The sequence below is a fragment of the Dreissena polymorpha genome, chromosome 5, assembly GCF_020536995.1.
Source record: "Dreissena polymorpha isolate Duluth1 chromosome 5, UMN_Dpol_1.0, whole genome shotgun sequence".
Classification (NCBI taxonomy): Eukaryota; Metazoa; Mollusca; class Bivalvia; order Myida; family Dreissenidae; genus Dreissena; species Dreissena polymorpha.
This window is the reverse complement of record NC_068359.1, coordinates 124,415,945-124,488,033: the sequence shown is the minus strand read 5'-3', so window position 1 is coordinate 124,488,033 and position 72,089 is coordinate 124,415,945. Positions and strand designations below refer to the sequence as shown.

At 34.1% G+C, this 72,089-nt stretch overlaps 2 protein-coding genes and 1 long non-coding RNA gene across 3 annotated transcripts; 1 reads left to right on the top strand and 2 right to left on the bottom strand.

Annotated features, from left to right (window-relative positions):
• Window positions 1–3,022: 3,022 nt before the first annotated feature.
• LOC127832049 (uncharacterized) lies at window positions 3,023–9,428 on the bottom strand. Its single transcript, XM_052357193.1, has 3 exons — window positions 8,880–9,428; window positions 5,164–6,140; window positions 3,023–4,964 (listed from the first exon to the last, which is right to left on the bottom strand). Exons 1-3 carry the CDS (start codon window positions 9,209–9,211, stop codon window positions 4,624–4,626), a joined length of 1,650 nt encoding a protein of 549 aa, XP_052213153.1. The 5' UTR covers window positions 9,212–9,428; the 3' UTR covers window positions 3,023–4,623.
• A 26,314-nt stretch (window positions 9,429–35,742) lies between these two features.
• On the bottom strand, window positions 35,743–57,084 carry LOC127882417 (uncharacterized). The gene is made up of 5 exons (XR_008050529.1): window positions 56,976–57,084; window positions 56,541–56,682; window positions 38,510–38,648; window positions 37,500–37,620; window positions 35,743–36,816 (listed from the first exon to the last, which is right to left on the bottom strand). It is a non-coding gene; the product is annotated as an uncharacterized LOC127882417 (long non-coding RNA).
• Window positions 55,745–64,842, top strand: LOC127882416 (expansin-YoaJ-like). Its single transcript, XM_052431048.1, has 6 exons — window positions 55,745–56,040; window positions 57,419–57,565; window positions 58,267–58,357; window positions 59,081–59,225; window positions 60,898–61,091; window positions 63,395–64,842. Exons 1-6 carry the CDS (start codon window positions 55,936–55,938, stop codon window positions 63,457–63,459), a joined length of 747 nt encoding a protein of 248 aa, XP_052287008.1. The 5' UTR covers window positions 55,745–55,935; the 3' UTR covers window positions 63,460–64,842.
• The last annotated feature ends 7,247 nt before the right edge of the window (window positions 64,843–72,089 follow it).

Sequence of the window (72,089 nt, the reverse complement as noted above, 5' to 3'; positions counted from 1 at the left end):
CCTGTCATCTGAAGTTACTTGTTATAATGAATAATGATATCACAAAGATAGCGTTGAATAGCTGTACACTTTGAGATTTTTCTAACGCAATACGTATTCAAATCAATATAGCCCCGTTATTTTAGAACGGATTCTGTTGAAATTTGGACTCAGACTTATTCAACACTTATCTAATACTTGATGTAAATTAAATTGAAATTGATCAACATTAAAATATCAAACATAACAAATATAACAAAAACACTCAAAAAATACAATTCTCAAATCGTACATCGTAAAATAATAATGTGAAAAAGTAAAACGCATTAATTTACACGTCTCAATGACCGATCGGCTTGCAACTTTGCCTCATGAATATTAATAGAGCCATATTGTTTTTCTAATTGATGTTATGTTTTCATGGTGTAAAAGCCCACCGAGAATGATGAAATTGAAATTCAATTGGAATTATATAACAGTGTACTACACTTTTGACATTTCGAACGCAGCATTTTTCTGACTTTTTTTTGATCGTTCGTCAAAAAGTTGTAATTCTGTTACTCTTGTATCTTCAATGCAATTGAGTAATTAAATAGTAATTAAATTGAATGCGTTTTAATTCCCTTTTATTATTGTTTAATTTGAGTTACAATGCTATGACGTTAAATTTTATTTACACTTAAATGTATTATGAATATTGCTGGGCCAAGTGTGAGGTTGAGCGCTCTATAACCAGGTTTAAACCCCCAATTCTTTGCATTGACCGTTCCAAGGCGGTGACCCCAGCTTTATTCATATTTTGTGTTTATGTTGGTTTGTATTGTGCTGTATTGTGCTGTTTTGTACTGTTTGGGCAATCGGTCACTTGCCTTAAATAAAGGACCAACTAATTGTTTTTAATGAAAATTCAATACTGCTCCAGCAGCTGGAGTTTCACTTCTTTATATTAAATTATCTTAGTTATAAGTAAATAGTTTGATTTAAAATTGTACAAAGTGATCATTTGACTACAGTATTTGCAACCAAACTATTAAATCATTCATCCATTACGATCGGATGCTTCAGCAAGTGAGGAAGGTAGCCTGCAACATGCCGATTGCACGGTTGCGGTCCTGAAATGTTATACAAGATGTTTTGATATTTAAATTGTTTTTTTCCTGGTGTATCAACCCAGCTAAAATGAAGAAAATGAAATAAAATTAGAATCATATCGCGTTTTACCATTTCACATGCAAAAAATTGAAGCCACAACTACCCCACATGCAGAAACTCCCGATCGTCACTGATGAATGATTTTATCGTTATCTTTCATATAATATAATCAAATGACCCCCTGTGCAATTATAAATCAAAATCTAAACTCATTACTGAGATAACCAAATTTGAGAAGTGTTGCATTAGAAAAGTCTCCAAATGTAATAGTTACATATTATTTGTAGTAGTTACATAGCACGCCATTACAATTCTTTATATAAGAATGACTTTTCCACCTTGATATGAACGACTTAAAATTATATTATGGGCATCTAACAGATTTTAGGTGTCTATCGCAACCGTTGTTTATTGTTGATGTTTTCACTTCATATACACTTATTTTGTTAATGCAGCATCAACATACTAAAACAATATCCCGGAAAGAGAAATATAATGAATTTCAATATCAAGCGTACTTTCGTTTGACAACTGATCACGCATGTACAATGTGAACCTAAATTTAGTTTGAGTGCGATTCGTTTATACGACACAAAGACACAATTTTGTTTTACGGATCATTTCGGCTTACAGGACTGGGCAGATCACGTAAGATATCGAATATAAAATATATTTTTTTATAAACAACTGGTAGCAAGATGAGTTGCAGATAATTGGTCAGTAACCACATTTTAACTTACTTGTAAATTCTTTTCAGTTCAATTCAACAGTGCAAAAATGCCCATAATATCACTTTAATGCCTAACATGGAATATTGCATGATCATTTCGTGTCCATTTTCTGGACGTTATTTTGGAACACTTAAAGATATTGACCTGATATTTGGTGTGTGAGTCTACCTACATGACTTACAGATGGAGTGTGAGTTTTGTTTTGAGCACTGATTTTTCGGGAAGTTATTGGCCTTGGACTTAATATTTTTCTCTATAATAACCGTTTTATGGAGGTTTTTTTAAACAATGATCTCAAATATTGAGATGATTTTTGGTATGTAAGTCTACATACATGACTTACAGATGAAGTGTCAGTTTCATTCCAGTTCATTGATTTTTTTGTGAAGTTATGGGCCTTGGACTAAGAAATATTCTGTTTTCCAGAGTTTTTTATGCAAGGCTTACAGATATTGAGCTGATATTTGGTATGTGGGTCATCCTACACAAATTTCATGTGAAATGTGAGTTTCAGTCCTGTTCATTGATTTTGGGCAAAGTTATGGGCATTGGACTTAGAAATTTTCTCTATAATAACCTTTTTACGGATTTTTTTATGAAACGCTTTCAGATATTTAGCTGATTTTTAGTATGTGAGTCTACCTACATGACTTACAGATGAAGTGTGATTTTTGTTCCTGTCTATTGACTTTTGGCAAAGTTATTAGCGTTGGACTTAATAATTTTCTCTAAAATTGCTGGAGTGTGGTTTAAAAGCGTAGTAGGGGGCAGTGTGTTTCACAAACGCATGGGTTGTCTTTCTTAACGTTGTTCAACATTTTATTTATAACAATGACTTAATATTCATCCGACTAAATCAACAAAACACAAGTATTCTGGTAAAATAAAAATAATAAATCCCACACCCAAAACAAACAAATATCCAATATGTGTCAGTTTTTCGGACACATGTTTTTGTGTAGATCTAGGTTTAACAAAATGATGTCAAAGGTTAACATAAAATAAAAACAGAATAGCCTTATTTGTTGGAAATTGTCTATTTTTATTTTTTTTATTTTTAATAAAAGCAACCTTGTCCCCACAGCCAAATCCCAATTTCCAAAATAGCTCTTCATGTAAGCAACAAACACACAAATATTACAGAACAACAAACATGGTAATAGGTTTTGCAATGTTTTAATTATTAATTTAAATAATTCAGCAATCACAAGCAAGGACTGCATGAAAGCTGACTAAACACACAATCTCTGCAAAATACCTCCATCCAAACTCAAGTTATTGAGGCAATAACAGTTTGTTGTCAATTAACTTTGATCTTTATTGTTATACAACTGCATGTAAGCTACCAACATAAGCCATTTTCAAAAGTGTATATTTCATTCTTTTAATCTTAGGCCCTCAAACATACACACACAATTTAAGTGCAAAACATCCAAACTCAAGATATTCACCAGAAAGCAGTTTTCCATTTTTAGTAACCTTCACCTTGACCTGACTTGCCCCAAATGCTTAATCCCAAGTGAGGTCTGCATATAAGCTATTTATACACAAATATTCAGTGCAGTAAATGTTTATTTGAGCTACCCTTTTTAATAACTAGTGATGTAAAGGTTCAGTGGTTCCAATATAGGTTAATTCACAGGATATTGGGAACAAAGCAATTATTGATGAAATGTTACCAGAACAATCTTTTCCTTTCATTTACATGACCATCTTTCAACTTGGATATTCAAGTAATTCTGCTTAAGCCTTAAATAATGTTATTCTGTTTATTAAGTTATACTTGTACTAGTGTAAAATGAATAAATGCACTCCAAGCATAACAGGAGCAAAGATATACACTAAGTATGAGTATGATAACTTGAGAAAAATATCAATTTCACAAAATAAGTTTGACTCCTTTGACAGTGAGTGGGAACAATGCTATGTTCTCACAACTTAGAATTAAGATTTGATGATTGTTGTAGTTTAAAGCACTGTTTACAAATACTATTTAAAGTGTACCGCTATTATAATAAAATGTAAATGTAGGACGTATGTATTATATACTATAATAATAAGCAACTATTACATTCTTTGTTGATCTTTCAAACTGGAAGATGTTGTTTTTTCTCTCTTTATGTACTTTGTACATGTTTTTCTTTCTTTCCAAAACACAACTTCATATACTAGTAATTGTAAAGTTTTCAAGAGACTTCACAAACTTATATGTTTTGTCTGTTGTTGACTACTACTTTACATAACATAAGAAACGAGTTATGTTTTGTCTGTTGTTGACAACTACTTTACATAACATAAGATACGAGTTATGTTTTGTCTGTTGGTGACTACTACTTTACATAACATAAGATATGAGTTGGAATTGCATGTTCTTTTTTGTTGTGTCGTATTGCACATCATTATTGTTACAATTTATATTGTATATGTACTTGTTTGCAATTGGAAATAAAATGTGTTGGAAAAAAAGCCCCATCATACTCCAATCTGATAAAAAGGATTTTAAACTTGGTGGAAATCCTATAAACTGCTAATTGTGTCTTTCAAAGACAAATTGTTAATAACATGAACAACGTTGTATATCTGCCTGCCTGTCTGCCTGCCTGCCTGCCTGCCCGCCCGCCCGCCCGTCCGTTTGTCTGTCTGTCTGTCTGTCTATATATCCTTCCATTCATCCATCCATCCATCCGAAACCCTTCCATCCAAAACCCATCCATCCATCCATCCATCCATCTATCTATCTATATATATTCAACAGTTAGAGCTATCGGAGTTCCATAACAATTATTTTGTTTTTTTTGTATAGTCCCACAGCGATCTGGTCAATATTTGTGTTGACGCAGACACAAAATGGGTTCATCACTCCATCTATCTTTGCCAGCTTCTTTTTGCCTTCATGATCAACCTGTATGACATTATTCGAGCTGTATCCACAAACTAGCACGTGTCCTTCAGGTGTGACATGAACACCCCATGGACATTGTAGTTCAGGGTCAGTGAATTTTGATATCAGGGTGCCATCCATGGCCAGTGTGAGCAGCTTGCTCTGGTAATAGTTGGTGACATATATCCTGTCCCCAGCAAGACTCACTGCACACTTCACCACTGCAAAACAGTATAAATGTCAAATATAGGTACATCAGGATTAAATACGTTAACACTTGTGTTCATTACAAATAATCTAAACATAATTTTATAATAGTTCCTTACTGTTTAAAATAGATCTTCTTTGTTAAAACATTGGTTATGTAATCCAAGAACGTTCAATACATTTATTTATTACATAGATCCACAATATATTTACCTCTTAAGCCATCTCCTATATCCTCAAACAACTTATTAACAAGTGTCCCAGTCAGAGTGTAGTGGTACAGGGCAGTGCCTGAGGTGATGTACAAAGCTCCACAATGGTGGGCAATACCATCAGCAAGATGAGGTAACTTAAACTTACTCCCAGTAATCAGCTGCCCATTTCCCACAGAAATGAACCGGACATCTTTGTCAACAGTCACAGCCACCTCACTAGATGTAATCAGACAAATGTCCCGTAGAGAACCTGACACATGACAGTGGCTGACTATATTGTACTTCTGGTCAAACTGCTGAATTTTTTCATTATTTCTGTCAACAACAATGACATGGCCACTAGGCAAGATGCAAATGGCCATTATGTTGCAAGTCTTTGTGTCACTCGATATTTTCACATTATACTTTGACCTCCTCTTCACTGTCAACGCCTGGTTTGGATTCATTATTACAATCCTCCCTAAACCTGACCTTTTTGACAGGTACTGCTCAATGTCAATGTCTGCATGGAATGCGATTAAACTCTGATCCTTCACAGAGTTCTTTTTCAGATATGTCTCAGACTCTTGTATTTTGTCTAGACATTTCCTGCCGGCTATGAATTTAATATCTTTCTTGCTCTTTTCGAAAAGGCTCTGTACAGCTTCACCAAGTTGTTGCAGTTCATCCTTCAATCTTCTGCAGTTGTCAACATCTTTCTTAAGAGATTTTTGCAATGTGGTCCTAAATTCATCGAGCTCTTTCATGGTTGTATTTTCTAGCTCATCTAAAGAAGCATTTAAATTGTTACGCATGTCTTGGATTTCTTGTAGTTTTTCAATATATGATACCTCAACGTACTGAATGCTGGCCTCTAGTTCCTTCTTAAACATGTTAAGTTGATCAATAATAGTTTGAAGGTTGATTGACAACTGTCGGCTATTAAAAGACGGCTTTTTTAGGGACTCAGAAATTAGAGCCACGTTAGTGCACTGTCTGAAAAATCAACATGTAACATTATAAAATCATTTTGATCACATGAAAATTTTGACATTTAAAATCTCTACACCAAATACAACACATCAATATGGTAAAATGGATGATAAATAAAATAAGGGCATGTGTTAATTTAAAACATTTCAAAGACCTATAGAATACACAGATTGGAAACTTTTTCTCCGCTATAGCTATATTAAATCAAATATTGCGGCGGGCGTGACTCCGCAAGAGTCACGTGACATTGATTTTGGACAATCCGGGGACAGCTACTGTCGGCCATTTTGTCACGAATTAAGAATTATTTCTTCGTAACTAATCGTAAATATTTATCGTCGTAGGGTATTCCGGGCATGATCTGGTTAGTTTTTATTATTTTGATATTGTAATTCACAATCTGAATGTGTTAATTAATGTTTTTAACGCTCGATTGGTGGTTTGCATAGCAATATATGTCTGATTTAAGCTCTTTTACCCTATTGAACACGCCTTCCGTCAAAGGTGTTTTGGTTCGTTTTAAATAACTTTTTCATTTTCATCCCAGATTGATGAAGAAAGTTTTTTCGCTAGGTGAGATGTTAATCTAGGTATGAGTTAAAAAACTAGACGAAAATGAGGCATTTTAACGGATTTTGCCTTTGTACAATTGGTACAATCTTATACTTTTATTTTATTCAATCATTTCTCACACCTGTCGCCAAAGTGTTTTGTTTCTTTTTGAAAAACTTTTCTATTTATTATCCCAAATTGTTCAAGTAAGATTTTATGCTAGGTGAGATTTTAATCTGGGTATACATACAATCAAACAAAAAGATGAAAATATTTAATTTAAAGGATTTGGCCTTGTACAATGTTGGTACAATTTTAAGCTCTTTTACCCTGTTGTACATGATCGCCGTCAAACGTGTTTTGGTTCTTTTTGAGAAACTTAGTCATTTTTCATCCCAAATTGATGAAGTAAGATTTTTATTCTCGGTGATATGTTAATCTAGGTATGCATTTAAAAAAAACTGGATGAAAGTATGCATTTTAAGAGATTTTGGCCTTGTTCAATGTTGGTACAATTTTAATAATCTTTTATGGATGAATCAGTTTTAATGTACACACATGCCGTCAAACGTGTATTGTTTCATTTTGAAAAACTTTGTCATTTTTCATCTCAAATTGATGAAGTAAGATTTTAATGCTAGTTGGAATGTTAATCTAGGAATGAATTAAAAACATGGATGAAAATATTCATTTAAAAGGATTTTGGCCTTGTACAATGTCGGTACAATTTTAAGCTATTTTTTTCATTGTACGCACCTGCCGTCAAACGTGTTTTACTTTTATACAGCATTTCACCATGTTTATAACAAACTATTACATACAAGTATATTAGAATATAAAACATTTACGACAAAGACTTACCTTAATTGCACATCACAATGACAATTAAACAATGAATTCGCCAGGACGCGGCCACTGATCACACAATTAAAATCAATCAACAACGTAAACTGATAATTAAAGTTAGGATCCCTTCTTTTAATTAATTTCCAAGATTAAAAAAACAACAAAGAAAACATCTTTTACAGTTTGCTAATTGATCCGACAATTAACACGCGCGTGAAATGTTTTTTTTCTTTCGCCAAATCCTAGTCCATGAAACGTTGAGCTTTTATTTATTATAAAAAGAAGAAAAAACTGGGTATTAAAAACAAAACTTTAATAACCTATAACTCATGAATTAGATCTAAATAAAAATAAAAATTAGAGAATTAAAAAATTGAAAAATCTACAGAATCAAAATTGAAATAAGTAGGATTGAAACCGTTTTTGGGTCGAACGATCATAGCATTTATTAAACTGTAATCTTGTTTTTAATCAGAAACCTAGATCTATGTGTCCATATATATATTTATCCGTTTTTAAATTATATTATTTTATAAGGTTTTATATGTTAGAAATAAAAATGAATACAATAATATTTAATCAGCAAAACCGTTCAAATAAAATATTCAACCGCATTCTCGCCGCGATTTGGATATTCTGATAGCGCTATTTTTTTAACCATTGCGGCATTATAAAAACTTATTCTAGCTAAATAAAATTGAAATTTTATTAAAGCATTTTTACACATGTTTCTATGAAACTTTATTTTATAAAAATCGGATCATTATTGACCAAGTTATAGCCACCTGCCTATAGCGCGGCAACATTTTCGCATAACTTTGCCCGATAATTGCTACTGACATGTCGCTATCTTATCGGTTACTTGGCCACGTGACCCCGCCGATAAAGCGCGAAGTTTCCAATCTGTGTATTTTATAGGTCTTTCAACATTTTGATCATATGCTTTAACCTTGGCACAAAAAATAAATTAAATAATTTACATAATAGGGACCGTATACCTGTTATACAATAATCACCCGGATCCTAAAGTGAAAAACCTTATAAAAAGTTATATCAACAAGGCTTTGACAATAATTTCTATGGATATACTAGTCCTTTACCAGTGAAACCCCTTTCTCAATTAAAAATTGTCCTTTACAAGCAATGTATGCAATCAATGCACGTCTGGAAAAAATGTGCCCAATTATTTCTACAATCAATAATTAAACATTTGAATGCATGATACATCTACAGCGTGAAGAAAGATCATGATGAATATATTTGCTTGATGAATGAGACAGTAGCATTGGAACTTTCTATGACCTAAATTACTTTCAATTAAATTCTTGAGTGTTTGTTACCTACCTGTGATTCAGTAGAACACAATCAGAGCAGCACAGCTGACTGTGGTCCTGGCAAAACATTTTCACTTTCTTGTCAGGGTGGACATCACATTTCAAAAGCAAATCCTCCATTTTCTTTGTGAGAGGCCATTTATTTTGTTCTCCTCTTCCATGTTTGGAATGGTTTGTATATAATTGATCATGTTGATAAATGCAATTGTCGCAAAAAAATGTCATACATGTTTCACAGAAAATGTCAGCACATTTTTCAATATTTGTACTTTCGCAAGCACTGCAAACGTAGTCCTTTACAAAATCTGAACTTATATCAACACAATCTGTAGAAGTAAGCATTTTTAAAAGGTATTGTAAACTGTTTTACTATTTTTATTGTAAACTGTCCTCTGATAAACAAGCTATGTTTTCACTATTATGCTGACTCCGTTTAATAATTGGATGAATGTTATTGGCACCAGAATGTGAAGCATCAAGACACAAACAGTTTTTTTAATAAGTATATAAACCTAAACCTCAACCTCTTATAGCTAATAATGTTCTGGATGTATCCACTATCAACTCACTTAAAAGACTGGAGTACAAGGTCCATAGTCGAGTTACAAAAACGCTTCGCATACAGTTGTTTATTATGATATTGATAAGACAGAGAGATAAACCATTTTCTTAAAATAGGATGAAACTGTATACATGTAAAGAATTAACAAGTACGCTTCTGTCATTGGTAGTTACAATTCGTCTGTTTAACGTTTAACCTTAATTGATCTATCAATGTTCATAATAGTTGTCACTTGTTTTTTAGCCCCCCCCCCCCAACGGTAGGGTGGCATAGCAGTCGCACTGTCTGTCAGACCGTCCGGCATTCCGTTTTTGAAAGGATTTTTACGCAACGCTTTTAAGATATGGAGCTGATATTTGGTATGTGAGTCTACCTACAAGACCTACAGAATGATCAAATGTGAGTTTTGTTCCGGTCCAATGAATTTTTAGAAAAGTTAAGGGCCTTTGACTTAATTTAATTTTCTCTATAATAACTGTTTTCCCGAGTTTTTCGCGCAATACTATCGGATATTGAGCTAATGTTGCTATGTGAGTCCACCTACATGACTTACAGATGAAGTGCGTGTTTCGTCTGGTGCATTGATTTTTGTCAAAGTTATGGGCCTTGGCCTTAACAATTTTCCCAAAAATAGCTGATGTTGGGCTTCAAAGCGCAGTAGGGGCATAGCGGTTCACAAACAAAGGTCTTGTTTTCTTTATCTTTTTTGTCTTTGAACTGTTCTATTCTGAACTGCATTGACAATCTTTCAAACATTGTTTTTATCACAATCCTGAATTGTGCTCAATTTAAGATGAAATTGGACCCTCTAAAATTAAACCTGTCTAAACTTAGGATAAAATACTACTAGAAACTACCTGTTTAACGCTGCCTGCTCTCACAACTTCAACCAGGATTGTTAACTTTGTTTTAAACTTGGTAAAAAAATCCCTTCATCTAAACTAAAGTTAACAAGTGGAAACTATTTTTCCATTTTTAGTGACTTTGGTCCAAAATGCAATACCTAGTTAGATGAGCCTACTTACAAAAATCTGTGCACAAAAAGTGCAGCATAATTGACATCTCGCCAACTGTCAATCAGATTCTTATCTAAATATCGATCGACCAATCAGCGATCGATAAATCGTGCGCGCCGGTTGCTAACAACAAGTCCGCCATTTTCTAGACAAGTCAAATGCCTAGTTCTTAATTATTCAACGAGTTTCATTTTTTGTTCGAAAAATAGGAAATTAAATATAAAGAAACAGTGTAAAAAAGGTTTTTGTACATGTAGATAGATATAGAGAAACTGATTAGTATTTTATGCAGAAACAAAATCCACTTTAAATCGTGCAAGATGAAGTTTTGTTACATGTACTACAAATCTGTTAACCAATTGTAAAGATCTCTTCTGTTGCATTGATGAGAAATCCAATATATAATTTTCTTCATGTTGGCATGTGAGGTCTTCATGTGAGTACATAAAGAAATATCTATTTTGGATGTAACCTACATGCCACCATATATTTTAATGTTCTCTGTGCTACAAATATACAAATTTTCATTTGTATTTATAAGTTTGAAATGAATTGGTGCCCTGTTTAGTTACACCTCAGAAAGCAAAGATTAAAAGGATGTTTATTGGAGTCACTTGGTCGGTCACTTTGCACAGGATTGATTTGTGGTAATCTACTTTCACATCTCTCAAGCGATAAAGTTAAAAATTAAAACATGTAATTTTAACAATTTTGATCGTTTTGTTAGATCAATATTGTAGTTGTCTGCAGACTGGATGACAGAAAAATGTGACTCGTACAATGGTTAAATTACCCTTTTCAGACTAGTTGGTCATAGAAATTTTGCACCCCTTTATACTCCTTGAATATAGCATTAGTTATTAGACTCCATACAGTATTGCTGCAGCAAAATATAATTTTGGATTATTTCTCCCAGTTTTATTGAACCGGCCAATCGACCATTATATATGTAGCACACACAATGGGAGTTGTGTTCATTGTTGTTGTAAAAATACTTTCCTTGTCCGGTGCTTATGACTAATTTAACTATACAATGAAATATACTTTCCTTTTCAGGTGCTTATGAATAATTGGACTTTACAATGAATAAAGTCAATAAAAATGGCTTTGCACTTTTATTAAGTTGAATTAAATTCCTTCCTTTTTTAGTGATAACTTTCCTCTTGTTTTTTTTTGTTCAAATTTTTAAAGCATTATAATCAAGTGAAAAACTGTGTTGACAACTTACACCATTCTTATACTCTGTTGCAAAATTTGAAGTCACATCACAGTACATGTAGTATGACATTTTAATTGTTGGTGAAATTTGAATCAACAAATTGAATTATTACTGTTCAATATAAAAATGTTATCTTACCATGCATACAGTTCTAAATAAAGTAAGGGTTGAATTTGAAATTGATACAAATTCACATACTTTAGTCAACCTATCTGTTTGTATACATTTAAAATCAATCTGACTATGTAACCATTCGCTAATTTTACAACAAAAGTATAAACCAATTATCGGTATAGTAGTATCGGTATCGGTATTAGTATGTGATGTATTTTCCAGTAGCAACTGTTCAATTAATTTATGATCTGAGGAGGTTACATGTCAAATTCGACCCTATACCACATGCAATCAGAAGCAGAATGAAAACGGCTATGTGTAAACAGCATAAAACCAGAACAGCCTGCGAGTAACTGGCAGTCTGTTCAGGTTTTATGCTGTCTGCTGTGCATCAGTATCTGAGGGTTTGAAATGAAGCCTTAAACACTTGAATTTAGTAAGAAAGACATTATATTAAATGTAACTTTCTACGGGACTACAAACATGTTAAAATACGTATCTTAGTGGTGTATGGTTAAATGTTAAATTCGACCCTATACCACAGTGGTTATTAAAGACGCCACATTGAAGGTGAAATCAGTGAAAACTTTTAAACAACGATGTGTGTTTGCCCCCGGGCTATATCTGTCTTAATGGTACATGTACAGGTAGTTTTCCATCAACTTATACATGTTTGTGACATTTTTACTGCAAAAGAATCAATTCATAGTCAGTTTTTGGTGTCAGTTATTGAACATGAAGTTTTTATATGCGAACAATTATAAAAATAAATATACAAATATGAACTGCTCCTTTAAATACACAATATGTAGGTTATCATCTTGCCCTTAAATCCAAAAAATAAAGACTTCTGAAAAAATGAATGTAACATGTGTAAGGATTTCAGTTATGGATTTATCATCAATTAAAATAGATAATTATAAAGCTTTTCTAAAGCTTTTCATTGCAAATATGTGTATTTCTAACATAGTGGTACATGCAACTCCAGATAGATAATTTAGAGGAATTTAATTTCTACAATTTTCAACGCGGAAATGTGGATTTCACAAGTTCGAACGGAAGCCTCAATATGTAGAGTAACCAAAATTACCAAATCCCCCTAATAGAAAGTTAATTTATTTCAGAAACAGAAATGTCGTATAAGCAATATTAATAGTATATGTAAACTAATAGGGAATATTGGTATTTGCGTAACTTAACGAAATCAACGTTATAAAGCGCTTTTTATGTCAGAAATAAGCGCAAACTATCTTATGTTTCTTTTTAAATAAAAACGTATCGATGCCACCGTTTTGTTGGTCTGCACTTGTATACATAATACCATGGGGTATTTTGGTAACCGCTCGGTGTCAGAAAGCGTGTGAAACAAATTCCAGTTATAAAGCGCTATTCGTGTCAAATACATGTGGAGAAAATGTTTTGTTAGTATTTTCGCAAAAAACATGGGTAAATACCAGTGTACAGGTACTAATTTATTACTAAGACCACCATTACACGTAATAACCGGTTAGAATCCGGTTACGGCGCAAGCGTTTGGGAGCGTGTTTAAAGTACCGAAACATCCGTTATACACAGCTAATGTTCTTTATAAACTAACATTGTTTTGCATTTGCATAATAAATAATTGACACAAATCTCTTTTACCAGTGCTATACGGTATGAACAAAGTTCATACAAATCTGTTAAAATTTTGACTAATTCAACAAATATCTAATACTTTATGTAAATTTAATTGAAATTGATCAACATTAAAATAACAGACATAACAACAAAAATCACTGAAAAAGTAAAATTCTCAAAATCGTTCATCGTAAAATAATAGTGTGAAAAGTAAAACGCATTAACTTACACGTCTCGATGACCTTTCGGCTTGCAACATTGCGCTCATGAATATTCATAGAGCCATATTGTTTTTTTTAATAAATGTTATGTTTTCCTGGTGTAAAACCCCATCGAGAATGATGAAATTGAAATTAAATGTGAATTATATAACCTTGCACTACACTTTTGACATTTCGAACGCAGCATTTTTCAGACTTATATTATCTCAGTTATGAGTAAATATTTTGATTTAAAATTGTACATGTGATCATTTGACTACAGTAAATGCAAGCAAACGATAAAATAATTCATCCATGACGATCGGATGCTTCAGCAAGTGGAGATGGTAGCCTGCAACATGCCAATAACGTTGTTGCGCTCCTGAAATTTTATAAGAGATGTATTGATTTTTAAATTAATTTTGTTTTCCTAGTGTATCAGCGCACCTTAAATGAAGAAAGTGAAATAAAATTAGAATTATATCGCTTTTTACCATTTTCATATGCAAACAAATTGAAACGACACCTATCCCACATGCACAAACTCCTGATTGTCACGTGTGGTGTATTAAGATAATGTCTCTACGCCACGCCTAGCGTAGCAACGCTCCGCCCCCAAGTTCTATATAACTGCATGTTGACCTCTGATCTTGGTTAGTTATATACAGTTGTTAGGCATTGTTCGCTTCTATCCTTGAATGAAGTAGCCACTGAAAGTATATGCGTTACACTTCGTTTGTTTACTCAAACACAACACACTTGCGACAAGGATACAAATTTGTGGATTATATTTCGATAATTTTATCCGTTTAATAAGATTGTGCGTGAAATTTTGGATATAAACACAAAATGGCAAGGGGCCTGATTGGGACCATTAACGCATATGACAGCAATGTCAAAACATGGACTTCCTGCCGAGACGACTTGAACAGTTCTTTATGGTCAATGACATCGATAATGAACGAAAAGTGGCAGGACTCCTCGGTGACAAGACGTACGGTTTGTTAAGGAACCTTACCGTACCAGCGAAGTCCGTCCGAGAAATCGTATGAGGAACTTTGTAAGCTTTTATACTCATTTGTGCCCGAAACCGTTAATAATCGCGGAACGATTCCGATTTCAGACGAGGAAGTTGGCAGAATTCTGTGAGTTCGGATCGAACTTGAACGATTCTTTAAGGGACAGGTTCGTTTGTGGACTTAAAGATGCAGGGAAACAGCGAAGGTTACTGTATATCGCTGATTTTGACACTGCAAAATGCCATAGAAATAGCGCTTGCCATGGAAGCTGCGCATAAGGATGCTGCCAAGTTACAGTTATCGGCAGCCGCCGATAAGCCCGTTCACCGAGTTGGACATTCAACAAAACCCAAGGAATGGAAGCAATACAAACATGCCAAAGAGAGCAGCAAGTGCATCTATTTTTGGAAAACTAACCACCCCTCCGAGAAATGCAGACTGAAGGATGCAGTATGTCACTATTGTAAGGCAAAGGTACATATAAAGGCTATATGTAAGAAGCTTAAGTCGGTGCAGTATATGGAGGAAAACGTTTTAGTGATCAACACAGTGCAAAAAGGAGACAACGGGAAATTCATCGTTAAGCCGAAGATTTACGATCTCGAGGTACCCATGGAGCTTGATACAGGATCAGCAGTTACCCTCATATCAAACAAGGATTTCCGAAAACGATTCGGAAATATGAATCTCGATCCTGCTTATTCCATACTGAAGACACATATAGACTATGTCATAGAGCAACACGGGACAGATATGTTGAAAGTCTGTTATAATGGACAATCGCAGACAATGCGACTTTGCGTCGTTAAAGCTGATGGGCCTGGCTGAGTCACATCAAACTGAACTGGGGCACACTTTTTAAAGTGAACTCTGTTACAACGGAAGGACTGGAGGAACTTCTAAATGCTATACTTGACAAACATAGAGACGTGCTTAGTGACGGTATAGGACATGTGAAGGGAATTGAGGCAAGGCTCACCCTAAATAGAAATGCTCAGCCAAATTTCATAAAGGCTAGGCCGGTACCGTACTCTATTAAGCCAAAAATAGAGAAAGAACTGGACAGTCTCGAGAGTCAAGGAATCATCTCGAAAGTGGACACCAGTGAATGGGCGACACCGATCGTTTCTGTCGTAAAAGGAAACGGCGATGTCAGAATATGCGGTGATTTCAAGGTTACCGTGAATAAATCAATCAAGGTTGATAAATAAATATCCTCTCCCAAGAAGCGAGGACATTTTCGCCAATCTGTCAAATGGGCGAAAATACAGCAAGCTTGATGTACGACAAGAGTACCTACAACTAGATTGCGAGGACGAAACCAAGGAGTTGCTAACGACCAACACCCACCGAGGATTGTACCGTTATAACCGAATGCTATATGGGGTTTCTTCTGATCCAGCTATATGGCAACGCACAATGGACCGAATACTTCAAGGAATCACTGGAGTGCAGTGCATGCTAGATGATATGGTGATTACTGGTGAAAGTGATAATGTGCATTTAGATAACTTACAAAAAGTGCTGTGTAGGTTACAGCAAGGATTACATTCTGTGGTCATGAAATTTATTGACGAGCAAGGTTTAAAGAAGTGTAAGGATAATTTAGAGGCTGTATTGAATACACCACCTCCATGTGATGTTACATCACTTAGGGCATATCTCGGGGTACTCAATTATTACCATCGTTTTCTGCCAGATCTCGCGACCGTAACAAAACCCATAAACGCGTTGCTTGAGAAAAATCGAAAATTCATCTGGTCAAAAGAATGCCAGAGCGCGTTTGAATCGAAATCAAAAACACTACTTATTTCGGAACCTGTTCTTACACACTACAACCCGGAACTTCCGGTAAGGCTCGCGTTGGATGCCTCACCGTTTGGTATTTCCGGTATAATGTCACACGTTATGCCAGATGGCTCAGAAAAGCCGATCGCGTTTGCATCAAGGTTACTTACTAAAACTGAAAGGAAATGGCAAAACCGTCCACAAATGGTCTAGTGGAAAGGTTCAACGGCCTTTCAAATCTGCAATGCGCGCTTTAATGCTTGACATCACAGATTTCAATTTGAAGATTAACTCTGTCTTGTTGGCATATTGTAATATGTCACATTGTACGACGGGGAAAACTCCTGCAAAACTGTTTTTCGGTCGGAATTTGCACAGTGAACTAGATTTGATCATACCCGACACACAGACACGAGTCACTAATGGTAAAATAAAATTGGCAATGGCTGACAATAGAAAAGTTCGCGAATTCGAATTAGGCCAACGTGTCTTAGCGCGAGATTTCAGACCAACTTCAAAGGAAAAATGAGATGGTCCACTTTTATACTAAGTAAATATCGGGAATAATATGACATGCTTACGCTAATTTAAAGAGGTCATGAACTAAAATGTGCTAGATGTTATTGATTATCCATTCTAATGGTTAGAATTGTGTACATTGATATTTACATGTAAACGCATTTGTTTGTATGTTCATTTTTATTTACATGTATGATCAATGAAATAAAAAGGGGAGAATTGTGGTGTATTTAGATAATGTCTCTACGCCACGCCTAGCGTAGCAACGCTCCGCCCCCAAGTTCTATATAACTGCATGTTTACCTCAGATCTTGGTTAGTTAGTTGTTAGGCATTGATCGCTTCTATCGTTGAATAAAGTAGCCACTGAAAGTATATGCGTTATACTTCGTTTGTTTACCCAAACATAACATCACGGATGAATGATGTTATCGTTATCTTGTACATCATATAGTCAAATGATCACATGTGCAATTATAAATCAAAATCTTAAATCATTACTGAGATATTCAAGTTTGAAAAGTGTTGCATTCGAAAAGTCTCCAAATGTAATAGTTACATATTATCTGTAGTAGTTAAATTGTACGCCATTACAAATTCTTTATATAAGAATGACTTTTCAACCTTGATATGAACCACTTTATGCCTAACATGCACGGTCATCCCGTGTCCATTTTCTAGACGTGTTTTTGAAACACTTTTAAAATATTGACCTGATATTTGGTGTGTGAGTCTACTTACATGACTTACAGATGGAGCGTTAGTTTGTTTTGACCATTTATTTTTTGGGAAGTTATGGGCTTTGGACTTAATGTTTTTCTCTATGATAACTGTTTTACGGAGGTTTTTACACAACGATCTCAGATATTGAGATGATTTTTGGTATGTGAGTCTACCTACATGACTTACAAATGAAGTGTGAGTTTCGTTCCGGTCAGTTGATTTTTTGCGAAGTTATGGGCCTTGGACTTAGAAATATTCTGTTTTGCAGAGTTTGTTATGCAAGGCTTACATATATTGAGCTGATCTTTGGTATATGAGTTTACCTACATGACTTAGAGATGTTAAAGGTGAAGTGTGAATTCGTTCTGGTCCAGTGACTTTTTGTGAAGTTATGGACCTTGGACTCAAATGTTTTTCTCAATAATAACCGTTTGTATGCCCCCGAAGGACAGCATATATCGATCGGACCGTCCGTCCGTCTGTCTGTCTTTTTGTCACACTTTGCATTTAGGTTTCGCATTTAGGTTTCGAAAAATGCTCATAACTTCTATGTCGCTTCAGATAGCAATTTGATGTTTGGCATGCATGTGTATCTCATAGAGCTGCACATTTTGAGTGATGAAAGGTCAAGGTTATACTTCAAGGTCAAAGGTAAAATATATGGCTTCAAAGCGGCGCAGAAGGGGGCATTGTGTTTCTGACAAACACATCTCTTGTTGCGAGGTTTTTTTTACGCAATGATCTTAGATATTGATCTAATGTTCGGTATGTGAGTCTACCCATATGTATTTCAGGTGCAATGTGAGTTTCAGTCTGGTCCATTGGTTTTTGAAAAGTTATGGGCCTTGGGCTTAGAAATTTTCTCTGTATTAACCTTTTTCCTGAGTTTTTTCATGAAACGCTTTCAGATATTTACCTGATTTTTAGTATGTGAGCGAGGTCTGAATATAAGCTATTTGTACACAAACATTCAGTACAATACCTTTATCCAAACTGGGGTTATTGAGGATATATCATTTTCAAATTTTTATTTTCACTGACAATAAGCATTTTCTTATACGACCCTTATACAATCCCAATCTAGGTCTCCATGCCAGCTTGTTGTATCCTCAAGTTTCATCAAGATCGCTCAATAGAAACTAAAGTTATTGACCGGTAAACATCTGATTGACATTTTTCTATTTTTAGTAACAGCATTCTAGACCTTAACCCGACTGGGCTCAAAAGCAATTCCAAGTTAGATCTTCATGTAAGCTACCTTCACACACAATTTCAGTTAAATGTCTGCATCAAAACTGAAGTTATGGAGCGCAAACCGTTAAGTTAATGACCAAGATTGGACAAACCCCATATACAATCCAAGGTTGATCTTTATGCAAGCTTGCTTTATTTAAAGTTTTATCAAGATAAGTTAAGATTAGAATTAGAATGTAACCTTAAGTGATTGACCGGAAAGCACCTGTTTTATGCGCTTGCCTACTTGCCGTCATACTCAAATCTGATAGCAAGGATTTTACACTTGGTGGAAATCTCCTTTGTACAAACAGTTATTACTAATATGTCATTCAAAGACACATTGTTAATAACAAAAACAATATTGTACATATTTATGTATATATTGTTGAGGCATAGCTCTATACATTGGTAGAGAGTTAAAGTTAGGCATACCGTTTGTAAACAAACAACGATGAATCACAATGATTAATCTTTATTTAAAACTGTTAGAATGCAAATGTTGTAGGTCAAGTAAGGTGATGTTAAACATTATAAACAATCGAGGTTAACCGTCTTGCAGATAGTTGTCTTATATTCTCAATAATTCCGTTTATGTTTTAAAGAGTAACAGTAGACTAAAAGCAGTCAAAGTTAGTTCAATTCTACGCAAATAGTGTAGTAAAAAATAATCAAGCTTAAATTATGCGTCACAACAATGACATAGACATATTCCAAAAACAGTCACACCATTCAATATACATCTTAATCTACTCTGAAGAGATTAGTACTAAAAACGACAATGAATACTAAATATTCCGTGGAATAGTGTTTTCTAATGGATTGACATTTATTCTAAATGTGTTTTAATTACTTATTAGAAAACTTAATACCAAAAACGATTAAACATTTACATTATCTGGGAGCATGATGGTGTAATGCTCTCTGTCCATTGAGACCGAGAATGAAAGGAATGTTCGAAATGTGGCTTAAATCTGTCCGAAAATTGGCCGCAGTTATAGGCCTTGGACTTAGACATTTTCTTTATAATAACTGTTTTCGGGAGTTTTTTAAGCAACACTTTTAAGATATTGATCTGATTTTTGGTATGTGAGTCCACCTACATGACTTACACATGAAGTGTGAGTTTAGTTCTGGGCGTTTGATTGTTTTGCCATGTTATGGGCATTGGACTTAACAGTTTTCTCTTTAATACCTGCAGTGCAGCGTCAATCAGCAGAAGGGGAAATTGTGTTTCACAAACAAAAGTCTTGTTGTCTTTATCTTCTGAGAACAATAAGGAAAATGATTGTTCTTAATTGAATGCCACAGGTATGTGCCGAGGTTTGAAGACTTGCATTACGACCCCAAAGACATGTGTGCAATATCAAATATCTTAAATAGCTACATAGATGTGTACACGTTGCACGCAAATCTTATCAAGAATGTCATCTTGCATGCAATCCTTAACTGTACAAAATTGGGCATAATTCTGAGGCTGGTCACAGTAACAGGTTTTGATCAGTGACTGCATCAAAGCTACCCACGCACAACCTCTGCATAATACCTTTGTCTTAACTCAAGTTATTGAGGCAATGAAAGTTTGTCGTCAAGGAAATGTGACCTTGACCTTTATACAACTGCATGTAAGCTACCAACATAAGCCACTCTCAAAAGTGTGCAATTCTTTTAATCTCAGGCCCTAAAACATACACACAACATTTCAGTGCAATACATCCAAACTCAAGATATTCACAAGAAAGCAGTTTTCTATTTTTAGTAACAGTTACCTTCGCCTTGACCTGACTAGCACCAAATGCAATTCCGAGTGAGGTTTGCATATAAGCTATTTATACACAAATATTCAGTACACTATGAGGATATGCCATTTACCTGTTTTTATTTACAGTGACAATGATCATTTTTTATACGACCCTTATATAGTCCCAAGCTATTTCTTTGCTGTATCTACAAGTTTCTTCAAAAGTGCTCAAAACAAACTAATATTATTGACAGGATAACACCTGATTGACGTTCTTTTAGTGTATGTAATATTATTATTGACTTCACTCAACTGGCCTCAAACGAAATCTCCAACTAGGTCTTCATGTAGGCTTCCTACACTTAAAATCTCAGGTAACTGTCTCCATAACAAATTAAGTTATGGAGTGCAAACTGTTTTTCTTAGTTAAGTAAGTGACCTAGACAGGACATAACCCGTATGCAATTCAAGCTAGGTCTAAATGCAAACTTGCCTGATTTTAAGTTTCATCAAGATTGGTAAAAACATTGTTGTTGTTATTGACTGTAAAGCTGCTATGTTTATTCCGCTCGCCCGATTTCCACAGCATCATACTCCATCATTCTCCAATCTGGTTACAAGGATTTTTAACTTTGTGCTGTTTGTACAAACAGCTATTGCTACTTCTTTGACTTTCTGTCAAATTTTATTAATTATGTTAACAACATTATATATATATATATATATATATATATATATATATATATATATATATATATATATATATATATATATATATATATATATATTATGTTGTTAACATAACTAACAAAATAATATATATATATACATATATATATGTGTGTGTGTGTGTGTGTGTGCGCAGCATAATATAATATAGTAATTGCAATGGATGTATGTTCTAATTTTGCCAAGAATGCAATTATTATTAATCATTGCATATAGTGTCACGAAAATGAGTCATTATAACTATTTATGTCTTATTAAGTATTAATGGACTATTTTGCGATGACAGCACATTTTTTTGAAAGTAATAAGTTATCTTCGACGGTTAAAAAGAACGCATTTTGTGAACGAACGATCACACCACGGTTAATAGGGCATAATATACTTTTCCGAAGACGACATTTGTCGCCTTATGAGGGATTTTGTTTACAAAGGACTTACTGGAGACGGAAAGCGCATAATAGAAAATGACTTGTTTTGTTTTAATCCCAGATGCATTATCAACATATCTTTATTGATCTTCATTAAAAGAATCATTAGAGACAATAAATAAGAAAATGCATGTTATGTGTAACACGTGCGCATTTTGTATTGCATGTGTCAGTAACACTATGCACACCACGTTATTCTACATAACCTTTGTCTATCGGATGGGTATTGGTAAGTGGATGCTTAATTTAATCAGAATGTGCTCCTTTTTATGAGTAGGAAAAGCTGGAGTGCGTTTGCGGCATACCCACGAGGTTAAAAGTAAAAGATGCATCAGTCGGATTTAAGCGAGATGTTCATGTCTTTGTAGAAAAACAGATAGCGGATTAATGATTCCATGTCTTGAGCGAGCGGCACAGTAATCCGTCACCGTTAGTTACCGGTTGTGAATGAAGCACTCACTTGAATGAAAATACATCGCTTGTTCAATTAAAGTCAACGCTATGAGTCATCTTACCTACACAGACATTCAAATCTCGCTTAAATCCGACTGATGCATAATTTTATTTTACCACCTTGAGTTTGCTTCTTTTCTTCAACATAATTAAGAAAACGTCTTCATTTGAGAAAAAAGTGTTTACTTGTGTCGAACATTAATCAATAAAAATTGCTGGTAGGGTAATGAAACAAACACATTAACCAGAATGCGAACTTATACATCCTCTTAGTTTAAATCATTTTCAGTCGAAATAACCGAAGGTATGTCTCTTTCTGGCAAAATATTTTACCTTCGCGCGTAACTCTTTAAAGTTAGGAGTTGTATTTCGCTCGATTTAAAAAAAATATTCAATTATTTTGTGAATACAGGAGTGTGTAAACAAAAAAGGACGCAATAGTGATCGTATGACACTATGATTGCATGCACCACGACTGATGCGTAAATCTATACAATGGACTGGCGCCCAGTGTGTGGCGCCGATTGGAAAACGTACTACAATGTGGGCGTTCTCAATTGCGCGTAAGTATAATCATCCTAGAATAATATTTCCGGAATTGTCAATGATAAACTACATACTTATTGTAAATTACTGTGGCATGATTATTCGAATCACTTTTAGAACACGAGAGTTTTTCGCTGAACTGTTGTTATCAACTCTACCAACAGGCCGAACACCAAGTAGGCCCTTGATTGTTTTCCTTGTAAAGTGGTCTGTATACACCAAATGCTTTGTCCTGCAGCATTGTTCTGACATGAGTTGATGAACGTATGTTGGATATTTAACTTACTGATAATTTTATTTTGCAACTTAATATTTACTGCACTTCAAAATAATGCATGAACATTGTTTTGTTACATGTAAGCCGAAATTATTCCTTATCTTTAAACCAAATGGAAATTTCAAATTTATTTAATGTCTGCAATATTGAGTGGGTAATTTGTATTCGAGAAATTTGCACACTGCTGATAATTGTAAAATTTCTATGTTATTTACTTACATGTATACACTTGTTATAAATAGAATGAACTTTTTACAGACACACTTTTTAACGAGTTGGTAAAAACTGTGTTGGCGTTATGTGGATTCTGTAAAAAAAACAGCTTTGATTTAAAATATGCGACATAAAATTGTTACAAATACTGTTGTAACAAATTTCCGCTTCAAATACTGTTCAGATCATGCCGACCGAAACTGGCTTTGTCTGAGCGATCTGGACAAGGGCTTGAATTGTATCGATTAAAAATCATTTGTAGAGTATTTCCACACTTACCTTTAGACAAAGACAATGTCATACACGTATTATTGCTTGACCATATGTATGGTTTCCAGGTCGGTAGCGAAGAAGCATGATGTGAAATATCGTGCAACCGTTACTATTATTTAGATTTAATGGCTTCGCTGAGGAAGCGTAACTAGGTCTTGCTGTTCGAATTCGTAGAATGTAAATAACAATAATGTTCGTTAGAGCAGTGCACAAATTATGGACATGTATTTTATCTAGTTTTCTAGAATAAGATCAGTATTTTGTGGAAATCCTAAGTATTTTATTTGAAATTTATTTCTACGATCATGTTTTGATAAACATTGTGCCAGTTACGCGGTCTTAGTAGTTTTACTCGAGGGGTCAATATAAAAAACGGGGTCTGTATACAACCCCACGTTTTAGACACCTTAAATTACTATGTAGGGGACGTAAGGGAGGTAATGCAATCAAATTGCACAATAAGGTCTTATATCGAAAATCACAATCAGGTCTTAAATTGTAATTTTATATATCCCGCAATTTATTTCGCTATATATTTACTTGTATAAGACGTAAAATAAATGAAGTTACTATATACCTTTTTTCGTGTTTATATTGGATAAAAAATGGTATGGAAATACAGGTTTTCTTATGTGGGAACCCCATAACCTATTTCTAAATCAGAGACCCCGTAACTTGCCTTATGTGTGAATATATATATATAAATATATATATATATATATATATATATATATATATATATATATATATATATATATATATATATATATATTACCCCGTAGAGATCAGTACAGCATCCGTCGTTTTACCCGACAGTATCATATGGTAGAAATATGTATTAAAAAAGAGTATAACTAGTTCGACATTTTATATAAAGCTCGATGTTCATAGAATAAGTATCGTTAAAGAGAAAACAGGACAATAAGTGTGCACGTTTATTGGATGATGTAAAGTAGAAGTAAAAAAATCTGAGCTGTACGTTTTTCAATCAAATCTTCTGATGAATAAATTACAAATCATTTGCCAAAAATAGTAAGAGCTACATGAAATTAAACGTTATTTTTGTTAATATACTTAATATAAATGGCATTTAGTTTGTTTCAAGTAACTCGTCCAATTTAAAATGTGTGCCGATATTCATTTACTGTTTCGTTTTACATAATAATGATAATAGTAATAATAATAATAACAATAATAATTATCATAATTAATAATAATAATTATACGTATAATCATGATTAAAATAATGATATTATTACTATAATAATATCAATGTTCGATGTTGTTGTTGTTATTGTTTATGTAAAAGTACCAGGTGTAATCCGTGCACTTAGTGTAAATCATAAATAGAATCATTTCAAATGCAGTGGATTATATGCGAATGTTTTAATTTTCAGATAACAGAAGCTGATAACGCTTATTACATTCGGAAAGGGGGTTTACTTGTTTGGGAATTGTGCCTCAAAGGCTAAGATCACCGAAATATTTATATTTCCAGATGCAAAGGCATGTTCTTTGCGTTGTTATTGTCAACCGTTGAGATATGATACGAAGTCAACGTCCCTTGATGTTATAAACGACAGTAAGCGATTGAGATAGGGTGGGCTCTTGCTTGTCTAGCCTTTATGGCCGATCATTGATGAAGAGATCATTTCTGACCAATTTAACACACTAGCCGGGATGTTTGGCATTTCACATGACACCGTAGAGAGGTTTCCTTGACTAAATGACTTGATCAGGACGCTGAACTTGGACCCCGATGTTCATTTATTTTAAAACCGTTGCTTAGCGGGATCAAACGACGCCATTCGCACTTTCTCTCGCGGTAGACTTATGTAAATGTGAATAGGATATACCGAGAGTGTACAAAAAGTTTGTTATTAATTGTGTTCCGATGTCTTTCTTTCGTATGCACTACGTTTTCATTTCTGCTTGTTAAGCAATGATACTATATTGAACTTATCAAACCAGAATTTAACTGTAAAGCTTCATGTGAAGATTGCGGTGATGCATCATCAATTATGAAACGCGAATTTAATAGGATAAAGACGTTATAAACGCATATAATTACTTCTTCAAATCATTTCAACCCGTAAAGGAACATTGCGGACATTTTATTGGCGCACATGAAATCGGGTTCATTGCGTTAATAATGCAAAAAAGAGCGAATCAACACTCTATATGAGTTCACTCTCGAAGCAGATTATTGGGTCCATTTCATCTACAAACACAATTAAACCCGTTTCTAAGATTGTATTGACACAGACGAATAAAAGTTCATTAGTTATTAGATGCAATTAGGAGCGTATATGCACTTTCAAGATGTTGACTCGATGCAGGTTGATTACGCCACTGTGAAGATTGTCAAGAGTCAGCTGAGAAAGGGATTAATTCCTACACTAATCAAAGTATTGACAGTACTGGTGTGACGATGCTTTTGAAGAGGATTGATATAAAAGCATCTATTTAATTGTATCTACATCACCACAATTGTATATGAAGGTACGAACTTTTTGGGTAGGAAAAAAATGGTTACGAACATTTTGGGTACACAAATTATGCAAAAAAAATGGGTTGAAAAAAGATTTGGTTACGAAAAAAAATGGGTAGGAAAAACAATTGGGTACGACAAAAATTGGGTACGAGCAAAAATTAGGTACGAAAAAAATTGGGTACGAAAAATGTAGGGTACGAAAAAAAAAAATGGGGGTACAGGGAAGTAGTATCCGTGGGGAACTTGATCCATTCAGCGAAACTGGGAGGCGGGTTACATTCTCCATCAAATATAACAAGAAATATATTTAAGATATTCGACGTGTATTTTCTGTACCACTTATCTTTAAAAAAAAAACGTTATGTTACAGTAAAATGTTTGTGGGTTATAACATAACGTTTCAGCATATAAATTCAAAACTTGATATGCTTTTTAATTTCACCATGCTCTTTAAGTTCACATGTTTATCATACCAAACTTTATAATTCGTTGTTTCCTTTCCTAAGTTAATGATGCTGTACGGACGTTATTTTACATGCCCATGTGCATGAACATATAATTTGTATCTTTTGATTATTTTTTTTCTTTAATTCAATAAGCTTAGGCATGTTTGTTCGTTAAGTACAGCAATAATTTCATGATGATTCCGGAAAGTAGGTATGAGCACATAGTCGTAAGAGCACTTGAATACGTGAGTTCGCCTATGAACACATGGTAAGGTTAACTAAATCGCCGCGATTTGACCTAATATGTGTTTAAAACAACAAACAATATCCAACAAACGAATGAATAATCAAATATAGTATGTGTACTGATGTGGCTCTGTAATTTCTGTTTGAAAAATTTATTAAATATGCAAAATGAGAAAGCACGCATAAGAGCGAGTTTCTCAGATAGTCACATGGCTATTATGCTGTTTATATACCATAGTCGCTACAACGTTTACAATTGGCAGGTTCGATATAATTCGTTTTCTTTACACTCATGATCGCGTTGAAAGTTAATTATACACGTTTTATTTCGCAATTTATTTACTGAATCACGACAAATGTCAAATACAATACAGAAAATGCATAGTTCTTTCATTGATCTACAAACATATAATGAATTGAATATAACTGATTTAAAATTAACGTTTTCAAACTATTATAAACATCTTTTTCCCAGAATATGCTGTCCTATTTATAGCTGAGCTTCCTATACCTTTATCAATGATAATAAGCGAGGTATGCCGATTAGAAAAATCGAGCTATCTCAATCGGACTGGCTCGGTCTTTTGCATAGGTCGCCATTGTGAAGATTTTTTTCATGGTATGATACCTTAGACGAGCTGCTTCGCAGCATCGTCAAAAATGATTTCAGTAAAGTCTATCATTCATATGCATCAATTTTGTAATTATCAATATAAGTATACTACATGAAAACATTTTTGAAACAAGGGCTGTTTGTAAAACATGCATGCACCCCATATGGGCTGTCAATTGTAGTGGCAGCCATTGTGTGAATACGTTTTTTGGAACTGAGACCTTGACCTTTGACCTAGTGACCTGAAAATCAATAGGGGTCATGATCAATGTACCTATGAAGTTTCATGATCCTAGGCGTAAGCCTTCTTGTGTTATCATCCGAAAAAACATTTACTCTGTCAAGTCACCGTGACCTTGACCTTTGACCTAGTGACCTGAAAGTCAATAGGGGTCATCTGCGAGTCATGATCAATGTACCTAAGAAGTTTCATTATCATAGGCGTTAGCATTCTTGAGTTATCATCCGGAAACCATTTTTCAAAGTTGAGTCACTGTGACCATGACCTTTGACCTAGTGACCTGAAAATCATTAGGGGTCGTCTGCGAGTCATGATCAATGCACCTATGAAGTTTTATGATCCTAGACATAAACGTTGTTGAGTTATCATCCGGAAACCATTTACTATTTCGGGTCACAGTGACCTTGACCTTTGACCTAGTGACCTGAAATTCAATAGGGATCATTTGCAAGTCATGATCAATGTATCTATGAAGTTTCATTACCCTAGGCATAAGTGTTCTTGAGTTATCATCCGGAAACAATTTTACTGTTTCGGGTCACCGTGACCTTTGACCTAGTGACCTCAAAAGGGGTCATCTGCGAGTCATGATCAATGTATCTATGAAGTTTCATGATCCTAGGCATAAGCGTTCTTGAGTTATCATCCGAAAACCATTTTAATATTTCGGGTCACCGTGACCTTGACCTTTGACCTAGTGACCTCAAAATCAATAGTGTTCATCTACGAGTCATGATCAATGTACACATGAAGTTTCATGATCCTAGGCATAAGCGTTCTTGAGTTATCATCAGGAAACCATTTTACATATCGGGTCACCGTGACCTTGCTCTTTGACCTAGTGACCTCAAAATCAATATGGGTCATCTGCGAGTTATGATCAATGTACCTATGAAGTTTCATGATCCTAGGCCTAAGCGTTCTTGAGTTATCATCCGGAAACCATCTGTTGGATAGACCAACTGACGGACTGAGCGACATGTGCTAAATAATATACCCCGAACAAGTCACATAAGAAATGCAGCATAACACATTCTAAAAGTAAAAGACATCTGTGCAATGATATCTTTTCTTCAAATGGTAAAATGAAAAAACAAGAGGGCCTGAAAGGCCCAAAGTCGTTCACCTGAGATAACAAGATATTATTGGGACACATATTGTGACCAAAATTATTGAAGATCGGAAAATAAATGTGACCTCTCGGTGTTAACAATGTTTTACTATAGCACTATAAGGAAAATTGCACCGACTCCTGGCAGCCATGTTTTTCAACCAATTGTAACCATTTTCGAACTGATCCAAGATATCATTGAGACTTATATTCTGGCCAAATTTTATGAAGATTGGAATATTAAACGTGGCATCCAGCATTCTTGAGTTATCATCCTGAAACCATCTGGTAGACGGACATACGGACCGACATGTGCAAAACAATATACCCTCTCTTCTTCGAAGGGGGGGGGGCATTATAATACAGTAGAATGAACCAACGAGGGAGGCAACTTATTATGTCACAATTTGGTAGTGTATAAAAAGTGGTACTTAATTATCTCGCTAAACATGGGTCTAAATTACGTTTAAAAGCTATTTTCTGATTGGATGAAACAGTCCGAAATTATCAAATAAATAAAGTCGAGATATTTATCTTGCGGAACATGCAATGATATGCCGCATGCAAGCTATTTATAAAGTAATATCGTAAATCAAAAAGTTTGTTATGGTTTTTTTTTCGCGGTCATAGACAGTGTTCCTTGCTTAAAACGATGCAATATTATTTGTAATCATTCATGCATTAGGTTTTAGCAAGAATGAGGTAGAATATAAGTGTAAAACATAAAAAAAAATATATAAACTTGTGTCTGCTACAATTTAACGAGCGGTTACGGAAATTACCGATTGTACAGATGTATCGACAGACATATGCAAAACGAAAGAATAGCTTGCATATTTCAAGTTTATCAGCCTTGAAATTACCAATTAATCAAATGAGAATCGAAATTACTAAAATATAAACCAGTAATGTTCATTAACACCAAAATCTTTAGGCACAACCATCACATTTTTGGAAACCGTGACGTATTGTTTTTCAGAAACCGACGATCGGTAATTTCCATAACCATATGGAAAATTTCATCACTGACAAGTTTCGTTTATAATGTTTTTCTCAAATATTCTACCACAAAATTATAGTATACCATTACACAAATGAATGACAAGTAATAATTCCTTGATTTTGGGGAGGGACACTGTCTATAAATGCTAAAAAAAAGAGCATAAAGGCTAAACTTAAGTGCATACAATATAAAAAAAAATCATAATTCAAGTGTAGATACTTGTTCGTTTTATCCGATATATTCATTCATCCACATTGATCAGACACTCAATTATAATGGAAATTATTACGAATACCTGACAAAAACTTGCATTATTTATTTTTATCTTTAAACTTCCATTTCATAAATGTTCTTTTGATAAACGTCGTCAATTATTAATTGTATATAGATTTTTCTATAGTTTGAAAAACATTTAGGCAAATATTTCTCATGTTAGATAAAATGCATATAATTAATATAATATTCTCTTTTAATCAGTATGTTGGTTTATCGGTCAATAACAATATCACTTTGAACATTGAATAATTTAAAAGTTATAACAAAAATTAAATGTTCTCCGAACAAATGATTCATAACACATATAACAGATTGATAGGAAGATATGAACAAATCAAGGTTGCTAGGTTGCCCGCCTAGAATGGTCCTGTAAGTATGGAAGTACTTGATATATAAATTTATTAGCCTGTCGGTGTTGTAAAGACATAAACTATTTTATGAATGTCTCAAAGAGTAGAATTATTTTGCATTTAGTAAAGAAAGGCAACATATAACCCTTAAGTGGCTGACAAGAACTTGTGGCTGAATACGACTAAAAAGAGGCATTATGCTTCTTGAAAATATAAGTAAACCTCATTATATATGAATTTTCTTATCAAAAGTGTTATTTTTGTGAATAGGGGAAATACATTTTCAAGAATAAACAATATAATTATAAATGTTTTGGCGAAGTGAATTATAGTATTATCATAGTACCAGTTTTGGTCTAAAAATCCAGTAACATTTTTTAAATTTCATAACCCCTTGTTGCAAAAAAAATCATGAAAAATAGAATTTTAAGAGTAACCTATTAAAATAAAATAAAAAATGCTTTATTAGACCCTAGATATTATTTTTGCAATCATTTTTCATCAATTACAAATGTTTAAAAAAAATTGTTTCATGCTACTCATGGTACCAGTTTTTTGTCGAAAATTAATTACATTTTTTAAAATGCGTTACCCCTTATTGACAAAAAATTCATAAAAAATATAGTTTTCAAAGATAACCTTTAAAACAAAAAGAAAATGCCTTCTTAAACCTTAAATATTATTCCTTCAAGCATTTTACATCAATAATTATTTATGTTTGAAAAAAAATATTGGTTCATGCTAAATACTGTTTGATATACTGTAAATAATGTAACTACACATCCAAGTAGTGAGTCCATAAAACTATTGCAACCGAAACACCTGGTGTGCCAAGGCACCAGCCGAAGTCCAATGCCTTCTGACTTAGTGCATTTTACTATTTATAGTTTTATGCATCTGTATATGTTTGAAAAAATGTATAATCTTAAATGACATCTTCTGACCATGCATGTCCTAGATTTCAAAATCCAGGCCCTGGTCTGACACATTGGTAACATTAACGTTAAACTGTTACCAGGCTTCTGAATTTAATTAGCCAGGTCACAGGAAAAGGGCTGTCTAATCAGTATCCAATTAAACTATTTGTCATTGTAAGAAAACCGCTCTTAAGCAAACAGCTTTCAAGCAACTGCAGGCTGAACTGGATCTAAACTGGCCACAATCGCCTTAATGTCTCTTTTACTGGGATACAGTTCATTTAACTTTAAAGAGATCTTTTCACGGTTTGGTTTATTGACAAAAATTGAAAAAAGTTGTATCGGATTCGCAATTTTTTGTTTAAGTTATGTTATTTTTAGGAAACAGTATTTCTGAGCATTTACCATGGTCTAATATAGCGATTATATGCATCTTTTAACGATTTAAAAATTATAAAGCGTTGCAACGCGAAACGATTGAATAATTTGGAGAGTTATGTTGTTGTTGTTTAATTGTGTGAAACTACGAAGATTGCTTATATTAGGTATAAAATACGTCAACCATTTATACTTGGCAGAAAAGTCGAGCAGGCTTATGCGTTTTTACTCCAGGACTAAGGGGGTCACTGGTTCAAGCCCTGTGGCGGACTACTTTTTTTAAAAGAATTTTATTCTGGATTTTTAACTGGAGCTTTTAAGATCCAATGTTTACATTTATCAATATAAAGCATTTAATGACTGACTTCAAAACATGTTAAAATCTGTGAAAAGGACCCTTTAACATAATATCTACTCCTATAAATATGAGGTCGATATACATGGACTAAATGGTAAATTACGTCTAATTATTTGAACTATGATATCAACTACTTAAATAGAAAGAAGAAAGAATTCATACAAACCAGTAATTTGAGTTAAGAGTTTGTAATCAATTTTGTATTTCAGGACAGCTGAGTGATATGAAATTCCATATGAGCTGTTGATATCGGGTATCATAGCCATTCAATAAGTCGCAAAATGCTCGAACAAAATTTATAAAGCAAAATGTGACTTAAATTGATAACTAAAAATACCAGTATCATCAGTATGCCAGTTTTTCCTTGTCAATCTGTTGAGATCCAGAAAGTGCTTCATTTCACATTGAATATATCCTTCGAATTCCATTTATTGTTGCATTACTAAATAGCGAAACAAGCCAATTTAAGCTGTAAAAAAGTTTTGACACGAGTGTTATCAAGTCTCTCATGGGCGAAGTCAATGTTGTAGAAAGTGATCCATTCACATCGAATATATCCTTCGAATTCCGTCCATTGTTGTCATTAGTGGAGATTTAGTGAATAAATAATTCATGTATCATAAAGGACAGCTTCTAAATAGCGAAACAAGCCAATTTATGCAGTAAGAAAGTTTTGAATCGAGACTTATATGGGGGCGGCCATTGTTGAATGTTTAAACACGAACGACAACTCTGCTTGGAGAATCAACGAGCAATCTTCTACGCAGTGGCGTATGCCCAAGGGAAGTAACTGAACAATCGAGTTATCTCAATCGGACTGGCTCGGTCTTTTACATAGGTCGCCATTGTGTTCCAGCATCGTCAAAAATGGAACCGCTTTTAGATCAGATTAATACCGTTTGATTACTTCAATAACGTAAAAACAACTTACAATATCCTGCGAAAAGTTCGTGATGCAGTCTAATAGGGCTTCATAACATCCATAACCCAATCAAAATCGAGCCTCAAAATATGTACATTGCATTGTTCATGACGGAGCACGTTTTTCGGACAGAACTAACAAAATCAGAGCGGATTAAGTTTAGAAACTCGATGTTTAACCTTTTATAATATTTTGTTTTAACAGAAGTGTACTTAATTGAAATTTAATAGAAACTGGATAAATAAAATACAATGTAGTTGCCGGGAATAAGACATATTATCTTGATATCAAAAATAGGTACCGCTACTGCTCGTCCTTATTTATTTTATAATCTTCACCGGATAAACTTTCCCCATCCCGACACCAACCGTGTATTCTCCATAAATTTGATTAAGATCCTTGGTTCTATGCATGTTTGTGTGTTGCTTATTTGTTTTTTGCGGTGAAGCTAATTATTTGTATTTTGTCCGACTGAATTACAATGTGCCACTTGCCATAAATGAAGCTCTGTGTGTTATAATAAGGTTTCTCTTTTGATGGTGCATCTGGTTTTAGTTTGTTTCTATAAACACAGTTTTCTGTTAGCAAATACAATGTTTTTTTCATTTACAAGTCGTAAAGAAAAACAGTAACTTTCAGTGATTTAGGTTGAACAATTAAACAAACAACTAGCATTAACTTCTTATGTCTTAAATCCAGCTATGCAGCATTTACCATCGTTTGTTAAAGATACAACTAGGCTTTATTATTAAGATAAAAGATATTAAATTGAAAAAAGATTGCTACTTTGTATCCTTAGATGTATCTTTTTTTAACTGTTTTGATTTCAATAATGATACTTATTTATAAACTATGGGTACTGTTATGGGAAGTCCTATGGCACCGTCTTATGCTTCACTTGGTATGGGTAAATTGGAGGGAGATTTTCTTAACAATACCTCTATTAAACCATATATTCGGAATAGATTTTTAGATGACATTTTTATGATATGGAATGGCTCTTTAGAAGATTTAAACACTTTTATTAATACTTTAAACAACTGTCATTCCACCATAAAATTTACCTCTAGTATATCTCAACAGTTTTTATCTTCCTTGATGTATCTATTTCAAAAAGTTAACAAGACTGTTGGTACAAATATGTCTTGTAAACCCACTAATATGCATTTATACTTAGATTTTACGTCATCTCACCCCATGTCCTGTAAGCGGGGTATTCAATACAGTCAGGCAAAGCGCTATAGACGTATTATTTCTGATGATGATGTATTCAATCAGTCCTTATCTAGTTTATTTAAATATTTTAAAAGTAGAAATTATCCAACACATGTTATTGAAAATGGATTTCTCAAGTAAAAAATATGACACAGGAAAGTGCATTATGTGTTACTCAGAGCAATACTGATTCAATAATACCAGTTACTGTATTTTTTACCACATCACTTCCTAATATTGCTAAAAGTTTACACAAATACTGGGAATTGTTAAGATTATCAAACATGGAAAGTGTTAAGTTTTTACATTCATTTAAACTTATTTTGGCCTATTAAAGACCTACGAATATACGTAACAGTCTTGTAAGATGTTCAGTGTCTTATTACAGTACTGATACATTTATCGGGTCAATGTTACCGACGAAGATGTACACATTGCAATAATATAAACAAAAGTTCAAATTTCAAAAGAAGAGTTACTGGTCTATCGTATGATTTACGCTATGATGTTGATTGTACTACGCCTAATGTTACAAGTATATGTCTTATAACATGTTCAAATTGTTAAAAACAATACGTCGGACAAACTAATCAGAATGTTTCCGGCAGAATGAATAGCCATATATTTGATATCAAAAAATGTTTAATAAATCCAGTTCACTTGTTGATACACATTTTGGATCCACCGACAATGATTTCACATTATCAGATTTCTCTGTTTTACCTATTGATGTTGTTTAAATCAATCTAAACCATTTATGATAAGACATATATTGGATACATAAATTATAGTAACATTACTACTCAAAATGAACGAAAATTTCGTACAATTATTCGTCAAATTAAGCTAAACAATTAAAATCATTGTTCCTTGTGGCAATTGCCGAAATTTCAACGCCATATGTGTTCTGGTAAAATAGATGTTTGTAGATACAAAATGCACGTTTTTATTATTGTTTTGCATATTTAATTTCATTTTAATCTCCCGCATCGATATGTATTAATACGACACATGAACACTAGCATGGTACCATTTTAGTGTGTGTGTGTGTGTGTTGTATTAATAGATATATTCGCGGGAAATTAACATGGAATTAATCGTGTCACAAATAAATAAAAACGAGCATTTTGTATCTACAAAAATCTATGTAATCATACCACATCTAGCGTTGAAATTGTGGCTATTGCTATAACGAACACTGATTGTTTAGGTGTTAACTTTATTTTCCGAAATACTTTACGAACTTTGCGTTGATTTTGAGCGTTATGGAGACTTTAAAAACTATTATTCCTAACGGTCTAAATAATAAACTGCTTTATGACATTTAGAATAAAAACATAATTTACTTATGCATTTGATGTGTGTATATTACTATGATATTTTTTTTAATTATATTATTACTAAAAGGCTGTTGTATCATCACTGATCCATCTTTGTATTATGTAACATTATGTCCTATATATATATTTTTCGCCAAGCGACGTTACGTTATGTATGACGTGAACGTCACTTCCTATGTATTTGTTAATATTGATGTACTACTGATGAAGGCTGCGGCCGAAACATGTTTGGTAACTTAGACATTTGTATAAATAAAAGTGACGTGTTTGTACGATTTATTTTATTTTATGTATCTACTAGCATATACTTATGTTACAAACTAAAAAGATGTAGATAAAGAGACCCTTTTTGGACAATTGTTTTCCACCAGGTTAAAGCCTCCAAGCACCAAAATAATGAAGATGAAGACGATAATGAAGCCCAGCGTTAGGAGGGTAGTGTCTGCATTTACTGCTCCATACCTTTCGTCATCGAAACTGAAGATTTACCATGTGACTATCACTGGTCAAAATGCAACAAATTGTGTATAATATATTAGGTCTACAATAAAAGCTGTCAATTTTTAATACAGTTCTATCTAGCACGCGGAATACAAAAATATAACAGTAAACTATCAAGCAAGACAACTCCTTTCACATGAAGATAAGTTTATCATGTTTTCATGTACCTCTACCCCATTTAATAATTGTATGCACAACAAACTTATGCTTCACACCAACATATAAAGTAATTACCTGTGGGAATACTTTTTAAGTTACTTTGCAATATAAACTATGTGACCCATTTGGCCTGCCAGTTTTTACACCAGAGCATGATTTGAACAAACTTTGCAGGTCACAGTTATGTTACTTGTTAATATATGATTTTTCAAAGAAATGTCTGCTAGTGGTTGCCAAACAGCCAACATTGTCACAGTAATAAATGATTTAATGTATAAATTTATGCATAAAGAACAGAGAAATCAACATACCCCGTATAAGCAAGCCCTGTACAATTTATTGGGTTAGTTCTTATGAAAGACTTTTATTTCACTGAACGCTATTTCATTTGTTAGAAAAACATTTTTGAGCGGTATGATATTCAACAGAATCGATTTCTACGAAGTAAGTTTTTTTAACAGCTTGTGGACTGGGGCATTAACCTCAGTTTTCCAACGACACAACTCACTGCAATTTTCTAACTAAAAAAATAACCAGGGTCATTTTAAACAAAATGTTATTCTTTCCTTTAGTTTAGATATGTGTGGGTCCTTTTGAAGCACCCAGAGCATGGAGGCTGAAGACGCGCCGATGATGTTACCATAATTGTCTCTCCGTATGCCACCCAGCTGGCGGCTGTAGCTTCATTCTGTCCTATACACTGGACTGAAACAATACATGGTTATACTGTCAAAAACTGAATTTACAACTTTTTGACTTCCTTTTAACTCTAAATACCAAATAAACGGAAAGTGCAGATTGCACAGGCTAATCTGGGACGACAATGTATGCACATGCATTAAGCCACGTTTTACCAGAGCGAGGTTTATATTTAGAAGTTACATAATTGTTTAATTAAATTCCTTTCAAATTAGTATTAAAACGGATGTGATACACACAATGAATATCCCCAAAAAACATTTTAAGACAAAGACAACTAAATTATGCCCATATGTGTCCTTAAACCTTTAATTTTGACATTGACCATTCAGCAAGGGACACAGGAAATCTTCATTTTTGCTATTTAACGTTTTGGTCTTGACAAACATTGATGGCCTATGACTTATCAATGTGACCTTGAGCTCTGAGCAAGACAGAAGGTGTTGCTTGTGAGATCAATCTCTTTATGGTGGTCATTCATTCAACGTATTTCAAATTTGTCAAATAAATAATTAGATTAAAGTCTAGATAAGATGATAAGGAAGGACTCATGCATGCACGTGATGTTCATGTGTACGGGTAAATTTATGTAAGTTAGGAATTCTTTATATTAAGTTCCTCAAACATAAATGTGACACTAGATGATGAAGTTATGTTTCAGAAGAAAGAGGCAAAATCATTAGGCTGACCTGTATTTGACACCAGAGTTGACATTGTGGAGGATATCGTTCATTGGTGAGCTTACGTATGGTGCTCCCATTGTTGTTCCACAGCTCCAAGATGCTCTGGACAAATCAGGACTCAACCACACTGGGCAAAAAGGGAAGAATAAATATTGGAAGTTTCAAGTGAAAAAGTGGAGGTTATTTAATTGTCCATTACAAATGATATTTAAGTCTTAATCTTGAGAGGTATAAACAATTGAGGATGAAAGAAACGTGTTCACAGATATTCATAATTATTACATGAGTTATTGAAATATTATATATTTACTTCTACCCTTTGAATAATCTAAATATAACACAATTATTATATAAAGAACAAAAGATACATATAAAAAGTGTTGCAAAAACTTAAAAGCATGACCGCTGAGCAATTAAAGCTTGAGGACCTTATTATTTTTAAACAATTGTTTTTAATATACTTATATTTCAAATTCCTGATGAAAAGCGTTTAAAAGGCTTTTTAGTTTTATCAAATTGAATTCATTAATGTCAATAAATGAAGCAACATTTTTAAAATGTATAGCTACTCACTGTTTTGAATATTTTACTGGTTTTAAATGTTTTATTTTTCACTTTAAAAATCAGAAAACAAAACCATTTATAAACGCTTTGAAAGTAAGAATACTGTATGTAATCCTGTCTCTGCGAAAACCAGGCTTAATGCATGTGCATAAAATATTGGCCAAGATTAGCATGCGCAGTCTGCACAGGCTAATCAGGGACAGCACTTTCCATTTTTATGGAATTTGTTGTTTAAAGATAATCACTTCTAAACAAAAATCCAGTCTAGGCGGAAAATGTTGCTTCAGATAAGCCTGTGCTGACAGCACTGGCTAATCTAAATGATTCTTTATGCACATGCATTAAACACAGTTTTCCCATATACCTGCAAATATATGTATGATTACCTTAAGGTTTCAAGTACATCACCAATACATATCAATCATTAACAATGAATATCTGACATGACTCACTTTACACCATCCAGAGACATCATCCTGGACTGCTGGTAAATATCATACCATCCAGAGACATCATCCTGGACTGCTGGTACATATCATACCATCCAGAGACATCATCCTGGACTGCTGGTATATGCTGCATATCATACGTCTGAAAAAAAACATCATGTACCGAGTAACTATAAATTCTCACAATGAATGACATAGTTATGGCCCGGACAATATTATGTATTAGGGCTGGACCGAATATCCGAAATATCCGAGATTCGCGGATCCAAACGAGGATTCGCGGATCTAACCGTGATTGGTAAAATCGGTTTCGAATCCGGATCTTATTTGAGTTTAACCTTTCGTTTGCGTTAATTGTTTCTTTTGCCCTAATACGTTTCGTTAAATTGTTTCTTTCTGTTTGAAAGGCTGACTGGTATGTAGTTTGTCACATTTATCGCTACTTTTTCGACAAAAACATGGTACTACACAGTCTACTTTCGTTTTCGATGGTGCAAAATGGCGCAGAAGAAAAATCGCGATGCACATAAACAACTAAAATCCTCGGTGTGGAAGCATTTCGGGTTTTATCAGCATATTAATTCTGGCTTTTAAGTGGTTTGTTACGATGTATTTTATTGATACTTAATGCAGATTGCGTGTGATGCGTTTTTTGCTTTTTAAAATTCAGCGTTATTTATATTATATCTGACTGACATAGATGTGTTTAATATGAGATATTATTATTAATGTATGTCGTTAAAATGCTTACACTATTTCGTGTATGTGCGATTTTGAGAAATTTGCGGAATGTGGACCTGGGTATATTTTTTTTTCGAACAACGTAAGTCAATTTAGTATTGTACTTAGTATTTGTTTTTGTTTTTGATGTCGTTATTTCTGCTTCCACTACTGCTGTTGCGACTGCAGCTGCATCTACCAATGCTGCTAAAGTAGTATAAATATAAGTAGCTGTAAAGTTTATAATAATAATTTAAGTTAATTACTTTTCTCATAAGACATATATACGTTCTGGTGTTTCAAAACATAATTTTGGTTATAACAATATAAATTATAATTTATTTTGCGTATTTTTACTTTCAAATTAGGATTCGAACCGATATTCGATATCCGAGCCTTTGGATTCGAATCCGGATCTGATTGAAATTTTGGATTCGGTGCAGCACTATTATTTAGGGAAAGTTTTGACCTTTGACTCAAACTGTGACCTTGACCTTGAAGATATCGACGTAATTCTTTTGCATGACAGACCGTCCACTGATTGTGAACAAATGTACAGAGTTATTTTGAAATCTCACAATGAATGACATAGTTATCGCCCGGACAAGATCACTTATGGCCATGTTTGACCTTTGAACTCAAAGTGTGAACTTGATGTTGCAGATATCGACGTAATTCTTTCGCATGACACACCGTCCAATGATATTGAACAAATGTGCCAAATGATTTTAAAATCACACAATGAACGACATAGTCATGTCCCGGACAATCTCATTCATGGCCATTTTTGACTTTTGATCTCAAAGTGTAACCTTGACCTTGAGATATCGACGTACTTCTTTCGCATGACACACCGTCCAATGATGGTGAACAAATGTACCAAGTCACCAAAAATCAAATGATAAATGACATAGTAATGGTCCGGACAAACTTTCGGCATAGAAAGCACTAAGTTTATGACCCGGCATGACCCCTTATTCAAACTTGACCTAGACATTATCTAGATACAACTTCTGACCAAGTTTGGTGAAGATCGGATGAAATTTTCGGAACAGACAGACATCCCGACCGACAGACCGACCGACCGACAAAGCGACTCCCATATAGCCCCCATTACCAATGGTAATAGGGGTATAATAAAGTGCAAATACATACTCAAGTAATTTATACTATACTATAGAAACATGCGATATTAGTAGTAAATGCAATGCAATTTATAAATATTACAAACCCGTATCCAAACGTCTATGCAATGTTTTGAGAGTGTTCCTAAAATGGACACGAACAAAAATATTTTTTTGTTTCCAAAAAAATAAAGTTATTACGGTATTTTGCACTTTTAAATAGAGCCGGTAAAGTTACGAAATTGTTCTAGGCATTAAAAATGAGAAAATCAGCTGAAAGATGAGAAAGTTCAGCCCTGCTAACAGTACCTACCGAGTTCAATACTGCAGGTGTAAGTATGTTACTGGCAGTGACAATAACAGATATGTAGCGGAATTGCTCCGGGAAATGATTCTCCACCCACGACTTTTCCGGAAGAACACGTGAGTTTACCGGTACTCAGAGTTTCGGGTCATTGCTAGTCTGTTCGAATTTCAACAATCCCAATCCGCAGAGGCCACAAACAAGCAGGCTGACAAGAATAACGAGATAGGGATGACGTGCCACATGCAGACCAATCCTCAAATAAACAAATGTGTCATGTTCCGATAAAACCGGGCATAATGCATGTGCGTAAAGTCCCAGATTAGTCTGTGCAGTCCTCACAGGCTTATCCGGGTCGACACTTTCCGCCTAAACTGGATTTTCGCTAAGAAGAAACATTATTTAAACGAAAAATTCTATAAAAGCGGAAATGTTCGTTCCTGCTTAGCTCGCGCGGACTGCGCAGGCTAATCTGGGATGACAATTTACGCACAAACACTAAGCCCAGTTTTTTCAGAACGCGACATAAATGTCAAATAAGCTATTAAATTTTTATGAATAGTTTTATACATAAGGCTGTTAGTAAAACTGTAATTGATCTCTAGTACAAATGAAAAATGTCCGACAACAGATTACAAATTAATTTGACAATTTCAAGGGTCATAACTCTACGGGTCCTAATCCAATCGCCTACGCAGTGGTCTTCCTTATTCTAGAAGATACATCTGCATTCACATGTTGTTCACGTTGTAACATATTTTGGATCAACGTGATTCCAAGATATTGTACTTGTTGAAACTATTTTATTTAGATACGCAATTTATTAAAAGTTTGTTTATATAAAATAAATGAAGACGTAAAACATAAAAAATTAACAATACGGAAATAATTGATTTCGTTTTCCCGTGAAGCGAAACGGTCATCAACAAACGGATAAATTGCAACGGGACTGATGCGATACCTATCTCGGTAAGTTGTATTTGTATAGTATTTATGTATGTGATGCAGAATATCGTAAAACATTAAAAACATATGTCTAGTTAATGTTGCATGTTTTGCATTATCCCGACTGTAAATACAATTTGTCTTGGATGAATAATCATTAATGATTTGTTTTCATTCACTGATTCAGTAGCTATGTGTCACGCCGTATCAATTTAAACTTTCAATGCTGTGAATTGACTAAAGTAAGGTCAAAGTTCTCTCTGTAGTACAAAGTAGTACACTATCCAGTGATGCACTGGTTAGAGATGCGAGTTCAAGTATGGCCAGGGAATTGTCCGTATTCAGTTACTTAAGATGCATTGAATATGCAATGAAGACCATTCAAAAATGTATGTTGATTATTTCCCTTAGTTTCATTTTGCCATTAAAAGCATAATGTCTTCTGCGAAAACATTACAAAATACTATAGATGCTGTTCACATGTTTGACCCAAATATAACACCCAAGCCAAAACAAATTAAATGTTTACAGACAATATTGTGTCGTAAAGATGTCATTGTCAATTTACCTGTTGCCTATGGTTGAAGCCTTATTTATCAGTGGTTGCCAATGCTTCTATTAACCGGAACCAGTCCAACCAATGCAGTCGTTTAGCTGTTTCTCCACTGACAATTATTCAGCAAGATCAAATGCTGATTCTTGCTGAACATAACATTAAAGCCTTCCGTTTGACTTTTGGTGATGAGTCAGTTATCAGTAAAGATAGCAGAAACTTTGTAGTGGAGACTATTAAATGATCATGTGTCATCCGGAATCATTACTTAACAATACCTGGGGAAAAGCTATTCTTAGAAATGAAGGCTTCGCCAGCAAATTTCATGCTGTCGTGATTAAGGGTGTCACGTTTACAGATTTTTCTAAACGTTTAGACGAAATGAAATAAACGAAAGTTACCGTTTAAACGGTATCCCTATGCATATCCTATTCTCTCAATGACGTCATATTAAAACCATAAAATATTATAAAACAGACCATCCGTATCAGCACAAGTGTATTCGTCATTGAATTTCTATAAAAATAATTTAAAGAACATCGAAAATAATGTAAAATTGATGAAAAATACTGTTTCCGAAAACGACACGTATTTTGCACATGAAATACAATGTGCATATCGTTTGACCGCAGAAAATGAAAAACCAGTTAACTAGCAAAAACGTAATCAATATATAATTTGGTTAAAAAATTGCTTTTCAACATGCTACCGCACTGTTTTACTTTGCTAATCAATCAATTAAACTATTTCAAGATGGCTACATATGCACTGTTTCGTTGCCAAATTGTAAGATTTTCGGAAAGTAGCGAAGATTTTCCGTAAGTTTCCGTTCATGTCTGTGTCATCCGCTAACCAATCAGAAATAAATTACTGCCGAATTTAGCCCAGATTTACCGCAAGTACCCGGATTTCGCAGTTCTTCATCGATATACTTCGTACGGCTAGTCGGCTACGTTATTTGCACCCCAATATTTATTATATTGATATTGACGTTTAAACGTTTACTGTTTTGTTAAACGTTTTTCAGCAAAACACGAAACGCGACCATTTAAACGTGACACCCTTAGTCGTGATCGATGATTGTCACATTGTGGAATATTGGTAGATTTTATTTTCTCAAGTTAAAGTTTGTATAATTATATTTGACAGTGATACAAGAGCTACTAGGATCTGTGAACTAAAGTACCTATGTTTGTTTTTTGTAAACAGAGTCATGAGTAAAACAAGGTGTTTAGTCACAAGTCAATACGTTAATTTAAAACAATAGTTTAATATGCATGACATCCTTACCTGTATAAGCTCTTCTTAAAATTGTGTGATTATTCTCTTATTTTAAAGTCACCAACACAACCGTTCATATATAACTTTGGTCAAAATGCAAATGAGATATCAAACACACATGAATTAAATGCTTCATGTCATAATGAAATTGATCTCGACCCCGGGCATTACTATGGTAAATGCATTTTTTCAAACTTTTTTATTTTGAATTTCATTTAGCCATGTACATGAGGTGCTCAATATTAGAAGTGTATTTTTAATTTTAATGGGGAAAAATGAAAAAATACAAAAGTATTGTAAATGATTTTAAATAATTTTCTCAGCGCAATACTATGTATGACAAGTGCACAGAATTTTACCAACAATGACTGCAGGAACATTTGGAAAATTTTCATTTATTATTTAATACTATTAAACACAAACTTTGAAGAAATTCATGTTTTGTCTCATTTTAGAAAATATGAATAAATTAAAAAAAAGAAATATAGTGAATAGTTTTTATAGTCTGACATTGGCCCGGGAAGATGAAGACGTTTGGGAAAATATAATTGTGTACATTTTGTTTTCAGGTTTTGCAAACGAAACTTTAGTGTCAAACATCCAAAACAATCTTGCTTTGTGTGCCACAACTCAATTACAAATAGATGCAGATCTTCAAATCGCTTTTTGGGCCTAGTAGCCAATGCGCGGAGATTTTTGGCTTCTCCTGCAAGTCGAACTTCTTTTAATTGGTCTCCCTCAACGGTGACGCCATCTTGTGAAGAACATTCTCGGAGCCTTAAACAGTCAAATTGTGACGACACAGAACTGACCTATACCCAATACAAAAAATGTCTTCAGAGGATGACACATGATGGTGTTTTGACACTTGAGATAAAGACCGTATATGAGTCATATGCATGACACTTTGCCATAGATATATGCTATTATGCCAAGTTATTCCATTGATGTATGGCAAATATATGGACCAGATTATTATCTATTTATGCATAATCCTTAAAAGTCTCAGTGTGACCTTGAACTTTTATTATAAGACAATAAATATTTAAAAGGAAGACAATTCAAGTAATAAAGGGCTTATAGTTATGCTTCTTGTACACTGCACTTTTCCTCAATGAGATCTATTCATAATGAAGTTTCATGTGAAAAGCTGTTATACTTTAAGAGTTATACTCCGGACAAAAAAAAATGGACGCCAACACGCATGGGTGATCACAAAATATGTCCGTTTTTCAAAAAGGCATATACAAAAGAAAATGTACTACCAATATTCAGGTTATTACTATATAAAACATGTTTGCCACCACAGCCAGGTTACTTTTGACTCTAAGAAATTATTGAACAATCTTAGTATAGATCCACCAGATGATGTTTGATGCCATAGGTTAAAGGTCTAAGCCTTTCTGGGAAGATTTTAAAAGTTTTCACTATGAACATATAAGGAAAACACATTTGCCACCGAGGTTCGGCCAATTTTGACCCCAGGGGCATTGCTTGAACTTTGAAGTTGTCTGCTAGATTGTTCAACTCAAATATCCATGCTCTAGGCCTTGCGGTTCCAGAGAAGATTTTTTTTGTTTCAGTTGCCATGGCAACTAGAAGAATGCAATTCTTTGAACAACTTTTGAAGAGCTTTCATCAATATTGTCACAGCGGTTTAGTAGGAGATATTGTGTTAGTAAAAATGTTGAGGCATGCACGACACGCCCATGGGCAAAGGCCGGTAATAACAGCTCACTCTGAGCACTTTGTGCTCAGGTTAGCTAGAAAATAATGTTTTTTATGATTTCTTTTTATCATTTAATGTTTGATGATTTCTTATCGAAACACTTACTGAATCTTCCAGATGACCATTGATGGCCACAATGGTGGTCTTCCTATGCCATGCAGACACCTTGTCAGAACGTGCGTTCATAAGCACAGCATATGCTGAAGCTACAGGGGCCATTTTGGTCCCTTGCAGATTCTTGCCCCCAGTAGCAACGTTGCTATGATATGGACCAAAAAGGGAAGTATGTAACATAAAATCCATAACATGTCAAGAATGTTGAAAGAAACACCTACTGCCGCTCTCCTTATTGTTCATTTGCTTCAACTGATATTTTTATATCAACAGAAGTTTTGGTTACATTTCTTTTGAGTCAATATCGCCATTGTTCAGAAAAATACAATATATAAATACATATGGAACACTTGAGTCTCTTAAATCAACTGCAGGGCTATAATTTGAACAATATTTGGCACAGGTCCACTAGCTGGTGTTTCAAGCAAAATATCTATGCTTTTGATCTTGTGGTTTCGGAGAATATTTTTCATTTTTTACATTTAACATTCAAGGAAAACAAATTGGCCTATGGTCAGGGCTAATTTCTTTAACTGAGAACAATTATTTGAACAATCTGTGTAGAGATTCACCAGAATGATGTTCCATACCCAATATCTTAGCTCTAGGCCTTGAATTTTCACAATAAGATTTTTACTACTATATAGGTATATTGTTAACACAACAGCTTTCAGAGTAGGGTTAATTTTGACACCAGGACAATAATTTGAGCAAATATTGAAATTTTTCCACAGTGAAAAACATTGATAAGGGTAAGACCTATTATGAGTTGCATTATAAGGTCTTTTTTATATCACCATTAGGGCGCTTACAGAATTTGACTGAATATGAGCAATATTGGACGAGATAATGATCACGCACCTTCTGCCGGATCCGCGCGAGAGCGAGTTGTAAAATTTATGAAAGTTTTTCAACTATATTCATTCACAAATGGAAACATGTGAATATCGTGTTAAATAGAATATTTTTGAACGGAGCGTATATTCAAAATAATTAATAAACAATGTTTGTATTATACGTGTCGCGGAAGAGATTGTTTATGTATGATTAACATAGACCACTATCTGCTGCGTCTTAATGACGTAGTATTTTTGCTCAGCACAGGTCATTCATGATCTGAGGCTTTTAATAGATGCGGCTGCTGATAAACAAGAGTCCAATTGTACGGGTGATAACAACGCAATAGTATAAGGTTAATACGCTTGTTTATATTCACAGCTCTCAATTTATTAAACGCTGAACTTGAGTTCAACAATAATTGCAGGGATACGATAGACAATAACAAAAATGCTTCATAATCGATAAACCCGATTATAAAAACAAATTAAATATAACAAGAATTATCTTTTAAAAAGGTAGTCGGCGTAAATGTTACTTTGAAATAAAGTTTGAAATTTGCGTTTCTAAATAATTTAATTGAAAACAAAATTTTAACTATTCTGTTTTTTTACTTGTAAGTCGCATATTCAACGCATAAAATGTGTGTTCTAATGGGCAAACCATACATTAGTATAAGTAGATAAAAATTATATTATAAGAACACCATAATGTGTCCGCACACGGCTTATGATGGGTTTATTTCTTCATCTTCGAAATATATCGTATGTTAATATTTGATTAACAGGCGGTTTTCTTTCCAACATTTAAATCACATTTTCATAGCCGCGTCATGCGAACATGGGTCTTTTGGCCAGCGTAGCTCTAATTTCAATGTGATTTGCTTGATAAATTAAAAACAATGCTGTTGAATTCCAATACATTTATTATATTATGTTGTGGTTCATTCTTTGTTTGACTCAAACCAAGCGACGGGTACGCTCACGTAGTGAGTTACGAAAGTAAACAGCACACTTTACATTTAACCTGCGTTCGCACATAGAAAGAAAGGGTCAACTAGGTGCTATGTGTCCTTTGCTTACTTCAGTTAGAGGTCAATTCTTGACATACTTGCAATCAAAAGGCCCCGGCTTCTGGATATGTAAAGTTTCATTTGTTGGTTATAAAAAGACGTTTACAAAGGCTTGCGAATAATACGTCTCGCAGAAGTGTATATTCGTGCATAATAAAAGTCATAGTTGCAACATATTTGTGTCATTCATAATCTGAGGCTTGTAATAGATGCTGATAAAAAGGATAGTGGGATGCTGTGTAACCTCGTTCATAGTGTATGCTACTACAGCGGGGTTAATAAATTTGATATGTCTGGGAAACATTATTTTGTTCTAAACAGATAGCGGCGATCTTTTGTATTCACGGTTGCTTACAACGCAATAGTAGAAGGTAAAGTTTGTTTACATTCACAGTTTTCAATTAATAAAACGTTGAGCATGAGTTCACCAATTAATACATGCATAGTGTAGACAACAAAACATGCTTTATAATTTCTAAAACCGAATATAAAAAAAAACAACTGAATATAACAAGAAATATCTTTAAAAAAGGAAGTCGGCGTAAATGCTGACTTTGAAATAAAGTTTGCAATCGTTTCTAAATAATTAAATTGAAAACAAAAGTTTAATTATTCTGTTTGTTAATTTGTAAATCGCATATTCGCCGCATGAAACGTGTGTTATAATTGTCAAACCACACCTTAGTGTAAGTAGATACAAATTGTACTACGGGAGTACCACACATTAGTGTAAGTAGATAAAAAATATACTACGGAGTGCACATCATATGTGTCCCCACATGCCTTATTATGAGTATATTTCTTCACTATCAAAATATATCGTATGTTGATATTTGATTTGCACGCAGTTTTCTTTCGACACATTAAAATCACACGTTCATAGACGCGTCATGCGAAAATGGGCCTTAAGCGTTTCGGCCAGCGTATTACGTGGGTCATAAAAAATCTCATAGCGAATTGTTAATGGCACATTTAAGCACAATGCTTTTCGATACAAAATTGAATTCAAAATAGCAAACTTGTAAATAAGGGCAGCCTATCCAGGCGTTTAGGAACGATTTTCAGACGTGCTTACCGAGTACGGCAAACATTTGTGGTTGGATAATTAAACGATATTCCTCTTATCGTGACCCTTCACTGTTTGTTTGTTTTCTCATCTTGCAAGCAAAACTGTCTTTATCGATAGTAAATAATATATTCCCCGGACGATTTATTGAACGAGGACTGACCCTGAAATTCTGCGAGATGGATTGTAACGCGTAATTGTTACTGGGCCACAATTTGGTTCGTTTGAACATTCAGAGAGTAGTCCTGACACTGAAAAGCGATACATCCTTTGCGCTGAGTACATAATCAGTGATGTAGTCAAAGTCCAGAAGTTTAATCTCTAATCAGCCTATGAAATATTTGAATATATTCATGGGTGTCTGCTGTCGTTGTGTTTTAGTTTTGTTTATTTACCAAAACGTGAAAATGGTGAGATGGCCTTTTATTGAAGGCATTTTTTGTTTGCAATTTATGCTTTGAGAATATAAGGTGTGAGGTTAACAACCTGCGATGCTTTGCTTTAAATGCATTGTTCCAAGGCTTTCAAACCACTTGCAGCATTGATTGAATCACCTAGACTTGATATGTCTCCAAATTCTTACGTCGGTTTTTAAGGATTGGATTAAAGTGTCTTTTCTTTAATTGCAATGAATGTATCAAACATTGTGAAGCAAACACTATCTAAAGCTTTACATGAAAGTTAGTGGTAAAGTTCACAACACACATGCTTTTTCATTAAACAATAAACTTTGAAAAAGTAAAAAAAAACAAGCCATATTATCAGCGACTTAAGAAAATGTTCATTAAAACCGACTTCAGAATTTTCGAGAAATAGGGACAAGCGGATGCAATTGGAGTTTCAAACTGTTTGTCTTAAAACCAGAACGAAAGCATCCTGTTTGGTCAAAGTATGTTTAGATAAAGATAGAGATCATTTATGATGAGTCTTTATTGCAAGTAAACATTTTAAGTGGTATGTCCAAAATGCATCTCACAATTATGGAAATCTTCAGGATAAAAACAAATTTAGATACGTTTATAAATCATGAAATGATTATTTATCCCCTTCATGTTTTGCTTATAGCGTAAGTGTTTTGTTATCCAAAGTGAATGAAATAAACATCGAAAATCGTATTTTCGAATTAATCTTACATCTTTTTGTTTAAGTGGCCAAAAACAATGTCAGTAAAATATAAAGATTAAACTTAGTGAGTGACTACAAGACTGTACATTCTTATGTTAGCTTCAATCAGATAGACCATTGTTATACTTATATCCCCATAATTGAGAAATATAAATATATGACTAGTTCAAATATGAAGTGTTTTTTCCCGTATCAAAACTACTCACAATCTTTCAGATATCCGTAATTTAGATATAAAATGACAACAACGAGGTTTTTTCATCGTATTTGAATTTGTTAAAGGGGCCGTCAAGCAGATTAACGAAAAAAAAGTTCTAAAATACCGTATTTTTTTCAAATATTAATTTATTAGTTTATATTGATTAAAATATCAATATAAAATATCAAAAAGCATCATTAAAACATTGCCATCGAGCGCATGTGATTAAAATTGCGAATAACAATATTAAAATAATAAAAATTTACCAGATCATGCCCAGAATACCATACGACAACAAATATGTAAAATTATAACGAAGAAAAAATTCGTGACAAAATTACCGACAGCAGCTGTGTGCGGCATCTCCAAAATCAATGTCACGTGACTCTCGCAAAGTCACGTCCGCCGTGAGATTTGATTGAATATAGCTAAAGCGAGGCAGACAGTGTCCAATCTGTGTATTTAATAGGTCTTTGGTTAAAGGGACCTTTTGACGTTTTAGTAAATTTACAAAAGTTGTCCTGTTGTTGTTGTCGTTGTTGTTGTTGTTCATCACGTGACGTTTGTGGTGGCAGCGGTTAATGACAGAGCGCATGCCCAAGGAAAGTAACTGCTGTGAGGAGTTTGACTCTCTATATAAGTATATTATAGTCAACGGAGTCAACGGGGATATTTAACGGGGAACCAGTTAAGAAAAAATCTCGGTTTGTTACGGGGAAAATGATTGGTTGCAAACTGACTCAAACAAATAAATGTAACAGCAGGCATAATAATATACGAACAGTCATAATTTGTCACCGCTGTGACAAAATTGTTACGTCAGTTAAAAAATAGATATCACCGCGGTGGCAAAATTGTTACCGCAGTGTCAAAATTGTCACCGCGGTGACAATTTTGTCACCGCGGTGATATCTATTTTTAGTTGTTGGTTTATTTGTACTTTTGACACAAATGATACGGCATAGTTCAAGTGCCATAGTGTTACTGGTCCCTTCATGTTACAAACCCCAGACTTGGACATTTTTTAAGCAGCCGTTTAACTCCGCTAAAATGCTTAGTGTCATTATTAACATTAAAGACGGTAGTTTCCAAAAATATATTTGTCCTTAATTAATGAAGATTCTGTTGTTAACCTACAAATTGACCATTAGCATAATTTAATCACTGATTATGGTGAATCACTCAATTAAAAGCCATATCTTTGAAAAAATATCTTTATTATTTAAAGAGACTCAAACCCAGTTTTTCAAAATTAAAATTTCCACATACAAAAATCATATATTAAAAAAAAGAATGTAAGCATAATATTCAAACTTCAGAAAAAATGTCAAAAATAAATGTTCGTTTATTGACAATCAACTATCGAAATCGTACAAAATATTAAGTGTTTGTAACGCTTTTCATCGATAGTTTAGCAAAAACGTGTATTATCGACCTTTCATTTGAAAGGGACTTGTTCACGCTTTGATACATTGACAGAATTAAAAAAAGATCTTCGGATTTGCAAATTGTCATTGTTGTTATGATATTTGCGATTAAACAGTAATACCAAAAATTACAATGCTCTAAAATATCCATTAAATGAAACTTTTGCCGATTTAAAAATCTGAAAAATAAAACGCGTCTCAGACGCGAAACGAGTTATTTTTAGACAAAAGATGTGAATGGGATCCCAGGTAGTATACCAGAATGCAGAATGCGCATGCCCGCTGCGCTTAGCCGCTTTTGGTTTACAAACAATGCATCGGACAAAATCTGTGATCGAAAAACGAAAAAAGTGAAACAGAAGCCCGAGGCAAGCGATATCGCTCGAAATTAATCAATTTTGGCGATCAGACTGAGTGTTTGCAGAACCATAGAAGTTTGCTTGGAACAGACAAAGACAGTGTTATGGCTTAAACACATGAATTGTAGTTCTATATTTTAGAAGCTACGTCCTAGTTTATAGCAAGTGTTGCGTGTTTACAAAGGATATAAGCAACGTTTGGATAGGTAATTAGTTGAATCGTATGGATATTTTACTCTGCAACGATATTAGATACGTATTGATAACATAATTTGTTCGTTGCGCGTTTTAAAATAACCCTGTGTGCCTCTAAATGTGCGCATAAATTTTATTAATTCGTTATAACTTATAAGGAACACACCAACACGAGTAACATGAAGCATGAAATTAATGATAAATGATGAATTATGAATGGTTATTTCTTCGGTATATTATAAATATACTGGTATGCAAATGTGTACATTATGTTATGTTATAAATTATCAGGATATGATATATTATTATTATACAGTTGATTCCCTCAATTTGGCATCGATTCTGTTGTTTCATTAAATTAATATATGATCGATTTTGTATTCTGTCGGTAACTTAAGACAACCCTTCTTTTTAAAATATATAGATAAACTGAGATGCTGTATAATGGCATGATTACATTGCTTAGGAAAATTTTACAAAGAATTACATTTAATTGAAATTTTGTATGATTAAGAACAGTATATTTTCAGTTCAAAAGCTCACATATTTAATTTTAGCCATTCAAGGGCAGATTGTATTTTTTCCTTTGCACCCTGAATTCTTTTCTGGAATGTTTTAAACCTAACTTTCTTATTTTAAAGGGTCCTTTTCACAGAATTTGGCATGTTTTGAAGTTTGTCATTTAATGTTTTATATTGATATATGTAAACGTTGGATACAAAAAGCTCCAGTAAAAAAATCAATAATAAAATTTGAAGAAAAGAAAAAAAGGTAACCATCAGCAGGGCTCGAACCACTGACCCCTGGGGTCCTGGAGTAAAAATAATACCACTAAGACCACTCGGCCATTCTTTCGAATACAATTCAAGATGCATTTTATACTTTATACAAGCAAACTTTGTAGTTTCACAAAATATAACGACAACAAAAGAGCTCTCCAAATTATTTATCCGTTTCGAGTTGAAACGCTTTATAATTTTCGGGTTTTTAAATCGTCAAAAGATGCATATAATGGCTATTTTAGATCATGGTAAAATGTTCAGTATTACTGTTTCCTCACAAATAGTGTAACTAAAACGAAAATTAGCGAATCTAAAACAACTTTTTTTCAATTTTGTCAATTTACCCCTAACGTGAAAAGGCCCCTTTAAGCGTACTGATTGCATTGGGCAGTCTTGGAAATATTTGGGCTGGTTCATTGATCGCTTTTGGAAATGTTACACAGTGGCCACTAGAAGCAATAACACCATGCTTGAGCATGTGAACATTAATGCATGATGGAATTCTACATATAAGTTGCTGTTCAATAGCTGTCAACTTTTGAAGTTCAAGAGGCTGGGGTTTAGGATCCATTACATTTTCAGATCAAAACATGTTTACTTCATTTTTGTCAGGGTGGCATCGTTTGCATGTATCACCGTGTTTTGACATTTGCATTTCAATTCGACTCTCGTTACAAATTTTACAATGAGGTATTTAATACGACATTTGTCGAAGCTCAAAAGAGTAAATGGAATCCATAGCTTTGTTGAACTGCTTGTCATTAGACAAAGACGGAGGATTTGGAATGTAATTGATGTCAGTATATACTTTTTTTTCTTCTTTATCTTATAAAATATTCTTCTCTTTTCATTTGGATCTATATCCGATAGTGAATCTACATCGCACGAAATCCTGAACTTTTTACGAATAAAATGCAAATTGTCAGACTGAATTGGACTGGGTTTCTGGTTTTTTAATTTTCAGTGGTTTTAGAAGGATGATTCATCAAGATCTTTTATTTTATTTATTTGCGGGCCACTAAATGATGCTTGATTCATTTCCGCGTAAGGATGTTCTACATATGTAACTTTTATACGGTCACCAAAAGCTGTACTACTTTGATTACTATCGGGCGTTCCACTACATGAATCAGTGCGATGTGATGATGCATGATTTAATTGTGCATAAGGATGTTCTTTATAAACATGAGAGTTAGTGGCAGGCATTGAGTAAGCATGGTCCTGAAAAGGAGACGCCTCGGACCTGGTCGAGTGTGTAGCGGTTTGGGAGACATTTGTTTCCGTTGTACTCAAATTACTGTTATTTATTGTCTTGTTTGAGTTTTCAGTGGATTCCGTTGAATTTTGAATATTTACGAGACGGTACAATACTTTGAAATTATCATTTTCCAGCAGCAAAGAAATTTGATTGTTTTCATTTGAATGTGTTAGATATGTAACCAATGTGTAGGTGTGTTGGCCGTTTTGATTAACGCCCTTTAAATATACCTTTTAATATACCTTGATGACAATCTTTAGTAAATAACAGGCTGCCTCAATTTCAGACGCATGTGCTCACCAATTACTATCCAGCATACAAGTTTTGTATATATCTAATTACATTGCATGCTCATGATTCATGTGTACCTTATTCTGCCAATATTCCCAAGCATTGACAATTCTTTGGCAGATCAGATTTCGAAACATTTGAGAATTATAAACATTTCTTGACACTGCATGACTTATACAGTGAAAGAAACAGTTGCAATCTGGTTGGACATCTTGTACCAAATAAAGAACATTGTCTTTTCTCGCAAATTTAGTAAGTGACACTTTCTGTCACATGAAATGTCCTTTTGTTGACTGTCAACATATTAAAAAATATCAACGATCGGATTTGTTTATTGAATGAAACGCAGATTGTAGCAATTTAAAAAGACAGTGTAAGCTTCAATTGCAATGCGTTATTCGAAATATAGTCACATACAAATAAGAATTTTAGAATATTTAAAAGCCGCTAATTTGATCATTTTTATCTATTGTATATTTAGTACTTGAAATAGAGAGCGGACATCATGATGAATGTTGAAAACACACTAAGTGACCCCCTGACCTAGTTTTGACCCCGTTACCTAGTTTTTTGCCCGGCATGGCGCATGTTCTAACTTGATGAAAACTCCTTGAATAAGAGAGCGTACACATGTTTAAAAGCAATAGACTGCTTGTGATGACAAGTAACCCTTGCCGCAATACTTATAAACGTGAGAAAGAATATTAGACGAGTCGAGCTAGGGAACTATGTACTTCAGATCTAACTCACTGCCGACAGAGATATTTGACCATATTTTACATAAATAAAATTGATTGTAAAGCGAATTTCTCACTACCACATAACTGATTTAAACATATTAATTTCCTTTTTAAAAAGAAATAGCAAAAAAGCATTGGTGAAACAATCTACCAGATGCAATTTAAGAACTTTAAAGATAGTGTAACTGTCGATTTCTTAATGAATCGCTTTGTTAAAAAATTGAATAGTTTCCCTGCGTAGCTCATGTTGCAAAAAGTAGCAACCCCTGGTCCCAGGTAAATTTGTCCATGCTCAACTCAACTGTTCAAGTGCCCGTTAACACCAAAATGACCTAAATCGATGAACCTTTCTTAACCAACTGACCAGAGCTGGTCACATATCGTCGGTCTCGATCGAAAAGGACGTAATTGCAGCTTTAACAAGCTGCCCTTACGTCCTCTTTGATCATGGCCGACGATATCCTGCTTTTAAATGGTAAGATGCCAACATAATGTCGGCATGTTAGCATTAATAAGCAGGAAACATCATTTGGTTGAGTTAAGAATAAACAAGCGGACGGTGATAATGAAAACTTGCATAGTTTGCAATCGCTTTAGTCATAAATCGAACGTAAAGTGGTAAATATGTTATTGCATCTCAACGACATTTGTTTTAGGGAAAGTGTAAACCCATATTCGAACAAATCTATAATCGACCGATCACATTTTGGAACCACTGAATGAGCCTATTCGAGGCCGATGTTCACATTGAGAGGTATCATTTTATAAATGACTCGAGAAATCTATATCCTGGTAATTATATTTACCCGGGAAACTCTCACTCATTGTTTTGTTCAGGTTGGTGGTAAATAACCGGACTAATCGATGGGTTGGAGCAAAACTGAGCCAACTTACACTTTCAATATGCGACTTAGTCAGGTCTTGCTCCAAGTCATCGATATGATTATTAAGGATGTTTTACAGGAAACATACAAGGACATATAAATTAGTCATTGAACGTCAATAATTTTTATCTTGAGTGTTGAGGATGTTACTCAGGAAACAAACAATGACGTTGTAATAAGTCGATGAACGAGTACTTCAAAATAACGTTAATGTAAGGACTTTCAAGCTTAATATAACGTTATCTGTGAAACTGAAGGCCAATGAAGGATGACTTGGCGCAAGACTATAGTAGGTCTTGTTGTGTACAATGTAAACAAGCCCAGTCTTGCGCCCAGTCATCGATAAGGGCTATTTAAGGAACCAATAAGGCCATGCGCCTCATTTATCAACTAGGTGTACACGTACGTTGACAGTGTGATCGCAATGTTGTTTAAAGAAATATCGTTAATTCTCGCGAGTGTCGTGACCGTGTACTGTATTAACGACTGGAATGTTCTTAATCTTTACAAACATTGGTCACATGGCGACGTAAGTAAGATTTCATCCATTTACTGCATGTAACAAACCATTGGCACAACAATTTAGATAAATATTTCTCCACAAAAAAACGGAAAAAATACGTTGATATTCGCAAACTGTATGACCATATACTGTATTAACAACACGAGTTTTCTTAATCCGTTGCCTAATACAAACGCCATATACCGCTGTTGGAGCACACGACACATTAAATGTTTGAGACTATGAAGATTCGCTCAACATGAGCAGATTCTCCTTGTGGGTAAATGTTTTCGACCAGAATCATAACAACATCATTCTTTTAATGCAAATTGCAGGATTTTTGTTTCCTTGAATCTCATGGCGTCTGCTTCAGGATTCGAACAACGGGAAATGCTAATCTTTATTGCCTACTTATGTTACATTTCATCCGTTTAAGAATCCAGAAACAAACGAACTAGTGATAATAACTAGGTTTATTAATGATAAGTTTATCAATCAGTCAAATAATACAAATAAGTTTAAAATACCTGATATGACTAATCTCTAGTCCAAACGAATAAACTATCCAGAATGTCCATTTTTAATGTCGAAACACGATTTCAGAATTATTATGCGCACTGTTAAAATATTGCATTAATACCAGCACTAATTCTTCCCGAAGTAATCCAACTGTAAATGTCCAAAAATCGATTATATATGAATGAATGAATGTACGAATTGATTAATTAATACATTAATTAATACATACATTAATTAATTAATACATAAATAAATAAAATAATTAATTAATACATTAATTAATTAATTAATGTATGTATTAATTAATTAATGTATTATGTATGTTTCATAGAAGGTCTTTATAATTCCACTTTTAGTCTATTCTAAACTACACCAAAATAATCTAGTTAATAACATTCTAGAAACTGTTAGACTATTCCTTCGTATGAAAAAGAAATCTATACTTTCACTGTCACATGGTATACACGTCACATCCAAGTGTACAATGCAATCAATTTAGAAATCTCGTTTGTCTTCGCCATCGTCATCATGTGCATAGACTAACATCACAATATCATGCTAGAAACTAATTCATTCATGACATGTACTACGTCTCAGTTTAACGAGGCACACGCTCGTTGACTTGTGCTCAAATATGTATTTAAGGGACGGTGGCATGTGAAAACTTGTTAACTTAATTGCACTAGCAGACGACTTCATATAAGAATCATTAAATTGTAGATTGCAATTTATATAAGGTATTTTGTATAAGTCATTGGAAAGAAAATATTGACATTAGGGGAAATCGCTCGTTTTCTCTTTGTGTCACAAGGTTTTCAAATGTTGTCTGACACAAGACACAAATATGTGTCTGTATGCACTGAAGATTTAATGCAAATCCCTTCAGGGGACGTACTATGGCAAAGGTGAAGGAGGGGCGTGTTCTCTGAATCCCCATGGGGGCTTACCGCCTGTTTCCAAGCACGTGGACAAACTCGTCGCCTTGAATAACCCACAGTTTTTCGGCTCGTCAAGCTGCGGCCTTTGTGTAAGGGTAAGTTCACGGTTCGTCTTGTTCGAAAAGGCCATAACTGCAGCGTATTACAAACAGTTATTACTGCCTTTTTGAGAGCGTGGCCGACGACGAAATGTGTCCTTTGAACACTGACATTTGGCTATATAAAGTTTACAATCTCAACTCATACTACAGCCTTTTAGTTGAGCATGTTGTCGGTTTCGTTTTAATAAGTCTTGTTTGTGATAAGCAGGTGTAATGTCATATTCGCCCCAAAACGACATTTAATTGTGGCGTCATAGCTGTTACTTACTAGCCAGAAGTCTGACAATAGACTAGACTCTATTTAAAATATAAAAGTTGACTTTAATTTGTTGAATTTGTTTGTATGACCTTTTTAACATTATTTCAGTTTTATTAAAGCAGTAAATGCACATTTCCATGCTCTAAGTATTTCTAAGACGTGGGAAATGTCGCGTTGGATCTGTATATATACGTATATTGTACACTGTTTTGGAACGTCATTCACATGGCGTTTCATAAACACACACATCGATTAAAATAACTAATCAATCGAACCCGGGAACAGCGACTTCAAGTGCCTATATAACCCATCCGTCGATCTTGTGTTTCGACCCTGTCGTGTCCTAGGTCCCCAACGCTTCCTTCTCGGACACTTTAAACCATACCAAACCCTGAGTAGAATATTAATCAAAACGGCGCCCAACTTCAAATTTCAGGTTCACGGAAGTGGACAAGGCTCTGGAAATACACCAATCAGAGGTGCCTTCACAGCCTACGTCATAAATGTGTGTCCTGAATGCCATGCTGGTGGGTACACCTTTGTAAAACCTGAATTATTCTTAATTTAGTTGAGCTTAATATATAAGCTAAAATACATTGAAATGGAACGTATTCTCACATTTTGGTCACACTTACATCTTTATGTATTAACTTTTAAAAGAACTAAAACGTTTGATCAAGCCGAGACGTATTATTCAAATATTCCTAGTGAGCGTTCAAAACCAAAGGCGTTAAAAGACATTTTATTTTGTCAAAGTTACAGACTGTTTCGTCGGACCGGGGAGCGTCATTTCCCTCGCCATATACATCCACAGTGTATAATGTCAGATACATTTACTTTCCCTCTTCGCATGCATTAGGAAAATAATAAAAAGCACAACGATCATCGAGCAGAATGTTTACAAAAAAATCGTCGTTCTCGATCGAAGAGGACGTAATTGCAGCTTGTTACAAGCTTAAGTCTCGTCCCTTTCGGACGAGACCGACGATTCGCTGCTGAATAGATAGACTAGCCTGAAGGGTGAACGGAAACGATATAATTAATAAACTACCTGTGAATATATAACTTTTCATTATGTTGTACATGCAGACGCATTTATGTGTCTTGCAGCAGACGACGTTTGAAATCCTATTGACAATAGGGAACATTGCTTACGATGAACAATTTCTCTTTTTGTCTCGATGTGTTCGTTTGGAAATGGGTTCAAAAGCTTTTTCGACTGCGGTCCTTTGTCCACGTTTATATATCAGGTTCGGTTGACCTTGCCGAGAATGGTGATGGTCGATGGAAGGTCGATATCAGAGCCATTCAGTGCCCGGTCGGAGACTCGAAAATAGAGTACAGGCTAGAGGGCAGCAATGACTGGTACATCAAGTTACAGGTTCGAAACGAAAGGTCAGTGGTGATGGTATAACTTTGTTCCTATCCCTACGCAGCTTCAGAAAGTATTGTGGAAACTCGAATGTTTTGTTTAAGATTATGTAACAAATATGTTCTCTTTTATCCTAACCCGTATGTTTTAGTAACTAAGCGCCCCAATTGGAAAAGTCTGTCTTGAAAGCATCAGCACGCGACAATTATTTATTTTATTAAAAACTTGAGAAGAAAAAAAAATGGCATAAGGAGAAATTACATGTTACAAGAATGTCCCCTTTACGCAATGGTTTCGTAAGCCTTTAACTTCAAATGTATTCAAACGAGTATATATGGAGTAAAGGATGGGGTGTCCGTTTCAACAGTTCTCTCGTATACTATATCTCTGCCATACTAACAGACGACTGATTTTGGACTTGCAGCAGACAAAATTAAGAAAATAAACATTTGCAAATAACTGCTCAATGAACTTGACTCCTCCACTTTTCAGAATGATTTACATGACTAATTAATCTGATGGATTTAAAGCCTTAATATGAAGAAGTGAAACTCCAGCTGCTTAAACATTACCTGTATCTTTTACAATTTTAACGAAAATCGTTTGATATGGAAATTTGTTCTACATATAAATGAGATAAAGGACCAAACATAACTACCCAAGCCCCGCAATCGACTATGTCAGATTGTCTTCTTTTGCGACAGTGTTAATTGGAAATTGTCTGATTATCTGGAACTCATCTGATATGTAACCCTTAACCGTTCGACACATTTCGAACCGTCACAAATGCAATGAGGTTAGTGCCGACAATCAAGATTGTGATAGAATAAGAATAATTAGAATAATACCCATTGAATTCGTTTCTACGAAGCAATGCTATTTAACCTTACTTTTATCCAGGTGGCAAGAAATAAGCTTTGTCTAGAAAAAATAATTGCAGAAGTGTTTATCTTTATATTTTAGTAACGGAGAGTAAACTAAGAGTTTTTTTAATCAATTCTGCTATCATACAAATCAATTTTCGAGTTACATAAATAGTAACCAATCAAACCCCAAGATTTTCAGGATCGCATTTGGATTGTGGTTGCAATAACTTGACATTAATCTTCTCAGAATTAAAGGTTCCTTCAAATGCTTTATTGCGTCGAGATCAGTTAGAATTCACAACAATGAAAATTGCGACACGTTTTGCAATACGACAATCTGAAATTGTGTCATTTCAAAAGAAAACTAGACGATGGGGTACTAGAATCAGAGCTCTTGACGAGGGAAGTATTTTCACAGCTAATTTTGAGATTATTAAAAACCTATGTTGCGAAAACTCATTAGATTCGTCTCCAGACGCGATTCTAATGAGTATCAGAAGCGTATGCTTATAGAAAGCACAACTGATCGAATGATCGGGGGTATATTGTTTTTGGCCTGTCTGTCTGTCTGTTTGTCTGTCTGTCTGTAATTCTGTCCCAAAACTTTAACCTTGGTTAAAGTTTTTCAATAACTTTTGCAATATTGAAGATAGCAACTTGATATTTGGCATGCATGTGTATCTCATAGAGCTGCATATTTTAGGTGGTGAAAGGTCAATGTAATCTTTCAAGGTCAAATGTCAAATATATGGCTTCAAAGCGGCGCAGTAGGTGACATGGTGTTTCTGACAAACACATCTCTTGTTTTAATTAATTGTTTTCTCTTCAGAATGCCATCTACTACCGTAGAGATGTTCCAGCCCCAGCATAACGTCTGGTTATCGCTAAGCCGAACGAGCGACGGATTCTGGAACTTCCCAAATGATGGGAGAGTCCAGAGGCCGATCCAAAGACCTATTAGACTCCGGCTCCATGCGCCAAATGGCCATGTTCTTGAGGACACTGTGAACCCACCTTGGATGGGTGAGTATATAAATAATTTGGAGCAATTTGATTGTTCAACGACAAAAGGATAAAACAATCATTAACTAAAGTTTAAAACAATAACAGTGCATGCTTTCGGAAAATTCGTTAGATAATGTTAAGAAAAGAAACGAAATAAACAAACTTTAGTCAGTAATTCGATGTCTTATTATTTATAGATTAAAATGAGTGTGTACTTTTTTCCTGAATTTTAGGTTATTTGCGAAATATTGCAGGAGTTAATACTGAACAGTTAAACATGTGTTTTAACCTGATAATCGAGTTATTGCTCCTAAACCGTAAAATGGATTTTTGGAAATAAAACCATAATATGTTTTACAAAACCATGGAATTCGTTTAACTGCGCAGATAAATTAGTCTTAAAAGAGTTGATTTATGTGCGAGCACTATCTTTTCAAAATTTGGATTTGGGTAATTTTCCTCCCTTTTCATTGAAAAAAAGAGAAAAATTGGACGGCTAATATTGCCAAAGCAAAGCATTAAATTCTCTGTTAAAACTGTTTTTGGAAGAAAGACGTATGATTCCCTTTTCAAAACACATCAATTAGATAGTATAACCCGATCCTGGAGCAGATGTGACTTCAAAAACATTTTTGGGGTTTCCCAATGAATGTGCATGCTTGACTTTTAAGTCTTTGTTGACTGCAGACGCGTCTTCAAGTCTTGCAGCAGAGACGATTTTAAAACATATTGAGATGAGAAACTACTCTGGTTCATCAGTATCTTCTTTTTCCTTAACGTTTTCAATGTCAAGGATTTACGAAGCAGCAAATAATACACAAACAATGTGTGGGAATAATAACCTTCATATTCTGAGCGTGTTTGTTTGCTCGAAACAGAATAGCTAGGTATTTGTTTCCGAGTATCAACATGACTGTTACTCGACGCAAGTTTTTGTTTGAATCAAAATGAAGAAATTTTGATTTCTAAATGTAACCCTACCTCATAACGCAAACATTTGACATAAAGTCCATCTGGGGCTTTCTTCAGTGTCTGCATTATGAGGAAGGGTTTACACATGCATTTTCACATAAATGAAAGCTTCATTATAATAAAAACAAAGAGCTTCACAACTGGCCACGATCGGTGGACGTTTGTGTATTCAACGTAAAAATATCATTAGGAAACGAAATATATCTGTTCATGAGTCAATGTGACTGCCACAGGGAGTTTAAGTTGCCAACCTTCTGATTTCCCAACGAAATGTATTTTAACATTGAACAATTAGTCTATTTATCCTCGATTAAACAACCCTGGTGTCTTAGATAAAGAAAAATGTGTAGTAAGAAAGGGAGACTGAACAATTGAACATATTAGCCATCCTGTATTATGCACAATGCTTTCTAGATTTACGCAGCTTGAAATAAAAATGTCATTAATCTTGATCTTAAAATGTCCTCTGTTCCCGCCTTTAATTCAGACACATTGAGAAATCAAATAAGGTCAAGGATGAGTATCGGTCTAATATGTTTACTCCACAAAACAATAACATCGCATTCCAACAAACTCAGTAGGAAGTATCTGTCCTATATATCATCTGTCTTAACAAGCTTGATTTACGTCCTTTCCTTATCGATCGAGACTGACGATACATATCTTAATTGAAGTATATTCTGTACTTTTTTGAAAAAGAGCACTCTATCAAGACCACATCGCCTTTTTATTGACCTAGACATCGTATCTGTCAGCTCGTCCTACACGATGAATTGTAAGCAGTGTAGGAATTTTTACGCTCGGTATAAGCCTTGTTACGAGTACCACTATCGATGGTATTTCGTCGATTTTCCTTAAACTCGATTTAACTTCAGCTTGACCAGCTGAAGTTTCGTTCTTTCTGAAGACAATCACCGCCATATATTACTGTTTAGTTGCCTATGCCTTTTACTTTTGAAATAAGTCTACAAATCAAGTCTTGTTCGAAAAGGACATGCCTCAAGCTTTTAACAAGCTGTTAGTATGTAATATTCAATCGAGACGGACGAAATATTCGAATCTTTTTTTTTTATAAATAAAAAAAGAAGGATGGCCTTTCGCAATTACACTTCAAAAACGACCTCAATTCATTATTTTGTGTATGTAAATAATAATAACTTTATATAAAGTGACTGATAGGCCAGATGGCCGGGTTTCTAAAACTATAATTTTCTCTGTGTAAAATGCTGTAAATGTCACCATGTCACAATAAAAAAATATTGTATCTTATCTTATTTTGTCACGAGCTGTAATGACGTCCGTTTTGAAGATATACTAAAGATGCCTTACTGTGTATCATTTCGTTTTAGGTTACCAAGGCGTTTTCCCTGGTACCGGTGTACAGTACCCTCTGGACCAAAATCTTCCTCACTGAAGAACCGCCGCATGAATCTGTACAATTATATATATTATATCTCAATCGCTTATGTCTGTTACATTATAAGAATGAATTCTGAGTCAGTTATGTCTATTTCATTTTAAATTTCAGTCGCCTATGGCTGTTTTGTTAGAGACATGAAATCTCAGTCGCTTAATTATGTCTTAAATCATAGAAAATAAAACTGAGTCGGTTATGTTTATAAATACATGTATATGAAAAAGAAAATATCATTAAAAAACTAGGTGTCAATTATCTAACTTAAATACACGATTTTTCATCGAGTTTAGAGAACTCAATCTTTTTAGAGTGCAAAGCGCTAGGGAAGTTGGTAATATACTTCCTTATTCGGTGACACATAAACAGTCATTTAGTACGAACAAGGAAATAAATGATGTATACTATTCTCTGCCGCACACAAGCAATTTGTTTTGTTTATTTTACAAGCATACCGTCGGTCTCAATGGAAAATAACGCCATTCAGCTTTTGGACAACTGAAGTAACATTATTTTCCATCGAGACCGACTAACGATATGTCACACAAACAGCAATGATCAGTATGTCCATTATATATTTAAGTAACATAATTAATATGTATTTTTGTGAACGTAGAAAAAATAATTTTGTCCGTCGATATTTTGGGAATTGAATAAACAATACATTTAAAACGAATTTCAGACATTTTATAAAGTGTGTTCCCTTAGTCATAGATATTAGCTCCACCAATGCCTTTGAATATTTAAAACCGTTTCGAATATTAAGCCTTTTAACAAAGTACAAAGTACGTGCATATCCTTCGAAACAATTAAACATTGTTTTTAAGTAATATGCGAATAAACGTTTAATAAGATGTTGAAGATATTTGTAGTGGGACAAAGCTATGGTGAACTTGATAATTATTGTTTAATTGTTTAAAAAAATTCTCATGAAACAAAAAAAATTGAAATGCGAAATGTGGGTGTCATGTTGAGTTTTAATACTTGTGTCAGTCTTTACAAAATAAGGTTGAAATTAGAAAACGAAATCTAAATCATAAAAGACCAATTACCATCATGTAACCGTTAATAGAACACATTTGTATTATATCGAAACTAATAATACAAGGAAATTAAAATTGCTTACATTATTCGATAATAGCTCAAGACCAATTGCGTTCTCTCCCTTTCTTCTATCAATATTGTTTGTTTCCAGCTATTTTCAAAGGAAATGAAAACAACATAATACAAGGTGCATGAAATAATATAAGCTTATATAAAATTATAGCGTTTATGATAAAACCTGTTTTAAATATTTGATGTTTTATGAGTTATATTATGACCTGCATTGTGTATAATGAAAACTGGAAACAAAAATAAAACATGTATGACTTTTCAGATGAATTTTTTTGTTGTTGTTAAATTGAAAGATATATATGAAAGGGAAAGAAAAATTGATGCGAAATGATAAATTGCCAATAATAAGAAATATAATACTTATGGTAAATGAAGATATTACTCATCATGAGCAATGTCATTATTTTCCACAATATAAACGTCATCCGCAGCAGACACTTAACCATTTGGTTTATATGTAAGTTTTAAAAATTAAAGCTCTGCGCTCAATGTGACAAGTGATGACAACAGCTTTAGTTAAACCTACTAGGTTTGAAGAAATATGCAGCAGATGATTTTGAAATCAGCGCAACAAAAGAAGAAAAATCTTTATGAAAAGCTGCTTTGTCATAAACTTCAAGTTGAAGATCTTAAGACAAAATGGAACTGTGCTAATCCTGAGCAAATACTCCTTTTGTCTCTCTATGTTTTCAAATGTCGTCTGATGAAAATGCGTAAAGAGGTGGGTTGTATAAGGACAATGTTAACGAATTCAAACCTGTTGTATATTTGCAGCAGACGACGATTAGTATTGTCAGAAAAAGGAAATAGCAATCCAAGTACAATTACTAATTTTCAATGATGTTTAAAATCGTCAGTCTCGATCGAAAAAGACAAAAGTGCAGATTATGACGTCTTTTTTTATTGAGACTGATGAAATGTCGTTTGCTATTAGAAAAGAACACTAAATAGCGTGTGTACCACTGAAATCAGTGAAAGCTTTGACGTGGTAACTTGTGCTCTGACATTTTGTCCGATTTTTTAGGTATGGTTTCAGTGACTGGCCGCGAGCCTATATAGTTCAGTTTGTAGCGAGTCCCATTTCGTATGGAGAGGTCATGAGTTCGAACACCAGCTAGGCCATTATTCATTCCGACGTTAAATGAAGTCAGTGTGATGGGATTTATTCGTCTCTCACCACTGAACAATTGTGTTCACATTGGAAATCAGTTAGTGAAGACAGTGCCTTAGAAAGAGTAGTGTTTAGTTCTGGTGTTGATATATCAGGAGCATGGATAGGTGCACTAACCGCCGTGATATAACTGAAATATTGTTGAAAACGGTGTATGACCAGAATAAAATCAAAAACGGCGAATGGCCTCAACGACGAGCCATATATTAAGTGCATGAATAGTCGATTTCATTTTTAATAGAACGTTACTTCAGCCTGCATAAGCTAAAGTAACATTACAGTGAAATCTCGATATATCGAAGTTCAATAAAAAAGATTATACTTCAAGATCACATACATTCGATTTATTCGATTTCTTACATGATCACTTTTTGTAGTTCAAGCTTGATGCAGGTTGAAAACAATGCTGAAATCTCCAGTAGGAGCTTTCGGCATTGCTTTCAACATGCATAAGGCTGTTTTACGCAGTGGTCGAGTTGAAAATAAAGCAAACAAATATGCATTAACAATTAAAGGGTGATTAAACCTTTAGTTCGGGATATCCAGTAGTTCGATATGTCCGACCTTGAATTAACGAGAATAAGATGTAGTGTGAAATTAAAGCAACGAATGTATAAGCCAACGCGAAACCAATAGTGAAAGAACGTGTTCCCTTTCCTATACAAGTAAACATTAATAGAACTACATTCCCAAGATTCACACTAAACAGATATTAACCCGTCAGGATACTATTTACTAGGCGAATAATTATTTAGCACCATGTTAATGTAAATTAATGTAAATCGATAGTCTCGCGAGATAGAGCATGGCCTTATTGATGCAAAAAGGCATTTGGATATATAACACCTTTGCGTTGTGGTTAAGGAATACGAAGATCGGCCAGTGTAGTTTACACTGTTTTTCGAGGAGATCAAGTCCGGTTGATAGCTCGAATGCTATTTCTAATTTCATTCTTTGTTTTACAATTTGCGTTTGACTTTGTTGCTACTAAATGTTGCTAGATGTTAATAACTGCGTGGATCTTCAGTAATTCTTTACTTGATAGCTATTGTGTTTTTGATTTAGAATACGGCATCTTTGCTGCATACATCGCAATTTTAAATATATCAAATTGCAAAAAAGGAACCGCTATTCAACAAGAATTTCCAGCTCAAATTATAGACGGGAGATCACTATGAACACCAAAATCAGAGCTTCGGTATTGTCCGTGATTACACGGTAAGCAAGTGGAAATTTTCCCGTCTACATCCTGCCAATTATTTTGATTGGATATGTTTTAATATCCCACTATCGACACTTTATTCATAAGCTCTAATTTTAATGATTTATTTCCGCTACAACATTACTTAAAAGATTTACACGTCTCCTACATAACCTATACAACCTGCATAGCTCATTGCATTTGAACTGGTTTGAATTTAACATAACGTCAACAGTAGTGCAGGTGTAATTGCTATGCCCGGCTTATTAGTGATGGAGGAAGACCCTCGTTATTAACAATTAATCATGTACTTTGGTGGGACGGTGGTCCAGGGATATAGCCTCGGCTACTGAATATGAAAGTTATGGGCTCTAATCCCGTGATAAGCTTAAGAACTACACAACAATACATACCTTTAATGATCTATAACAATATTTGGGTAACAACAGATGTTTAAAAAAGGCTCGTCTGTCGATACCGTCCAGAAATAGTTTAATCAAATAATATATACACAATTTTTGTTTGTGTAACACATATGTATAAGTCAATTGTTTTGCTTGTAGCCAATGTGGATGTCATTTGTTTGTTTCTTATATTTCATGAGCAATTTTAGCAAATATTAGTGTTTCGATTTGTTTTAGCTCGATTGCATCGAAAGCCTCAAGCTTATTGAAACGCTCTCGTGTCCGTTCTTGATTATTGAACGATAATAAACGTGGTATTGTATTGACACATTTAGTGCTGAAAGTTGAGTGTACTTTACTTATCCTTAAGATTACAGAATATTTCATGAAATTATTTAAGAAGGTCAGAACGACGATCAGTTATACTTCAAAGTACTTCACTAATAGACATCGATTCAACGTTTTCAAATCCGCTGAACTCACAAAATGTTGCCGCTGTTGACCTCATCATCGCTTGCTGTTAACCTTCCCATATTATTTGTAAAACCACTATATACCTTTGCATTTGTTCTAACCTCAACCAAGAGAAAATCGTCAATAAATGCTCAATACTGATTTGAACTGGGGTTTAATTATGTATGGATTATTGAGCACATGACCAAAACAAAACAAATGATAATAAGAATTTTTTTCTTTAAAAAGTTGTCTTGGCATTTAAATTCCAATAGCTACTTCGTTTGGATAAACAAATTTTACCTAGAATATGTGAATGAATCTTACCATTTGCAGATCCAGACGCAATATTAATTCATGATTTGTACTGCCTTTTTAAAAATAAACGATCGCTTATCTAGCAATTGAATATTAGTATCCATGTTATAGTTCATTTATTGGCAACAATCGTTAGTGTAACCAGTTCGCGGCAATATTGTAAAAATCCGCGTTGGTTTCATATTTTACAATATTTTATCGATTTGTAAACGGACTCCGGTAGCCTATGGACTGGTGGATATATAAAGTTACCAAAGTTCGATCATTAGACACAGGCTAGTTCAGAAGCTTTAAAAGACAACGTTTACCACATTGTGTCGTAATAAATGACATATATATTTATACTCGTAGCGTTTGCATTATAATCCTGAAAATTGAGTTATGTATAGTGTAAATTGTACACTGTTTTTGAAAGAATATGATATATATTTAGTTATTCAAATGTCAAATGCAATTAAATTAATAATTTCAAAGAGTAGTGTCAGTGAAACCTGTACGCAACAAAAGATTCTGTACTGTTTTTTTTACTATTCTGTCGTTGTTTATTAATTTGGTATCGAATTACAATTAACGTAAAAAGATAACACACTGGTATATATATCTAATGTTTTATATGCGTGTTTGTGCCAATATGTTAATATTTGGTTGGAATAAACATTTGATTAACATTTTCAAAGCGACATGCTTTGGTCGATCGTCAGTGTAATAACCACATTATGCAACAAAACACCATTATTTATTTACAATTTTAGCAGAAATCGGTAATTTAATAATTAATTTAAATAGTCGGCTATTATTAGCCTAAAAAAAGAATAAAAATCATTTCACACGTAGAACCAAATAGACGGTCGATTAATATTTGACGCGATTTAATAATATTTCGCTGCCTTATTCACTCAACCCTGGGGTATGTTCAATACAATCATACACAAAATTGGTTTTCCTCATACGACGTTTGTTAACATATTTCCAAAGTTGTAGGCCCAATACATAGATTTTAATTGTTTTGCTATCATGTTATTTACTAGTTTTTGTCAGCGGCAGGGCAATATTGTTAAAATCAATATTTGCATGTACTCACTAAACACTTCAGCCCCGTCAAGAGGTTTCAAATCAATATGCTTTATACATATATTTAATATCTCTTCGATCTTAAAATGAAACCATTTAATGTGACCAACATATTGTTAATGACAAAATAGCGACAATCAAGCAGCGTTGTGATTACTTTATAAATCTGACGGTATGCCATCAAACAGTCGATAAGGGGATCAGTTAGTTATACTTCAACTACCTTCATCACATTATCCCTCTCTCAGCTTGTTACAAATTTAATTATTTTTATTTTTTTGAAATATGTGAAACACACGACGTGTTCCGTAAACAGGCATTAGTCACGCTTGAGAGAAATGGTTTTACTTGTGCCGCAAATGAACTGGTAGAAGGCGCCTTTTTTTTTGTTATATTGCTTTTTTTGTTCCAATAACAATGTAGAGGCGTCAGCATATCAAGCAGCGTAATCACAAACAACTGCCTAATAGACTACGGAATCGTCGACTTTGTGTACGCTCGGTGTCGTTGTGTTGGTTGTCATCACTGTAGCAGTTTTGTCATCATAAAACAGAAGTAAGCTTAAACGTTACTTGTCAGTATCACATATGTGTTCAATGTGAAATGAAAGATACCGAATGAAACATAAATGTTTTACTATATACTTTTCACGTAAAAAATCCGATGTTATTCAATTATAATTCATAATGTGATGTACGACAAAACATACATGATTATTCAATCAAACGTTCATTACACAAGAATTAAGTTTTTTATTGTGTACGTTCTTAGATATTAGAGTGTCTGATTACATTTGCTGATCTTGAAATAGGTATGGTCTAAAAGTTGTCAACTTGTATTTCGATAACTGCCCGATCATCTTCACGTATTTATCGGACCCAATAACCTAAATGCGTGGAATGGTTCGAAAAAAAACGATACTATTGAACAGAAGTCAAAATGTCAGATAAGTGACCATTATGTTATTAAGCCGAGTTTTTGCATTTAGGATCTGTTTTATTTTATTTAAAAATAACGGTAATAACTTCAGTTTACAACTGTTTATAATAATAAACATATAATAGAAATAACTATAACTTTCTGAGAAATAAACAAAACAAAGCAGGTCGTGATGGAATTGTTTTTGTTTACAGCCAACCACATGCTTACTTTTTACATCGTCCGTTTTATTTTAATTGTTTATTGGTTTTCATTATTTAGTATTGTTTTCCTTAATGTTTATATATTCATTTCTTAAACGCTCTATTATTATTTCGACGTTTGTATATTGTTTGCATTGATGATTTTTTTAAAGTCTTACAGTTTCTTTTATGTATGATCATTCGTTTCGGAAAAATAAGCTGTTGGCATGAAATCTCAAAATGGATGTATGGATTAAATTCTTTCCTACAGTATATATAAGTATAGTAAAAAAAGCCTCTTTGTTACAGTTTTTGTTTTTTTGTTATAATCCAAACCAACAACTTAGTGAACATATATGGATTAAGTATTCACAAGGAGTAAGTAATTCCTATAATATATTTGGCCTGGGGCGTAGTCCCAAGGCCATAGTAATGAGATCAATTTCTGAGCTTAGCCGAATTGGCTGGCTGCCGAAAACCAAATTCCCAAAACTCCGATTTACCACTTAATTCATGTGCACTAAAAGTAGTTCTTCGCAGATCTCAATAACCCGCCTTGTAAATACAGAACATCACTATATAACATGACAGTGTTATACGAAATGTAACCAAAAAATAACATTGAAGCAAAATTGCTAAGCATTGGCTACGACCTAGTTTTTATTTTTTACAAATTTCTCACTTGAGGGTCTATGCCAAAAGGTATGAGTGTTTACGGAGACGGTAAGAATATCTTTTTTCTGAGACACTTTTTGAATACCTTATATTTGGTATTTATAAACATATTTTAAAATATTGTTATTTCATTTTGCGTTAAAAAGACATTCCACAAAAAAAAGAAATGAAAACAAAAACAACACATTTTCACGATAATTCTCTGAAATAGACGAAGTAACCGGACATGGTATTTCACTGCGCAGATTGAGCGCGCAAATCGAGCGCGAAAAGTTTTACGTGAGACAAAGTACACAATCTGTACACCGTTCTTTATCAGGGTAAGTGGATTTTTTTGTAAACACATAACATAGGAAGTATGAGTGTTTTCCTGATCTGTTAACTATGTAATAAAAAGCTATTTTAGGCTTTTGAAAGTGATTTATTTGAGGCAAACAATAAAAGTTTTTGCGGTCATGTTGTTGTTGTTGTATATCTTCACCGCCTATGTAGACGAACCTCTGCCAGATCTAAAGAGTTGAACAAAAGGTTATCGTTCCCACTACCAGTATCGTGTACACAAATATTTTCTTGTCTTACTGTCTCTGAACTTCTGCACTAAACCGCTAGGGTCAATCCGTATAAATTCGGACGATGAAGAAATTCGGACAATACTTATTCCCAAGCACACTAAATCTAGCCCCAGGCCGTCAGCCCCTACAGCGCTTTGATTTTTTTTGTGTAGGTAATGGGTCATGTTAGTTTGAAAGTCACACTCGTGTAGAATTCCTACTTTGAATATTACGTCATTCTGAATCTTGTCGGATTGATTTTATAACATTTTTAAAGGGAAGTTAACGGATTAGCTGAGTAATGAACGTTGTTTTCATTAACAAAGTAAATTCAATATTTCCTCAATTTGAAATATGTGTATGAAGGAAGCTGCACGCACGCAAACTCAGTTGTCATGGGATATTTAGTCCGAATGAGATGCATATTTAAGTAAATACCATGCCAGCTATGTAACTATCTTATATAAAGAATGAATGAAACTCAATTACAACCAGATACATTCATGTGCTGACAACACCAATGACACGCTGTATAGCAGTTAGTCGACA

Excerpts from the sequence above, each read along its gene's own strand:
- LOC127832049 (XM_052357193.1), bottom strand. The coding sequence starts at position 9,211 with ATGCTTACTTCTACAGATTGTGTTGATATAAGTTCAGATTTTGTAAAG. Across the intron at positions 6,141-8,879 it reads TGTGTTCTACTGAATCACAG|ACAGTGCACTAACGTGGCTC; the intron begins GTAGGTAACAAA and ends TTGATTTTTCAG. Across the intron at positions 4,965-5,163 it reads TATAGGAGATGGCTTAAGAG|TGGTGAAGTGTGCAGTGAGT; the intron begins GTAAATATATTG and ends ACTGTTTTGCAG.
- LOC127882416 (XM_052431048.1), top strand. The coding sequence starts at position 55,936 with ATGTTGTTTAAAGAAATATCGTTAATTCTCGCGAGTGTCGTGACCGTG. Across the intron at positions 56,041-57,418 it reads AACATTGGTCACATGGCGAC|GGGACGTACTATGGCAAAGG; the intron begins GTAAGTAAGATT and ends AAATCCCTTCAG. Across the intron at positions 61,092-63,394 it reads TGTGAACCCACCTTGGATGG|GTTACCAAGGCGTTTTCCCT; the intron begins GTGAGTATATAA and ends ATTTCGTTTTAG.